Source organism: Arachis hypogaea, chromosome 9 (genome assembly GCF_003086295.3).
Source record: "Arachis hypogaea cultivar Tifrunner chromosome 9, arahy.Tifrunner.gnm2.J5K5, whole genome shotgun sequence".
Taxonomy (NCBI): domain Eukaryota; kingdom Viridiplantae; phylum Streptophyta; class Magnoliopsida; order Fabales; family Fabaceae; genus Arachis; species Arachis hypogaea.
The window spans coordinates 20,117,470-20,189,558 of NC_092044.1; the positions used below are offsets into that span (position 1 = coordinate 20,117,470).

Consider the following 72,089-nt stretch of genomic DNA (forward strand, 5'->3'; position numbering starts at 1 on the left):
ACCAATTTTCTCACCGTAAACATCCAAATTCAAATTGGACTATCAAACTATAACCCACACCACTATTTAAAACTATAATGTTCAATGATACTCAAAATTGCGTCTCATTTAAGCTTCCAATACATGTATATAAAGTTTGTTCTTTCCACTAGGAATCTCTATTTGTTCTAATTCCCTATCCCCTTGGAGTGTTGTGTTTTGGTTGTAAGTAGAAGTGTGGAAGGTGGGAATTTTGGATGCATATTTCAAAGTGAATTATTGGTCACTGTATTCTTCTACTACTGTCTAATCAATTTGCAAAAGATATTATTGGTCTTCTTGATTTGTCATATCCTCTTATTATGTTAGATTTTTGCACTACTCACATGACTTTCCATTAGAAAAATACAAGGTGAAATTACTAAAATTTTTCACATGACAATTGCATACTCTGGTTTTTCCATAACAATTTAACGAATGTTAAATACATAAATGGTGACTACAATGTTGAAAGAGTAAATATCATATAGTAACACAAGGTAAATATATCATTCATATTACTATAGGAGGGGAAAAAACAATTGTACCCGCTTAAATGAATACTAATGGATGTAACTGAAATAAACTTATTATTTCAGTGGAAATTTAAGGTGAGACACTTGATAGTATCCTCCTCAAACAAGGATATTCTTTTTTGTTTTCATAAAAATTAATGAATGATAAATACATATATGGCGATTACCAAGATGAAAGTGTAAACATCACATCACAATTGGTTGCAGAAGAAAATTAATTTGACTCACTTAAACACCAGATTGTGGCAAGTATTGTCACAGGGATAAGCACAGTCAATGGCTTTGACTACTTCTCGGTCGAAATACCAGTCTCCGACAGCAACTGCAATTGGCTGCACAATAAGTATTCAATCATATGTTCATGCAGAATAAACGATCATTTTTAACCATAAAAGATTTGAGCATTTTTTAACCATGAAAAAGGAAAACTAACTCAATATCAATAAAAAAATGTATGGAACTCTATATCCATTGCCTATGTTTCAAACTATTTTAACTAGCCCCATTTAAAGGAGAATTTATGAGTCTAGACAGAGAAATTGTGACATTACCTCTCATAGTTTCTTTGATTTAACTGTATCACTGTAAGAGAAAGACAATGCAAATCTAAATCGAGCATACCTTGTTGTCAAGTAGGGGAGAGTTATCAGCAAACCATGTCTCTTGTCTCTCAGACTGGCAATGAGCAAAACAAGAATTTATGAATAGTCCAGTTTGAGGTGTGTTTGCGAAGTCTTTCAAGTTGTTTAGCAATTCATCTCTGAAGTCTGCTTCAAAGGAGAGACAATATAATATGTTACAACAAAATTAGGAAAATCTTCATATATGCATATCAATTTCTGTGCATAGTTCACAGTACTAGAGACTAAAAAGCACCTTGGAGGAACTGAATCTGAGATGAGGTACAATTCGCATGGTTCGCTTTGCAATCGCTCCAAAAGCCATTCGGGTCAGCTGAATGTGGGGCTAAACTGGCTTGGACCTTAAAAAATGCAGTCCATTTCATTGAGTTAGAGTTAATCTCTTAATATAGTTTATGTAAATATAACATTTTTCTAGTAGCTATTACTCTCAATCGAGCTAGTGTAAGGTTACCTGCCACGAATCATACGCTGCATTGAGTAGAAACAATGGAGTCTCAATATGTTGGACCATATTCTGAGGAAAGAAGCACTGAAGAAAGAAACACACTTCACATGTTTAAAATTTTTACTTTACAAGAAATTTAAGTTATGAATGTAGCATGAAATCCAGAGTTAGAATATTACCGAAGTTGGATCCAATTGGTCGAGGCAACTTTTAGGCAGGTTCTTTTGTACATCCTATAATCTCAATCAAAACCATAGGCGAAATGTCATATTTGTAAAGTTTTTCTTAACCTTATCAGAGAAGCAAAGCAACTAATGAAAGAGCTTCTTGCTATGGTAAACAACTCAAGTTTTTAAGACAATTCTCATTCTTGGATTAAGAGTCTATTTTCGGCAGCACTATTTTACCTGTAACTGAACTACACCTTCAAACAGATTCTTCAGTGTGCGGTTCCCAGAGACATCAACTCTACATGATTGAAAAGATCATCAATTGTACTAGTTTCTAGGCAAGGTTACTACTATATGGGAGAAGTTACATAAAGAAAAATATGTAACTTACGCATCAAGGAAAAACCCAGCATCGCTCAAACATTTAACCTTGGTAGATTCTGTAAACAAGCTCCGGAACTCATCGCAATGTATTAGAGATGCCAAGCCGCCAGCCGAGCATCCGGACAGAAGTGCCTGATGTCATATCCTGATTAGCATTATTCGCGGAGATTAGAAAACTTAATAAGAAAATATTATTAGACATGAGAAACCTGGTTCGCTGTCTGCATTCCTTGGAACATCAATTCCTCGATTGCTGCTAGCCATATTTTTTGTCCTCGGAATTGAAGCTGCTCAGACTGAAAAAAGAACCAAAATCACATTATAGGTTCTGAATATTGTGCTTGTTTTTCATGCAAATATGAAGGGTGATTAATGGAACTTATAGAGGTAAAACTTGAGAAACTAATTCACATTGTGCTTTAACTAACCTCAAGTTCACTATCACCACTGAAAGATGCCCCATCACAGTACCTTAATTTGACTCTATTCCAGTTAAAGAAATCTGTGCACAAAATATTATGCCAAGAAACATAAATCACAGAATTGATGTACATATATTGCAACCTCCAACTCCAAGAGTCAAGAGTCTAATTTGATTAAAAGTGAGAAAGTAAAGAGCAAAAACCAGGGTTTTCTTCTGCCTTATTGCTCAAGATTCCGGTGAATTGTATTTGACTTTCCATGTATGTCGAGGAACCACGGCGAGTAGTTTTTCTGTAGACGCAGTTTCTAACAGTATTACACCACCCTCCTCCCTGCAGGTACAAAACATTAATATTAGCATCCATGGTTAGTTGTTAACCACTTACTTTCTTACCTTACCAACTTGTTCGCTTTAGAGGATCCACTTCTAATGACAATACTTGGAACACTGTTTTACATACCTCCAAGTGAACAAGCCAACTATTCGCACCAGATCCGAATCCGCGATCCAAGTGGTAACCCGGCAATGTTCCATCCAAACAAACTACCGAACAAAACACAAAATTCAATAGCCAGATTTGTAACCAAGTAACAAATCTATGCATTTTAAGACAGTCTTTAGTCTTTACTACACAAAATTGCATATGGTATTAAAATTGAAAAGTTTTACAATGTTTTGAGATATCTAGTGTTATTCTAATCTAGTATTAGACCCTATCATGTGCTTGTTACTTCGAACACACACACACACATATTCAGTCCTACAAACTTCACAATCCGGATTTCGCATCATGCTTTGAGGAGGTATAGCCGCCATGATAGCCTTTATAAATGTGATTCTAATATATGTAGCTCGATAGAGGAAGATTCAAGAAGGCCATACATGAGGTAGTCAAAGGAAATCTATGCATAAACAATGTCCCTGTGTGTATGATACATGATAGGGCTCAATGACGTCGTTTGATCTAGGCGACCCCGCCTAATGGGATAAAGCGTTGTTGTTGTTGCTTGATAGGTTAGCGAGACATATCAAGATAGGAATCAATCAAAACAACATCCATTGCTAGAGAGATGAACAACTAAACAAGCAATGTCTAAGTCAAAAGATGTTAAAGAGAATTTGAGATAGGAAGACAGTAATCTAATTCGCCACCCAAATTCCCCCTTTGCCAATATAGTCTCCCAGAAAACAAAATCATAATCATAAAGATCATAAAAGCAATTCTGGCAAACACAAGCCAGATTAAGAAAGAAATTAAGGTTAAAGGAACATGCTCTCAATTGTTGTTCATCCAATCTTAAAGCACAACAATAGAACGAACAAATGGGTGTTCTACAAAATGCAGCAGTATATAAGGGTATACATATATATAATATCTAACATTCATATTAGTAAAGTAGTCTACTACAATTAATGCTACACTACAATCAATTTAAATGAAACTAACAATGTATTAAAAAAGAAGCACATGTAGCATTCACTCATTCAGAAAGAGAAAGAGAGAGAGAGAGAGGAGAAAGACCAGCTCCTATAGAAGCAGCTCCATGAATGAGAGTGAGATTAACCATGAGAGGTTGGTATGTTACTGAAGAAGGCTTGGCCCAAACGGCATCGTTTTCCAAGAAAGAAAGCACAGAGAGTGGCTCAGATCCATAGGAGACAACACCACAAACTAAGCATGCAAATGCAAATGCAAATCCAAAAAATTTCAGCTTCTTCTTCATTATTGCCATTGTTTCTTGATAATTAATGCTCCTAATTCAAGTATGTTGAAGCAAAACTATACTAAGCTTAAATACACAGTCTTCTATTCATCTCTTGTTTCTTTCTCTTTACTTTGAGAATTGATTCCTTTTAAAGAACCATTATTATGTTGAGGTAGTGAAGATATAATAAAAATAAATAAATAATGACTAAGATGATGAAAAGACACAAAAACAGAATAGGTCCTTGTCGTAATTTGTTGTATCACTTTTTGAAACTTTTACTGCTTTTTTTACAGACAATGAAAATCATAATTAAAGTGCAATCTATTGTGTCGTCATAACTAAGCAAGCTATTCATTATGAACCGAATCCTAACTAGTGCTTTGTTTAATCATTTTTATTTGTATGAATGCGATTACTTTGTTAGTTTGTTATATTAATAACTGTACCGTTTGCCACGTACCAGTATGACTATCAGTTATTATCACTATGCTGTCTTTTATTGTGGTCGATGCAAATTTGAAATAGGAGACAAATGGATAACTAAACTTTTCTTTTTAAATAAATATCCAAATTATTCTTTTAAAAAATTAATAAAAAATATTTTGGTCCTAATAATTTTTTATCTTTTAAAAATCTTTAAAAATTATGTTCATAGGACAAACTGATTTTTCTGTCACTTTTAATTAAATTTTTAATGTGTGCGTTAAATAATAAATTTTAGAGTAAATATCATAAATCCCTAAAAGATTTTGTATTGGATATTTTTGTTTCCAAAAAAAATTTATTACGTTAAGGCGACTGCAACGGAGAGCTCCTAGTCGACAATTGACGCTCGACGGTAGTACGAGAGAAGCGCGTCGGACGATGACAGCAGCGAACCCTAAACCTGAAGGGAAAACTCCAATCGTGCGGGAGGAGAGGTTGAGTAGCGTTGACTGCTCATATTGCAGCGGATTTTATGGAGGTTGGTTCTCCGATGCTGGCGGTGGGGTTCTCTTCGATGGCTGCTCGATCAAATTGGAGAGGGGGTTACTGCTAGGTCAAAAGGAAAGGGAGCTGTTTTTAGATGCCAGAGATAACAAATAGAGAATTCTAATTTTTTTCAAATTTTAAATTAAAAATTAATAAAAATTAATTAATTGATTATAATTTAATTTTAGTTACAATTTCATTCTATTGTACATATTGTACACTACATATATTGGCTTCTAATACTTTTTCATAAAAATAAGACGCAATTCTTTCTGTCATACTTTTGAGGATCTATTTGCCTAACTAAAAATAATGGATCTGATTAACATAGAAGAGACCTATATGTCTTATATATTTTTTAAAATTCAAGGACCTCAATGTAATAAAAAATTTTAGAAACGAAAATATCTTACACAAATTTTTTAAGCACCTATTTAAATATATATTCTAAATTTTATTATAAAATAATTAAGTTTAAAAAATACTACTTTAAGACAAATTATTTTTTTTTCAAAATAATGAAAAGATCAATTTGTCCCACGAAATTAAATTTTAAGAATTTTGGAGAATAAATTAGTTAAAGATTACAGTTTTCAATTTAAAATATTTTAAAGACCAATTTTGATGTTTAATTTTTCAATAATTAGTTAATTTTAAAAAAATTGTTATATTCAAAGATTTTAATTTATAACATATTGTTAGCATAAAATTTATTATGTGACTATTTAACTATATATATTGTCATAGTATAAAAGAAAATTTTAACTATATATATAATATATTTGGCTAACAGCATTTAGTTTATTGAAAATAAAATATTGAAAGGTTGAATACATTATAGATAAAAGGTTTAAAAGTTTATTTTTCAATATAAGCCTTATTTTCTTACTTGTTAAAATAGTTTTAAAGAGATTGTATTATAGTAATATTTATCTTTTACCATAATATCTTACCATAAATATTTACTTTAGTAAAGAAACTAAAATATTTTATCTTAGCCAACTCAGGTTACCTATTCTTAAACTTGTATTCAAGACTTGCCTTGTCGAGAGTAAATGTTAACTACTTAAATTAAGGAAATGATATTGTTAATTACTCCAAAAATTACTAATATTACTCCCACTCAATTATATTTTATTAGTTTCTATAGAAAAATATTAGACGTCTAAATATTTTTTTAACCAAGTTTTTAACTAAGTTTACACACGTTTCTTCTTTTATTATCTTTCATATATAATTTTATTCTCCTATTTCTCTTTTTCTTCCTCTTTTGTTATCATCTTCGTCATTATCTTTTTTGTGTTTTTTTTTTCAATGTCATTATTGTCATTGTCTCCGTCACTACCATTTTTGTCGTTTTTTTGTGTTTTTTTTCAATGTCATTATTGTCATTGTCTCTGTCACTACTGTCGTTGTCATTGCTTCCGCTATTTTTTTTCTTGTTGTTGATGTTGTTGTTATTGTTTAATTTCCTTTTTTTTCTTTTAGTCTTCTTTTGTTATCATTATCATCATCTTTGTCGTCTTCAACTTTTTCTTTTCCTATAAATGTTAAGAAAATTAGAATACATAAATTTTGATTCATAACACGTAAATTTTGATACATAACACATAAATTTTAGTATACAATATAAAAACTTTTTGAAGGATCACATGTCTAAAGCATTGACACCTAATTAATGAAAATATACAATACATAAATTTTGGTATACAGTACAAAAATTTTGACATATAGTACATAAATTTTGATGTGCAGTACACAAATTTTTGAAGAACCATATATTCATAATATAGACTCACCTAACAAGTAACAAACAAAATATATTTGCAGTAAAATTTGTGTGCTATGTGCAAAAAATTGTATATCATATGCAAAAATTTCTATACTATACCAATGAAATACGTACAACACATAAATTTTAGTGTACAGTACAAATTTTGTACATAATACAAATTTTTATGTTTAACATAAAACTTTTTTGAGGATTATATATCCAAAATATTGACTCACCTAATTAGTAAAATATATTCGCAACAAAATTTTGTATGTTATATAAATAATTTTATTATGTACAAATTTTTATATGTTGTATTTCAAAAATTTATATATATTATCAATAAATTTTTGTGTTATCCAACTAAAAAAAATTATGTGCTAAAAAAATGCAAACAAAAAATGATACATATATTCATTTTTTTTCAATGAAATTATAATAACTTAAATTGAAGTTAATTACAAAAATACTTATACATGTATAACATCACTCGTTTGGATAAAATGCTATTTTCTTGATTTCTTAGCTGAATTATAATAGTACATAGATTAAAATTTAATGAATATTAATATAATAATTTAAAATTCAATTCAATTTTAAAAAAATATTTTAGATATTTCTTTAAATAACACCAACACAACAACTTCAAATTAATATAATATTATAAATGGAACCTATATTTAACATTCTTTTATTTATGTTGTTTTAGAAAACCTTTAGAGACATTTTTATTTTAATTTCTCTTCTCATTCTATTCTTTTCAGTTTTTTCTAAAATGATCTTACAATGCACTTGCTTGCGGCTCATTTTCTCAAACAGTACACTAAAAGAATAACTCGTGTTACCCTTATACCTTATATATTTATATAATTATTGTAGTAATAAAAAATTAAAAATATTAATTTAATATTTACCAAGATATTTTAAGTTTATTAATTATTACACAAAAGTTATAATCATATTGAATTAAGTTAAAAATAATAAATTTAAAGTAACTTTTAAATTATGGGAGAGGTTATTGCTTCATCTCCTTTCATTTTATTTAACTTTATTTATCTAATACATCTTTTTTTTTAAATGCACAACTCTACAAGATAAAATTACATTTTAATTTGTAGTTTCTGCTTTGTAAGTTTTGTTTATGTTATTGATAAACAATATATGGAGGCATATTAATTTTATTAAAATTAAAAATAAATTAAAATCAAATCATTATTATTATCAATATTATTTCATCATTAAAATATTTTAAATAATATTAAAATTCTTGATCAAACAACGGTAAAATAAAATCACTAAATTTTTATAAAGATTCAGTAAATAAATATATCCATTATCCAATTACATTTTACCGTTGTGTATTTATAAAAAGCTAAAGAAATTATTATATAATCATATAGCATTATCAATTTTTAGATTAATCGTTTATAAATACGTCTATATGTACTTTAATATTGAAAAAAAGTTTTAATAGGTTAGTACCAAAAGATTATAACATTATATATATATATATATATATATATATATATATATATATATATATATATATATGATTTTAATGTTATAATTAAACACTAGGTGGTATAATATTGGATATTATAATATTTTAGTTTTTTTATTGCAATTTTTTAAATTATATATTTAAATCTTTTGGTTATCCTTCTTTAAAGATTAAAATAATAATATTTTTATAGTATTCAGATTAAATATGAATTTAAATATTATTTATTGACTTTTCAACAATAAAAATATTACTGAGTGCTCTGTTAGAGTTTCTTAGTGCTCTGTTAGGATTTCTTAACGGAGTTCATATTGCCGTCAAGGCTACATTGTCAACGTCAATTAAATCTCAATACAAGTTTCCGTAATCTACATGGCTGAGACAACGAGGGATGAAGATCGGACCGAGGAAGACAACCGGAAAGGAGGTAGGAATGTGATTCTACTGGAAGAGGCAGACATATCAGAAGGTATTAACGCTTGCTCCAATAGTCTCTTTGGCAGACTCTTTACTTCCAAAACCTTCTCAATTGGAACCATGGGGAATGCTTTAAAGGCTATATGGGGAAACCCAGAAGGATTTAGCGTGAGCGATAAAGGGGATAATTCCTTCCAATTCTTTTTTAATAAAGAAGTGGATGTCTTGCGTGTTGAACGTGGTTCTCCATGGCTATTCAAAGATTACGTGCTCCATGTCAAGAGATGGAAGGAAGATTAGAACTGTGATGAAGAGATTATTTCCAATTTTCCAGTTTGGGTTCAATTTTGGGGTTTGCCAAAATCGTTTAAAACCCTCGAAGTTGGACGTAAGTTAGGAGAAAAATTGGGCATAGTGTTGGAGGTAGGTAAATTTCAGATGCGAGGCAGAGAAACTAGGATTGTGAAGACCAAAATCAATATTGATGCTGTCAGGCAAGCGAGAGATCAGTTAATAGTGGTAGGACCTAATAAAAAGGAGGTAGAAGTGGCACTGCGCTATGAGAGACTTGGAAAGTTCTGTACCTATTGCGCAAAATTGGGGCACGAGGTGAAAAACTGCCATGATCTGCTGAAGGACACAGAGAGTGATATGGTAAAAGAGGATGACATTGGCGAATGGGTTAAAGCCAACCAAGTGGGAATGCGAATCTACTCTGAAGGAGAAAGAGCATTTAACAACTCAACCCAAAACCAGAATAAGGACACTCAACGTAAGAAAAAACCGGTCTTAAACTGCTTATTGGAAGAATTTACAGGGATGTCAATGCAAGAAGGGAAACAAAGTTTGAAACCACAAGACACTGGTAATAGGGCAGCACCTGAGTCACCTCAATCAGCCAATTCTAGAACAGAATGCATGGAGGTTATCATAGCTGGTCAGTCCAATACCAATGAGGATGAAGGGCAGCTTATGCAATTCGCTATTGAGCAGTATCTCACCACAGATAAAGGTAGGAAGTGGAAAAGGTTAGCAAGACAAGGTGCTGCAGAGCCAGATACTAAAAGTGAACCCAAAAAAAGGTTGATGAGTGGTATAGCTGAAGGATCTACAAAGAAAGCAAGAATAGAGGATGAAAATGCAGTTAAAGAGATGGTGGAAGTTGCCAGCCTACAAATGGCACCTAAGGCGCCATGAAAACTATAGTTTGAAATTGTCGGGGTTTGGAGAGACCCCTGACAATTCACACCTTAAAAGGGATCTGTAAATCCCACTCCACCGAGATTGTGTTTATAAGTGAAACAAATAACCAATCTCGACAGGTGGAAGCAAAACTTCGGGTATGCGACTACGAAAACTGGCATATTGTTAACCCGACAGGAGTGGCAGGAGGACTTGTGCTAGCTTGGAAAGACAGCATCAGTGTTCAAATTATTAGCAGTGGAGAATTCTTTGTGGCAGCCAAAATTAAGGAAGTCGGAAGTAGTGAGGTATGGGCGTTCATTGGTGTCCATTTGAGTTGTTCGGAACAAATTCGATCCTTACAGTTTGAGGAGCTTACAACAATGAGCCAACACTTGGAAGGAAAAGTGGTAATAGCAGGCGATTTTAACGCTATAACAAGCCAAGCAGAAAAGGAGAGTAGAGGCCAAAAATCAGCAACCACCATTGCAACATTCACTAATTTTATTGACAGTAACGAATTAGTGGATATTGGAATGGTAGGGCACCCTTTCCCGTGGACAAATCGAAGACAAGGAGAGGATTTGGTGAAGGAGAGGCTTGACCACTATTTAGTTGGGATGGAATGGAAGTTGAAGTTTCCGAATGCAGTGGTGCACAGGCTCACAGAGTCAGGCTCGGATCATGCTCCACTTTTGATGGAAACCGAACCTCAATCCTGGCATAGTAAAAGGCAGTTTAAATACTAGGAACGTTGGTGTGGAGAAGAGGATGTCAAGAGAATTGTCAGTGAAGTGTGGAGAATGGAAGTTGTAGGCTCAGCTATGTTCTCCTTGGCCCAAAAGTTTAAAGTTTGTAGACATAGACTAGTTCAATGGCAGAAAACTCACAAAGCAAACTCTCGAAAAGAAATTGAGGACCTTCAAGCTAAACTAGAGGAGTTGCGGGTGGCTGGAATCAATGGGGGAGAGGAGGTTACCAGTTTGGAGAAGAAGTTGGAGCTGGCATATTTGAAAGAAGAGAGCTATTGGCGAGAAAAATCTAGAGTCAAGTGGATAAAAGAAGGAGATCAGAACACTAGATTCTTTCACCAGAAATTTCAATCAAGGATGCGAAGGAACATAATTTGGAGATTAGTGGGGAGGGACAATGAGATTGCATCGAAACCGGAGGATATTGCAAAGATAGCTGAAGACTACTTTTGCGATATTTTTACTTCTTCTTGTTCGGCTGATATGAATCCATACTTAGAGGATTTGGAGCCAAAGGTTACACCTTCCATAAACCGTAGGCTCCAAAGGCTAATAACTATGGATGAGGTCAAAAGAGCTACATTTAGTGTTCACGCTCAGAGTGCTCCTGGTGATGACAGGTTTACAGCTAAGTTTTTTCACTTTTTTTGGGATATAGTTGGAGGTGACGTTTTTAAGGAAGTAAGAAGTTTCTTTTACAGTGGCAGAATTCTAAAAAGCTTCAATCATACTCAAATTTGTTTGATTCCAAAGGTGCCAGATGCCAATGACATGACTCAGGTATGACCGATCAGCTTGTCTTCAGTTATGTTTAAAATTATTTCTAAAGTCATGGTGCATCGATTACAAGGTATTATGAATAAAATTATAAGCCCAAATCAGAGTGCGTTTCTCAAAGGTAGACTCATTTCAGATAATATCCTAATTGCCCACAAATGTATGCACTATTTGAAAAATAAGAGAAGTGGGGCAGAGCATGAGATGGCTATTAAACTAGACATGAGCAAGGCTTATGATAGGGTCGAATGGAATTTTTTATGGTATATTATGGATAAGCTGGGTTTTGATGCTAAATGGATTAACTGGACTAAGGAATTGGTAACGACTGTTTCTTACTCTGTCGTTGTGGAAGGTCAACCTTTTGGCTATTTTAGGCCAAATAGGGGCATCCGACAGGGTGACCCCCTATCTCCATATCTCTTTCTTTTTTGTGCAGAAGGGCTTTCCTTCTTGCTACACAAGGCAGAGCAAAACAGATTAATTCAAGGAGTTCAAGTTAATCGGAGATGCCAAACAGTTAATCACCTTTTGTTTGCTGATGATTCAATCCTTTTTTGCAAGAGTGCACCTAATACAAGCCAAAGTATTCTAGAATTGCTAGAGATCTATGAGGATTTCAGTGGGCAAAAAGTCAATCTGAATAAGTCAGCTATCTTTTTCAGTCACAACACACCTCAGAACACAAGACTAGCAATTGCTCAGACACTAAATATTGAACATATCGGAGCACAAGACAAATACCTGGGACTGCCCTCTATAGTTCAAAAATCAAAGAAAGCAACCTTTGGAGCTATCAAAGATAAAGTTCAGAAGAGGATTATGGGTTGGAAAAGAAGTCTATTGTCATCAGGTGGTAGGCACACGCTATTGAGAGCGGTGGGGGAGGCGATTTCTATTTATACACTCTCTTGTTTCAAGCTCCCGGACATGCTGTTGACTGAGATTCATAGCATGCTCTCGCAATTTTGGTGGGGTCAAAAAGGCGCAGAACGAAGAATGGTTTGGATTAAATGGGACACAATGACGAGACCGAAGAAAGATGGAGGGCTGGGGATCAAGGACCTAAGGGCGCAAAATTTGGCTTTATTGGGAAAACAATGTTGGCGTCTAATGAAATACCCTAATTCTACTCTATCAAGAATGGTCAAAGCTAAATATTTCAGATATACAGATTTCCTACATGCAGAGATAGGAAGCGTACCGTCGTAGGGCTGGAGAAGTATTCTTGAAGGGCGCAAGGTGATCAAGAAAGGCTTGTTATGGAAAATAGGCTCTGGCACTAATGTTCGCATCTTCCATGACCCCTGGCTCCCACCACCAATGCCCTTTAATGTCCCTCAAAATGCACTCACAATCCCACCAGATCTGCAAGTGTATTACGTTAGTGCGTTACTAAATCCTGATAGAAGCTGGAATAGAAATCTGATTGAGTCGATTTTTCCAGTTGATATATGCAATAAAATTTTTTCAATCAAACCAACAGAAGAGGAGGATGAAGTTAATTGGTGCTGGACAAAATCTGGTATATATGAAGTTGGGTCAGGATACAAAATTGCTTATAGATTCTTTCATTCTCCTACTTCATTGAGGCCCTAGAACATACACAACAGAGTTTGGAATAGCATTTGGGAGTTGAAATTACCACATAAAATTAAGATTTTTCTATGGAAAAGTCTTCATGAAAAGCTTCCAGTGTTGCAACAAGTCCACAGCCGGTTCGCATCCACTCCTGCCACTTGTCCAAGATGCATGTTGAAGGCTGAATCAATTTCTCATGCTTTGTTCCAATGCCCCATATCTTCAATAATATGGAGACTAAGCTTAATAACCCCTGACTTATGGATGAGAGAAGAAGAGACATTTTTCAATTGGTGGCAACGAGTCTTATCCTGGGCAGCGGCTCAATTAGACGGTAGACAAAAGACCCTCCTCATAGCGGCACTGTGTTGGAGCACTTGGAAAGCGAGGAATCGGTTTGTTTTTGAGAAGGTAATAAGCCCGGCACCAGAGATAGTGAAAGAAGTCAGCAATTTAGTGCGTGAACTCGTGAGACATACCTGATAGATGATGCTAATTTTCTTTACTCTTACTTTACTCTTCTTTAAGCTCTTAGTTTTTCAGTCACAGTTGATGATAAATAGAAATACCCAATTCTTTTGTACTTCTTTATGGAAACACTTTTATTTTATATTAATAAAATAACATTTATCTTTAAAAAAAAATAAAAATGTTATAATAAAAATATAAAAATGTATTAAATAACTGCTTCTTTAATTTGAGTTATTCATTTGTGTAAGAAGGAATACACTAAAAAAAAACATATAAAAATCAAATGAAAATGGTGTGACAATAATAGCCTCTCCTTTATATTATACTAATAAGCTTTTAATGTTTTTACTGGGGAAGAAAAAGTATTTAATGTTTATATATATAAAAAAATATTTTAGAAAAAATTGATAAAGTGGTAATTGAGTAGAAATGACAACATCCATTATATTTCTCTTAAAATGTTTACCTAGACTATTTAATTTCTTTTTTCAAGTTACACTATCATGCTATCAAACATTGCTCGTAATTTTTTAGATATTATCAAACATGAACATTTTATTAAGTTGTTATATTCGTGTATCGTCTATATTTTAGATACCACATCTATTAATATTTGTCTAATAGACATATTTTTTTTGTATAATTATATTTTAATAAAACATAATTTTTTTAAACATATTTAAATACACTTAAATATCATTATGTATCAACATATTTAATTTTATTCTTAATATATATTCTTAAAAAAAATTTAGAAATCGTACATATTATTATTTATTAAAATAAAAAATATGTTAAATACTTTATATAATTAAAAAAATAATAAAAATAACTAAAAAAATTTATATTTTAATATTAATAAAATATTATTATAATTTATCTAAAAAATATTTTATATTTTATATATATGTCATATTTTTCCATTTTATAAAAATTTAAAATTTATGTATCTGTTTTGTGTCATGTCGTATATATCTCGTATCCATGACAACGTCTCTACACTGTAGGTATATAGAGACACTCTTTTTTAAATGCATTTTAATTGATTATAATATCTTTAATTTAAGAGTTGAGACGCAAGTTTAGTAAAAATTTATTTCTAATATATTCTTGCTAACTTTTTAAAATATCAACAAGATAATTAGGAGAGTTTTAATAATGAGGAAAAATTGTTATGGAAAAAAAACAATTATTATATATGTATTTATCTATAAATATATAAAGTATTTAATTTATTTTTAATATGTATTTTTATATTTTAATATATATTTTATACGAATAATTAATTGGATGACTAATTTTTACTATAAATATATTATTATAGTTAAATTAAAATTATATATGTCTAAAGACAGTTAAATGATCAAAATTAAGAATATGATAAATAAATAATTCAAATTATATATTTAATAATAAATAAAAAAACAAGAATTTATATACAGTATAACTAGGTATCTTTTAAAAATTATTTATTATTCAGTTTAAAAAAAAACTAAAAAATAAATAACTTTTTATAAAAGTGAGTAGTTAAATTAATTAAATAATATTATTTAAATAAAAAAAATTGACTAAAATTGAAAAATTAAAAGATAAATAGCATTTCTCATTTATATATAAACATGTACACATATCAATCCGCCATTAAAAAAAATCATATGGATAAAAAAAAATCGTCACTCGTCATAGAATTCTAATTATTACAAATTTAGAATATCTATTCCAGTTAATCAAAGGAAAGATATTAAAGATCTACGTAACACATTCGTTCTATTCAAACGTATGCAACAACAATTTTCTCTGGGAGGAAATAGATGCCCATTACAATTTAATACTTTACTTCCTCAATCATCACTTCATAATTTTTGTAAATATGAGAGAAAAATAAATCATTTATAGTATTGGATGTTTTGACTTTTGAATGATACTCTGTTTTTTTTTGGATGTGGATGATAAGAAAGACGTAAACGAAATTTCACAACAGTAGCTGACGAGCTGGTGTATATAATAACTGAAAGACGTTAATACAATTAGAAAGGGAACCAAGTAGCATGTGTAACTGCCGTGAATTTCAATTTGAATTGTCCAATTTTGCATGCCCATGTACGAATTTTGAGTTTCAACTAAAGTAGGCCCAGGGTTAAAAAGCAATTCAATAAAGCTACTTATTGCGAAATTGATTCTGTGCAAAAGTTGCATTTTATTCTTTCTTCCACTAAATTTACCGAAAATTATGCTATTAAATTATGGAAAATTCTACGGTGCTTATAAAGATTTTTAGCATAGTATGCTGATTTTGCGTGGCAATATGAAAAATCACCACGTAGGATGAGAATGGTTGTGAGACGGAACAGGAGAAGCATTCCGTTCTACAAGAGTAACTTATGCGTGGTAGTTAGTTTTATAATTAGTTGATAAGATAATTTAAAAATTAAGAATAAAAACTATTTAAAAATAAATATAAAAATTTTATAAGTTATTTAAATTTTAGAAGGTATAAAATTTATAAATTTAAATTAAATAAAATATTTAAAAAAATGTTTAATTATTCTATTAGTCTTTATAGTTTTGCGAAATTTTTAATTAGGTCTATATTTTTTTTCTTTTGATTAGGTCCCTGCACCAAATTTTTTTTCAATTAGATTTCTTTTAGTAGTGATTGGCTTAATTTTAGAGGGATCCAACTAAAAAAAATTGGTGCAAGGACCCAAATAAAATAAAAAAAGTGTATGGACTCAATTAAAAAAAAATTGGTGCAAGGATTCGATTAAAAGGAAAAAAAGTATAGGGACTTAATTAAAAATTTCGTGAAACGGACCAACAAAGTAATTAAATCTAAAAAAATTTATTATGTTATTATTATGTGTAATAAAATTAAAATAAACATTTATAAAGTAATTATTTATAAACATCATATAAGTTTATTTATTTATTTTTTAACGGTATTTAATTTGAAGCAAAGATAGATATTATATTCAAAATATTTTTTATCTTTATGGATAATTTTAAATTTTATATTCAATTTATTAAATTATTTTTAATTTTATTATTTTTCAAAATTATTAATTTATACTTTTATTATATTCATGTTTTATCAATTTTTAGCAAATTAAGGTAGTTCAATATTTAATGGTCTGGGTTCGATATCTAGCTAATTCATGTTTTATTATATTAATATTTTATTGATATTTAATTAAGTCTCTGTACTTTTTTTTCCTTTTAATCGAGTCTTTGCACCATTTTTTTTAATTGGGTCTCTACATTTCTTTTTTTTCTTTTATTAGGTTCTTGCACTAATTTTTATTTTAATTTGATCCCTATAGAATTAAGCCAATTATTGTTAAGAGTGACTTAATTGAAAAAAAAATTTGATACAAAAATCTAATTAAAAAAATATAAAGACTTATTAAAAATTTTGTAAAACTTTAAAAACTAACAGAATAATTAAACTTTTTCTTAATATTTAATTTAATTTAAATTTATAAATTTTATACATTCTAAAATTTAAATAACTTATAAAATTTTTATATTTATTTTTAAATATTTTTTATTCTTAATTTTTGAATTATCTTATAAACTAGTTATAAAACTAACTACCATGCATAATTATTTTGAACGGGATGCTTCTTCTATTCTGTTTCATAACTATTCTCACTCTACGTGTCAATCTTTTATATTGTCACACAAAATTAGCATATTATGCTGAAAACGTTGATAAGTACAGTAGAATTTTTCTTAAATTATTGTATCATACTTGAGATGTGAAAAAGCCTTTAGAAGACTTAAATTATTTTTTATAGGAAAATATAAATAAATTCTTAATCTTTTTATACATAGACATTTAAGTCATTTAAGATTAAATAATACATTTAAGTTTTTTATCTTTAAGATTACAAGATAATTATACCCTTATGTAGAGTTGAGATTAAAAATATAATAAAAAATATCAATTTAGAAAAAAAATAATGATGTGTTCATTACGGTAATAACGTAAATAATTGGTAAAAAATTAAAGAACAAATAGGTCCCCGTGCATCACTATCGTCATCCATAACCATTATCATGTTGCGAATCTCTTCCTCCCTCCACCCTCCGTCTCTTAGCTTTCAGACCGACCCTTCCATACACCCACCAATCTCCCCTTTAAACATTCTCCACCACCACTTCTTTGCCATATCTTCCTCCATCACCTCTTCCATCATCTCCGACCAAAAAGAAAACTAATTTCGTTATTTATCATCTCTTTTCACTTTTCACCTTGGTCACTTTTTCGAGAAAATGAGAAAAATCTTGCACATCTAGTGTGGCCAATGTGGCAACCAGATTGGTGCCGAATTCTGGAAAGTGGTCTACGACGAGCATGATATCGATCACACCAAAAAGTATAATAGTGATTTAGAGCTCTAGCTTGAGCACATCAATGTCTATTACCACGAGGCCAACGGCAGAAAGTACGTGCCACGCGTCGTCTTGATGGATTTGGAGCCTGAAACCATAGATTCAATTAGATCCGATTCGATTGGGCAGATCTTCTACCCCGATAATTTTGTGTTTGGGCAGTCCGATGCGGGTAACAATTAGGCCAAAGGTTACAACATGGAGAGAGCTGAGCTCATCGACTCTATCTTGGATGTTGTTAGGAAGGAGGCTAAGAATTATGATTGCTTAGCTTGCAGGGATTTCAAGCCTGCCATTCTTTGGGAGGTGGCATTGGCTCAGGCATGGAAACCCTTCTCATCTCAAAGATCTAGAAAAAATATCTAAACTATATGATATTGATATTTTTTATCTCATTTGGTGACACAGGGATGTAACAATGCCAGTAAATAGGGATGAGCTGCGGAGCCTGATTCAACATGCACCACATAAAGCATGTGGTCTGGGTCGGGTCTCGGGATCGGGGCCCCCAAAAAAGGTGCCAAAATATGGTTTTTGAGACTTGACGGCAAAGGATGGAGGAGGTTGGTAGGTTGAGAAGGAATTGGAGCTACTGATTGGAGGAGGAACGCGAGTAGGGCTCAATGGGGTTCAACGTCCAAATGCGTCGTTTTGATGCACATGGACCTATTGGTCCTTTAACTTTTTGCCAACCATCCACATCATCATCGTAACGGACACATTACTATTCTCCCCTTCAGATTAGTATTTTCCGTTACGTTTTTAACCCCAACTTCACATAGGAGTATAATTGTCACGCGTTATTAAATGTGTTTTTCAATCCTAAAGGACTTAAATGTCCACGTGTAAAAAGGACTTGTTTAAACGGTTTAGTGAGCTAACCACTAGACCAACCCAACTTAGTTGGCTTAGATTATCATTAATTAGCATAAATTGTTCACTACAATCAGGCACGAACTGACACAGGAAAAAGTGGGGAGGGAGCACTTGCTCCCACTGAAATTTCATTTTTTTAATTATATCTATATATAATATGTCCCCACTCTAAATTTTAAATGACCTTACTACAAATAAACTAAGCTCAATTACTCATATTTTGCATTTGATAAGAAGAAGTTAATTCGTTTAGTTGAATTTTATCCATATGAATTCTCTTCTACTCAATTTTTGGCACTTGATAGTTAACTTGAGAATTTTATATTGGATATGTATCTTGATGATCAATTCTCAAATATAAATGGAATTGGTAGATTATCTCAAAAGTTAGTTGAGACAAAAAAATATATTATTTATCCATTGGTGTTTTTTCTGTTGAAATTAGCTTTTATTCTATCCGTGACAATGGCATCAGTTGAAAGAACATTTTCTGCTATGAATATAATAGTCGATTTCATAATCAAATAAGAAACGAGTGGTTGAATGATTGTTTAGTTACATATAAGAAAGAGAGACATTCAATCAAGTTGATAATGAAACACTTATTCAACATTTTTAAAATATGAAAATAAGAAGAGAAGTACCTTTAAAATTTATCCAATTCACGAGATTTCTTTATTGTTGTCACATGTTAAGGTAGAAGAGTAGTTTAATAATTTTTAAGTTCTAAAACAAAATTGGATTTTGGATTAGACTTGGTATTAATAGTTGCAGCAAGCTTGGTATTCTCCTTGGAATTGGGCTTGAGATTAGAGTTGGGATTGGGCTTTGAATTAAGCTTGGATTGCTCTTAAATTTGGATTTGGGTTAACTTCTGGGTTGAAATTGGAATTAGGGTTAGATTTGAAATTAGTTTAAGGTTACATTTAGAAGTGGTGAATATAACATGGTTCTTGTCTAACTTAAAAGTAATTTTAAATTTGGGACTTGAGTTGATGTTACATATTAAAGTAGAATTAGGGTTATAGTTTGAGGTAGGAGTGAAAGCGTTGTTGAAAAAATTACCACAAATATTATATAGCACAAATAAATTACCAGAAATGGCTAGCAAAATCAAAATTCCATTAAAAAAAACCTCTAGAAGAAACAAAAATCTTAGTATCTATTAGATTATGTTTTATTTACTTATATAAGACATTGAGATAGAAATATAAAAAAATAAAATTATATTTGACAAAAAAAAATATGAACATAAATATTATATCAAAAAAATTAATTCGGTATATTTTGTGTCCTTTTTAATAAAAAAGAAATATTAATAAAAAATATAATTTATATTTTTATTATTTTTTATTAATTTTTTATAATTATATTTTTATTATTATATTTTTTTATTTTTTGTGTGAAAAAAATAAATTAAATTTTATAATTTATTATTTCTTTTATATAATTAAGAAACATGATAAGGCTTACTCTCTTTTGATAATGCGAATTTATTCTTCTCTTTTACTCTGTCGATGGTTTGCTCTGCCTCCCTATTTCCACTACTCTTTTGCCGGTTCGCTCTCTTCTGCTTCTGGTGCTTCCGTAAGGTGAGAAATTTACTAAACTGCCTCTGTCTCTGCTTCATACTCATGTTTGTTTATACTATTTTTAATTTTGATAATCCATGTATAACTAATTAACTATTATTCTTAGGTGGATATTTTGGTGGCATGATTTTACGTGGTTAAGTGTGGCTGATGTTTAATTGGCCAATAACATGCTGACATGTGACAAGTGGTGAGTCTTATCCATGAGTGCATCAGCATCAACGCTGCATCAAAAGGATCTCTTAGGTGTTGAGCGCAGTAAATTTGTGAGATTTACTGCAGGGACAATGAGAGAATTTTGACTTAATAGAAAAAAAAAGATGTGATATGGGCTGACTAAAGTGTGAGTAGAGAAAAATACTTATTTTAAAAAATAGTAAAATGTCTAAAAAATGAGTTGGACAAAAATAAAATTTGATTTTTAGAAATGAATGAAAAACAAAAAGTTAAAAACTAAGGTGGAGAGGGCAATGTAAAGAAAAAACAAAAAAGATAAAGAAAGGGACTTTTATTCATTTTAGGATTAGATTAATAGATTCCTTTAATCATAAAATTTAAAAAAACCAAACTGATTCTTTAAGATTTAAATTGAAAAACTTACAAAAAAAAAAGCATGTTAGTACAAATTTTTTTGATATTAATTATAAGTAAATTTGGATTTAATTACAAAAAACACTAATTCACCTTCCGTTGTAATTTTTTTGAAAATAATAAACGTTCTATATATAAAAAATTTAAATATTTAAGATAAAAAAATTAATAAAATAAAAACTTAATTATCATTAATTTTATAATTTTTATAAAATATATATTTTATTCTTAATTTAAGAATAATTAATTTTTTATTTTATTATTTTATTATCAACTTTTTTCTTTTAAAAGTATTGATTCATAAGGAAAAAAAACCTCATGTTACTTGTTTTTTATTGTATTTCACAAACAATAAGCTTTAAATTAATTGGTAAAGAGAGATATGAAAATCAAACCATTTTAATAATATTTTTTAATAATTAAAATGTAACAATAATATTAGAAATTTATTTTGTAATCTATTTTTTTTTAATTTTAAAAAGTGCAAATTCTGCAATAATTTATGATCAAATTAAAATTACAAAACTGATACAGGATTTAATAATAAGAAGTTGCAAAAGTGATACAGTAATATTTTACATCTCTTTGGTTGTATCTTCAAAGAGTTTTAGAGTCTCGACATATGTGGTCTTGAAGTTGCTGTTCAATTCGGATAGTATTATTTATGCAAAAAATGACTATTTTCTAAAAATCATATCTCCTAAATTACACATAGAAAAATTTTAAAATTTTAGAGGAATAATTTAGACATTTTAAAGTTTCATAGAAAAATAATTTCACTCATTTTGAGCGACTAGATTGTTCTCAATTTTGTTCACAAATTACTGTTCAAAACTGCATAATTTTATAAGACTACAACATGTAACCTTAAATTTTGAGAGGTCAAAAATTGATTTCTAACTTTTCATTCACTCTAACCTTACATTCTAACTTTCTTTCACCTATTGTAACTTATTTAAAATATTAAATCAACTCCAAATACTCAAGATTAATAAATTACCATTTTTGGTTACTTTTACATTTAAGCATACTCATATAAAATAAAAAATTTCTGTATTACTCAACATAGCAATCCAACCACAAATCACTTAAACAATTCACCTATATTATCATCAATTTATTGCATCATATATAACAACTAGTCCAACATCATTTCAAGTAATCATTAGTATGTATCATCAATTAATTTAATCATGAATTAATTCAATCATGGAACAACCACTACAACATTGTACACAACCGTTATCAATTTGTCATATTTCACATTATTGAGGGAATTCATTTTTTGCACCTAAAAGCAGTTGCAACATAAATTGAACTTAACAAAGACTTCTCTCACACGCGTCAAAAATAATGAACCAACTCAAAGAAATTAGAAAAGTTGCATTCCAAAAAACAAAAACGAGCTTGCATTACCACTTCTTACAACGATCCATCTAAACAAACTCAAATTAAAAAAATTTATAATTACAAAAATCAGAAAATGGATAAAAAATCTCTACAACTTCAATTGAAGAAGTAAAGCGTTGATTCAAAAAAAATTATTAAATTTGGGAGAAAAGACGAAAATGATAAAAAAACACACCTTTATATTAATGAGAAAGAGATGTATTTGTGATGGACATGTGACGGTGATAATAATATCGCGATAACGTTGTGAACAATGACGATAAAATTTCGATGACGCTGATGACAGTAAAAATAAAGAGAAGATAGAAAATATATTTTCAAATTTAAAAAAAATAAAATAAAAAATTTTGGTTTAGAACAAATATGTCATTGTATTATTATTTATTTCTTTTTCATCCGTTTTCATCTCATGAGAGAAAAAAATGTGGTTAGACTGGTCACAATGCAAAGACATGCAAGGGACCACCAAGACCTAAACCACCCCCAAAGGTTAAGAAAAATGGACAGCCAACAGCAACAAAAAATACTTCATTTGCTCCACCATCACAAGATGAAGTCCAAGTCTCCCAAACAGCACCCCAACCACTGCCACAGGTATAATCTCAGTTGAATTTGTTGTGATCATATTGTTGTCATGCAGCCTGCATTCATGTGATCTTCAATGTGATAGTGACTGATTGGCTTAATACTTAAGGATCTATTTGCCTAATAAATTATCTATTTGGGGATCTATATGTCAGAAAAATTATTTACTTGGGGATCAAGATGTCTAACGATTTGTTTATTTTGTATTCTATTAGGAGCAGATAACCAACAATTTAAGCCATGTTGCACCTCCATCAACATTTAGGCCTTCAAGACCTAAACAACCAATTAGGAGGCCACATTCTACTCCAGCACCTACCCCACCTTCTGCTCCAGCACCTTCTCCAAGACTAACCATCTCCGCAGCACCACAGAGGCCTACCCAGTCAGCATCACCTGAAAAACTTGCTGCTACAAGTTCTGGCACAGCTTCAAGAATCTTCAAGTTCATGCCAATACCTGGACTAAGGCTTTCAAAATAGATTTGGGCCTACTGTGTCAACATACTTTTATGAGTTTAATACAACTTTGTCATATTTTGCTATGTTATTAGTACATCTTATTGAGACAACGTGGTCTGTCTATGTTTGGTTATTATGTTGATAGTGCATGGCACTGCACCTTTATTTTGTGGAAGATCTTAGTATTTCTTGCAAAACTTAAAGACTAGCTACCTTTTTGTGTTAAACTTTGGTTATATGGAATGCAAGTATGGTACTTGGATTTAAGTATGTCTGATTTGATTCCATTTTTAATGTAACTTTTCTTTATCCAGAAAATACTCATCATTCATTTACTCATCGTTCATTGCTTGTCCTAGCACTTACAAATTAGAGTTGCATAAACAAAAGCTAACACTGTAATTACTTGTTACACTATATAACATAAGATAAAATCTTCCTTAAACTAACTAAATCCTACCTACAAGAAGACAGACCATAAATTTTAGTATGAAAAAGAACACAGGACAGCAGCACCCGAACCATCGTCTATTCTCAACGGCATTCTTATTCTTCTTCTCAAATGCATCAAGCAATTCTTTCAGCTTTTTCACCTTCTCCGCCAGAGCATCATCATCCTCTCCACCATGACCATCGCATTGAAATACCCTATCAAACCACACAAAGAAATCACAGTGGGGAGTTTTCTCCTGCCCATAAAAATAGAAGGGTTTATAGTACAACATCATCAGAAATCATGTTTTACATACAAAAAAAGTTTAAAATCATCAATACATTACCCTGTAAAAAGGACAGCCAAAGAAAGGTCTTTTCGGATTTTTCTCCGTTCCAGACTCTACAACTATGGCATAGGCTCCACAATGACATCTTGGAGTTTCTCCTTTGGCGACTCTGAACCTACCGCCGTGGGCAGAAGCACTGCTAACACTTCCGTCACCACTACCTTTAACTCGCCGTCGATATGAACTTCCACAACTATCTCTGGCAGCCATTGTTAACACTATACCCTTTGTTAATTAGGGTTTCGGCAAAAGGAAGAAGAAGATTTTGATTTCACACGTCGTTTCATGGCTATCTGTAATTTTTCATTATCGTTTTTGTACAATCCACTCCAGGGACCACGTTGTCTGTTTTCTCACGTGTCTCTTATCATCTGTGTCACCAACTCATTGTGACACGTTGGATTTCGTCGTTAGACTTTAACAGACCAATTTAACAGAAGGATTAATTTTAGTTGAGGACTAAAATGTCCACGTTAAAATTCATTAGGGACCAATTTGGGTAAATATTCAAAGGGAAGAAAATTTAATTTTCCACCCATTTTCCTTCTCAAATTTTTTTCCCCATATTCCCTTGAACCATAATTTTCATCCTTTTGTTTGGTATTCCTTTGCTAGCAAAGGAAGTTTGAAACCAATTTCAAATGGATTTGGATCCTCTAAAGTTTGAATTTCACTTTAGAGAGTAAAGTATGATCTCTCACCATTGATTTTATAGGTGGAACCAAGAATAAATATAAAAGAGAAATTATTCAAGGGTAGAAGATCACACTTTACTTTCTAAAATGAAATTCAAACTTTAGAGGATTCAAATCCATTTCAAACCTATCAGATTTCAAACCCACATTGTTCAGATGAGAAGATAAGATGAGAAAACACCACATCCAACTCAAAACCTTAAGGTGTCAAGTTAATGGGTCTCTCACCTTATAAACTTCTCACTCTTTCATGCTTTTTTTGATGTGGGACTAACTTCAACACTCCTCACACTTGCAACACTAACACTCCATCGCGGACTCGCGTTCCTCTTGTCGGAGTCGCGGTCGTTTGATCTCTCCTCGCCGTGTTTCTCTGTTAGCAATCTCTCGCCGTGTTTGACCCAATCAACTCCTCTGGTCTACTCTCTTCAAAAGTGCCACGTGTTCCTTGGCCACCTTAGCCATTGTTTTGGTCTGGCCACCACATACGTCACCTTATTCTTATATTCGTTATATTTCAAAGGTGGATTAACAGGCACATCAATGGCCGCAGCTCTCATGTCTCCGACTCCTTTCTTTCGCCGCTTCCTCACTCAACGCTCCAAACCAACCATTTCCTGCTGCTCCCATTCCTTCAAGGTTAGTTGTCACTCCATCAAACAAATTTCAGGGATAAACAAAATTGTTTTCCTTAGGTGTGACCTTGTGTGTGTGTGTGTGCAGTTTAAAAGGCAGTACACGAGCGTGATGATAGTGCCTACAGGGATTGGAGCTGCTATTGGTGGTTACGCTGGAGATGCTTTGCCCGTTGCTCGTGCTCTCTCCACCGTCGTTGATTGTCTTATCACTCATCCAAATGTATGTATGTATGTATGTATATGTATTAATGCTGCTGCTACTTTCTTATCACTCATCGCTGCTCCTTTTTAACTCTGAGGCTGTATTTGGATTCGGTCTCTAAGACATTGAGAAATGTTAGGGACAACGCATTTTATCATTGTTACCTAGCACTTTTAGCCAACACTTTATTTTTATATTATTAGAATTTAGGGTCTATTGTTTAGGGTTTATAATTTAGTACTTAGGGTATAGAATGTTGGCCAAAATGTGATAAATTTTGTTGGTCATGTAGCATTGCTCTAGGACAAATATTTCGAGCTGCGGATTAGAGACATTTGGGTGAGGAAACTTAGTAGGCACGTTAGTAGGACTTTTGGCCATTCTTTCTTCAATCTCTGGCTGTACATGGTCTCTTGGCATTCAAATGCACTTGTTTTTCTTTTAAATTTTGTTTTTTAGTTAGTATAATAGTTCATAATCCTTTTGCACACATCCTTCATATCTCTGATTGGCGCATAAATAACTGATCATTAATATATACTATGAAGTATGAATTGATTAATTAATGGTATTTTTAAGTTCTATAAAAGGTTGTTGTTTCTAGTTTTTCTTCAATATGTGATCATTTGCTATTTATTAATTATTTATTTTAAAGCTGATCTCATTACAAGTTTTTTGTAAATTCTGATATATGAACAACAAAATGGTCTTTAGATAAAAGAAGAGAAGGTGCTAGAGTGAAATACAAGGAGACTTGGAGGTAAAGGTGTGTAGTTAGTAGTAGAATTACAGGGAGGCGAGGCTGGCAGGAATCTTGAACTTCCTGCCATATTTGTACCTTTGTAGATCACCACATTGTTCTGGGATCTACAAAGAAATACATGTATATCTATTATACCTTTCGCTACTTAACTCAATCTATCATATATCGTTAAGAATTTTCAATACATTTTTCTAAGAAAGATCTTATCATTAAAAAGGCAAAACAGTGAAGTACTGATATTGCTTGTTTGTGTTAACATATTGAGCCGGCATGGATGATATAAATCCTATATTGTTTTTATGTAATTTAAGCATGAATATCACAAAATCGGATGGTTGCATGTTACTATGCTGTTCAGTTATATGATAAATGATTATCATGAAGAAATGGGCAGTTGATTTTCTTGGTTGTTTGATTTTTTAAATTCTGCAGGTTCTTAATGCAGCAATGCTATACTGGCCCATGCCAAATACATTATACGTTGAAGGTTATGCGCTTGACCGCTTTGCAGAAGGGTTGTGGGCTTTACAACCTGTTCACCAAAATAGAGTATGGCTCTAATGAGAAGTATCTAGCGAAAGGAGTGGTCTTATAGGAGAGTGAAAGCATGAAATTTGGACCCTCGCACGTTGCACGAATGGTCAAGATCAGAAGATAAAGTTATGTGACTTTCTTAAGTGGTCTTGTGATCTTCTAGTACCCTGCCCATCTGTGCATGGATATACGGCCCAAATTTGCACCTTTAACTCTCCTACCACTCCTCTCAATTAATACATCCTCATGGCTATCATGATGAGTGTATCTCATGTAATGTTGCAAACTTTAATGGTTCTCTCATCATCAGCCTATTTTTTTTCCTTTGTTTATTTATTTTGGGTGTTAAATAGGTGGGAATAGTTCTCGATGCTGGAATAGAGGAGGACCTTCGACTTCGCCATTTACAAGTAGCTGATGCTGCTAGGGCATCACTTGGATTACCCATCATAGAATATATTGTCACTGACACTCCCCTTGAGGTATTCAATTTCATACATTTTCCTATAAAATGTAAACCACCATGCTTTTTCAGACAATTTTCTCTGTGCAACAGACAGACCTTTGTCTACAGTAACTGACTGCAGAACTCATGATTCGATTCTTTAATAGAATTGCAATGATTCATTTGATAATTAGAAATTTGATGTCACTGAAGTTATATAAAGCTCATGATGTCCCACACATATACTCCATTTGTCAAATTTGCCTTTGCCATAATCACTTGTGTTGCATTATAATTGGTGAAATTTTCTTCTTTTATCCTACATATTGATAAAGTATGTTATGAAAATTGCAAATTGAAGTTAAGTTGTTAAGTGTAAACATTTCATAAAAGTCATATTGTGCACTAGAAAATTCTAAAGAAAAAAAAAATATTATAGTTGGACCTAACAATGGTAGGTCATGGTAATATATTTTTCAAATAAATGTCTTCTCTGCTGTTTATCTCTCTAATACTCTCTATTTTCAAGATAATATTCTTATAGTTGTATTTATTTTGTTCTCACCTCATGGAATTTGTTGTTTTGAAGTTGGATTAAAAGAATTCTTCATGCATGTCTATAGCATCTAAGATTATGATCTTGCAACAATTTAAAATGCATAACCAAAGTCAGCTTTATAGTTGTCTTCCTATGAGATTCTAGTACTTGATTCGGTAAATTATACAGGTGGAGAAGTGGATTGATCCAGAAACTGGAAAATCAACAGGGAGGATTAGGCACCCTGATTCTTTGATTAGAGCTGTATGGAATTTAGTGAATAGGTCAAAAGTGAATGCCATTGCTGTTGTTGGGCGTTTTCCAGATGATGATACTGATGATGTAGATGACTATCGGCTGGGAATGGTACGGTGCTAATGATTACTGAAATGAAATAACATTTCACTAGATATCGAAGAATATAATTTGATTAAAAGAAAATCATAGGATATCTCACTCTTTAACTTTCTAGGGCCATTGTTCTAAGTTCTCCATTTTTATCATTGTCATCGGTTCTTTGCTATTTGCATTTGATTGATTTTTATGCTAAAAGATTTTCAATCGTCTTTAGATGATCTGAAATTTTTTCTTTAATACCTTCGCTGCTGGAGTATGTTAAGTGTTCCAGGAACGATTCTTATCCCATTCATTCCTTGCTTACTTACATTTGCTTCCTCCACCTGAACTTCTCAGGGAGTAGATCTTTTGGCAGGAGTTGAGGCAGTTATAAGCCATCTAGTGGTAAAGGAGTTCAAAATTCCCTGTGCTCATGCTCCTGCTATGTCTCCACTTACGATGAGTTTGTCTCTTAGTCCAAAATCAGCAGCAGAGGAGGTTGGTAAACTCTGGATAGCAAACAACTTTATTTTTGGTGGTTCAATGACATTAGAATTTGGTAACTGATTGCAAGTATGCAACCATCTACCTTTGCTGGTCCAAGTGGAGTTTATCAAATTTGAATTTTGCTTAACGTAGCTTCATTTTCTTTTTCAATATTAATTTAATAAGCATCAGGTAGAAGAAGTAAACAAAAAAATAAAAAAAAAATAAAAGTGATCCTGGTAAAAACTGGTTTGGTCTAAATGCCATATTTTCTTTTTTCTTATGCATTCCGTGGATATTGTGTCATGATAACAACTTCCATAAAAATATGTATGCATATTTTGTCAAAATCAATATATCCTATGAATATGGTGATCTAGGGACTTTCCACTAAAGTTAGCTGTTATTCTACTGCAGCATGTAACCTATTTCCTGCATGGGAATTCAAAAGGATGAGACTAGCATATTGACTTTTGTATTTACACCTGTATTCTTCTTTATTGAAATATCCACCATATCATTCATGTGCACATTCTGGATTGTGATGAAAAGGCTACAGTGTTTCAGAAGGTAGGATCTTAGAAACATCTCAGTTAGCCACTGTGTTCATTGATGCCATGTTTGCAGGTTTGTACAATTTGGAAAAATTTTCTAGCAATTTATGATCAATATATTTCCACCCGTTTCATTGATTCATGCTGATTTTTGCATACCTTAGCAAATAGATATTGTTGTAATTAACTAATTAAGTATTAGTGTCTTAAGTTAGTTGCATAGACCATTAGCATCTAAATTAGATCCAAACACGTCTTATGTTGTTGACATCTATATGTTGTGTTCACTAAACTATTTCCCTTACCTGGTTAGGAGAATATGATTTTTAGTTTAGTATTGAAAATTTCATTTCCTTTTGTTAAGGTCTAATTTGTTTGGAGCAAAATTGAGAGGAGCATTTTAAGTGTTTGCTCTTATAATTGAAATTATTTAGATACAACCTGTATGAATTGACTATGGAAATTGTTGAGTGGATACAATTGCAAAATTTTATTTATATAGTTGGTGCGAACTTGGTTTATTAATGTGTTATTGCAGTAAAAATTATTTCTCGTTTCTTTGCATTTTGGTTGGGTAGATAACTTGTCCATGTCTAATAGATTGGCTACACCTTCTTGCCATGTGTACTTGCTGGCTTAAGTAATGCTCCTCAATACTTGGTTAACTCCTCTGAATCTACGGAGAGGAATTTCATATCTGTGAGCGATGTCGATTCTGTGATCCTTCCCAGAGATGCTTGTGGAGGTGATGGAACTCTTGCTTTTGCAAGAAGTGAAAAAAATAAGGTATAATTTCAAACATATAAGCATTTGGTTTTCGGAAAAAAGCAATGAATTTTATTTACAAGAAACAACGATTATTGCCTGATAACTTTTTTATCTTTCTTTTGCTCAAAGTTGTCTAACCAGCAATTTCTGTCACAATGTTGTTTCGACATGACGGTATATTTTTTCTTGCAGCCTCTGATGATTACAGTGGAAGAAAATGATACTGTTCTCAATGATACTGCAGATAAACTTGGTTTTGAAACGGTACAGTTTTTTCTTTTGTTTTGAGCATCTAATACTTTATCCACTTGAATTAATATTCTCAAGAAATGAATTTGCTGAAATATTTGCAATCTTTTTGAGTTAAAAAAAATGGTGGAAATGCTAGACAAATGATATATATGGACAAACTAGTAAATAATATAATACTACCTCATGTTCATAATATCAGTTACTTTGGTTATTTGCATGCTAATTAGAAATCCAAAATCAATAATACAATACCTTTATTATTGTACTTACTACTTAACAATAATGCTCAATGAACATTACATTAAATTGTGAGGATTACGAATATTAAACCAAAAAGAATTCTTTAAAGTGATAAATATTGTGGTCAGGTCATGAAGATGTGTTTGGTTTGTATTTTTATTTTTCGTCTTTATTTTTTATTTTTAGTGTCTTATTTATAAGATTTATGAAGGAAAAATGAAAATAAAAGCACTGTTTTATTATTCTCACTGCTTTTATCCCCCCCCCCCCCCCCCTTTTTCAAAATTCAAAAAACAGGGAAGAATAAAAATGGAAACAAAAAATGTTTTCTCAAACCAAATTGTCTTTTCCTTTTAGAGGCGATGCTTATACCTTGTGCAATGAAATGAAACTGTGTTGGTTAATGAAATTGTTGTTTCTTCCTTCAGCTGCAGGTCTCAAATTATTGGGAGGCCATTGGAGTTGTTGCTTCTCACAAGGCAGGGATCAATCCCTTCTCGCTTAGACGAAACAAAATTCCTAACATTGGGTGTGCTTCTATGCATCTCAATGGTCACTCCATTGCAAGAGAAAGAGCTATCTCTTAGCCCTTTTTTTTTTTTTTTGTACTATGTAAATCACGATCCAAGTCTAAAAATTTATGTTATGTTGGTCTTATTTTAAATTTATTTATCATGCTCTGCAAAAAAAATAATTTTATAAGTTTTTTTTCAAATGAATTTTAACATACACACGAACAATCAAAACGTTATGTCATGACTGAGTTAGCTAAAAATGTTATATTGTCAATGTCTAGTGTTAAAAGATACATATTTGCATAAATGTTCTTACATACAGTCTCTTTCAAGAGTCACCATTGCACCAACCTTCAAGGAAGTTAGAAATACTTGATTTGATGCATTGTGAACGTTTGTGGCCCAATGAAGACTGTTCTGTGCCATGGTGCTGAAGTTTGATTTTTTAAGCAAGTGCTGAAATGAGTTAGCTATTCGGAAAATCCAATGCGTGGAGGTGTTGCTGCTGGATGAAGCAGGGGTTGCAGTAAGTTGTCGGATGGAGAAGGTGTAATTATGTTGCAGAATGGCACAATTAGTATATAGTAATTTTTAATTTTGGTTACAATTAGGTTGGTCCTGTTGTTGGGGTTGTGCTTTTTTGGTATAAAGATGGGCTCTGATGACAAGGTAGTCTATACCTTACCATCAGTTATTTGTCTCTTGTTTGTTTTTTTAACACTTAATGGCATATCAAAATCTACCATGCACATTTCAAACATTAAATACATTACACGTCTCAAATTTTATTTTTTTGGTTCTCAACCTTCTTTTTTTATAGGATCTACAAAAATCCCACAAGTGAAATCTTCATAAAATGAGCTCAATAAACCTAAAATCCACTTTTATGGTCAAAAGAACCCATTGCAACAAAAAAGTCCAACCCAACCACCTAATCACCATTAACAGATTAGTCTAATTAGTGCAGCTACAATTAGTGCAATTATTAATGTTTGTAAAGACTTATATTTTAATTTTAGGGTGATGTTAGGGAGTCAATGGCCTAAGCGTACAATGTGTACAATGGGCTAAATCTTTGGTCTATGAATAAAATGAACATCACCCATACTATTCAGAATAATCATCCGGATACCAGGGATAATAAACATCTCATGCCATAAAATTACTCCAAAAAATTTAAATTGATTTTGGAGTTCACCAAGAATCGAACATTTGACCTTTTGAATTTATAACTCTAATACCATGTCATGAACCCACTTATCTCAAAAGTGTAACCTAATAAGACAATGTAACACTAATGGTCATATCTCTAATACTTTCTAAACCTCCATTATACACATTGTACGCTTAGGCCATTGGTTTCTTATACTTTCTCTTAATTTTATTTATATAATTTTTTTTAGTTATGATCAGATTAATGGGGTGAATAAGTGACTCACTAATTAAACCAGTAATCTAGTGACCTAGTGACCCGATTATATGATCGAATTATCAGTTCGATTCTAATAACTATGACACAAACTACAAGAAGTCAACTTTCTGTCTACGCGTGGAGCACCAACCATTTCCTCCATCGAGTAATTCCACCTCATTATAGCACATGCTGAATATTTAAGCCTTCGGCAAACTAGTATTGACCCTTTAAGTGTGTGTTTGGAATTTAGTTTGTAAACAGAAGTTTGTGTAAAATTTTTTGCAAATTTAATTTTGATGAAAAGTAAATTTGTGTTAAAATAATTTATGTTTGGTAATTTTTATATCAAAATGAATTATAGTAAAGTAAATATTATTTGGATTACACTATTCAAAATTACTTTTAGATAAAAAATTACTAAAATAGACATCAAACTTAAATAAATTTTATATATTATTCTATCATTTTAATTTAAATATTTAAATAAATATTGTTAATTAATTTTATAATAAAATTAATATTTACTTACTAAAATAAAAATAATATATAAAAATTGATAAAATATATTTTTATATTAAAAGTAAAAATAATATATAAAAAATATATCAAGATATATTTTATTAAATTATATTACTTATAATTCTGTTAATACTCTCGATACTCTTTTATTTAATACTATTTTAAACTATAAATTTTAATTATTTATGACTTTATTCTTAGTTATAATTAGTTTTTTATTTATTTTGTTTTTTTAAATGGGATCAATAATTTATATTATAACAAAATTATAATAATAAATTAATATACAAGAAAAAAGTTGAAGAGTAAGCATTGACAGAAAAATGGAATCTTCTCATTTCTAAAAAATTAGAGAGTGAAAAACTGAACTGTTAATTAGGTGCTCACATTGGTGGAGCTTTTCATATGCAATGGGGGTCATGGCCCCAAATAATTTTTAAAAGAATGAGTAATTCCATTATATAGATAATGATTAGCTCATTTGGTTGAAAGCTTCTATTGAAAACTAAGTTACAAGTTCAACACTCACATAACCCATTCATTCTATTTATCTTTTCGGCCATAGATTCATTCACATTTTTTTGGTTTTTCTTCTCCTGAGTGCTCGTTTCGATCTAAAGACTTTATGGTTCAATTTTATTTGGCACACATCTTTTTTTCTTCTTCTGAATGCCAGTTTCAAAATAGGAGTTTTACGACTAATTAGTTGAGGAAATACTAATAGTCATTTATAACTTTTAAACTAATTGAGAAATCAGCTTTGTACAGAACATTAATTAGTCATTTACTTAATAGTCTTTTAGTTTAAACTTAGTATGTTCGACTAATAGACTTCTTTTAATTGTCTAATTTTTTTATCAATTTAATTTAATATTATTTTATGTTTTATTTTTTAAAAATAATTTTTTTTACACAAAAATTAAGATATTCAATCATTATTGATACTATTATATCCAAAGTGTCAATCTTTCAAGTTTTAAGCAATTATAATTTTTTTATTATTTTTAAAAAGTTGAATAACTTTTTATTTATTTAATTTAATATTATTTTATATTTTCTTAGTTGTTTAATTAAATTTTTTGTTGCTAGTAAAAAAACATTAAAATATTTAATAAGTATATATTGTAATTTTTAATATATATCATTCGGGCTATATATATATATATTTAAATTATTGTTGGCTCCCCAAAAATTTACTTCAAGCACTGCCACTGAGTGGTCATACCTTATATGCTCCTGCCACAATTAATTACAGCCACATTAAATAATTAATAAACTAAACTAAACTAATTTTTATCTTGATTGGTATACGCTGAAGTGACTAACTAACTATAGTTAAGCCTACATCTACTGCTAATTGAAAATTATTTATGTGACAGGTTTAGTTGAGATAATGAACAAATATTTCTTGAACTCTATTTTTTTCAACTTCTTGATGTCTTTGGACTATTTTTGGTGGCTAGTTGATAATCCAAAAGAGCTGTATTGCTATGCTCAATTATTGCATATTTTCAAACACTTTGTATGTTTGATTTGGCTATAATGGAACATTTTATCATCCTGTGATTTTTTTACCTCTCATAGTGAGGAATATTTTTCAACGTGAAATTTTGGTATTGATTTTCAGTTTTTCATCACATTTGTTGCAGGACGGATCCAGAAAGTTTAGTATGAAATGGCCGAATTTTAGATATTTTTTTTATAAAAATAATTAACATATAGTTATTAAAGTTAGTTTTTCAAAAAATTTATCAATATATATATATATATATATATATAATTATAAATTTTTTTCATAATTTTATTTTTAATATGATAGTTACATAAAAAAATAATAATATCAATAATACATTATAAAATTATAAAATACCAATAATTTATAGTATGTTTAGTTAAAAATGATCACATATTTTATTAATTAAAATTAATTCTTTCAAAAATTTTTAAAATTTTGAAAATAAATGATAAATTATTAATTATTTAAAAGACACAATATTTTTATAGAATAAAAGATATAAGATATTTTTATAAAAATTTTTCTTTCAACAACGTAAATTTAAAAGAAAAATAAGTATTTTTTATAAAAAAGAATATCTAAAGTATATAATGTGATTACCAAAATATAACTACGCAAGTTATTATTAATATAATAATATAAATTTTAAATATGTTAATATAAAATAAACAAATGATTTTTTTAAATAAATATAGAGATTATTATATAAAAACTAATTTGAAAGTTACAAAAACTTGAGGGTATGATATTAAATTAATTAAGTGAAAAATATTAGTGAATTAAACAATTAAAATATAAATATATCACATAATAAAAAATAATACATATAAAAATACTAAATTATATAATATTTTTTATTTTTTTAAATATATATCTCATATATAAATATAGTTTCTAAAAATTTTGGGAGGCCGAGGCAGACACTGCTCGCTCCCCTCTAAGTCCATCCCTGTTTGTTGCTGTTGTTTTCATTGATATATTGTGCAGCGTTCTAATATTGTGCATAGGGTGTTTGCGTGCCATTCTATTTGAAATAAAGGACATATAAGTGCAACATCTTAATTTTTTCGTTCAACATCTTAATTAATCACTATTGCGGGTGGTAAATAAGTCTTAATAATAATAATAATAATAATAATAATGATGATGATAATAATTTTAAAAAAAGGGACAAGGCTGACCTCAATCAAATACACGATCAAGAATCTGAAAGTTGCAGCTCAGTCTCCAGGACAGGGCTAAAAAAATGCCAACTAGAATCATGAAATGCATTATAATAATCATCTGAAACTGTTTTGATTCTAAACTCTGTTGTGAACCTACGAACAGACAAAATATGCTCCATTGAGTTAACACGTGAATTCTTACACAATGAAGCATGCTCCTTGTATGTTTCAAAGCTGTTACCAAACAATACCATGTTTCTTAATAGATTCAGTTTCCAATTTTCCTGCAACAGGTTATTATATAACTCTGCCTCGCAATGAGGCATGAAGAACATAGTCGGTTTTTGTGCCTCTCGCCTCCCATGCTCATTTACTGACATGACAGAACAACCGAGGGATTCTATAACCCGAGACTCAGATAGAGATAGAACAGGATCATACACCTCTATGTTTCCGATCCAACTGAAATCTCTTCTCATCAATATTGCAAGGCTAAGTTGCAATCGAGGGGGCTCGTACGATTCGATGCTGCCAATACCATAAACGACCATTTCCATCTTTGTCTCTGAGCCTAACACCCTATGGACATAATCAGAAAGTGATGTTTGGATTTGACATCTCATAGTACTATAGAACTCGGAGCTCCCAACCCTATTTATACATCTTTCCATCTTCTGCATCATTGATGTTTCTCGGCTTGGATCAGTCTGAGAATCCGTTGGAGCCCATGGTTCTTGTTTTTCTTCTGAAACTCCAACTTTGGTAGCTTTACTTCTTTGTCTGCCACGACGGGGTAAAACAACTGTCCATCCTCCATCAGAAGTACAATTGTGAATTGCTGGAGGTTTTGCCGAAGCTTCCATTGGAATTCAAGAAATCTCTTTACTTGTTCGGATATACTGCTTCAACCTCGAAATGCAATATAAGAACATAGAATATTAGCTCATGGCTTCACATGATATGAAATGAACAAAATGTTATGGATTACATTAGCGAGTCCGTTAGTTAAATGATTGATCAGTTAGTCAACAGCTGGAGTTAGTTATTTTCTGTTATCCATCCAGCTGTCATATTCATTTCGTAACGAATCATTTCATTCAATCCATCTCTAGTTTCATATGGTGTCGTGTCGGAAGTAAATTCTACGATTTCTCTCTCTAATTATTAAATGCATATTACACTATACAGTATACACTAGTCAACATGAAGATCAAATATCATATAAATAAATTTTAAATGTTAAGCACTCATGAAATTGCAAAATCAGCAGCAGTAATAAGTTAGTAATAGTTATACATGTGTTGTCAAAAAATCAAAATGATATAAGCAAACATGATTACATTCACATGAAACAAGAGGGAGAGGCAATGCAGTGAATTTCTCACCCTGCAGAAGAACCAGAAGCATAAGGTAGCAAACTGGCGACAAGGAGGCGGAGCAGACCGGCGGCAGAAGAGAAGAGCAGCGACTTAGCTTTCACTACTGCAACATACAAAGCATGCAACATACAAAGCAGAGGCAAACTTTCCAGCCACCAAACATAACCATTCGGACCTATAGATGCAATCAAGAAATAATAAGATAAAAAAATTCTGATCCCATGAAAACAAGCACAATGGCTCAAGGACGAAACAAAAATTTTTAGAACAATTCAATGACCTAAATGAAATAATAAATCAACAATTCATTGAATTTAAATGATAAACATAACAACTACTTAAGTGAAAATTCATTGAATTTAGATTCATATTCAATCAATTATAAGTTCATATTTTCTTCTTCTATCAATCACAGTCTAAGCACAATTTCTTCTACATCAGCCTGAAATGTATTAAAAAATTATGATTTATGGCACAAACAATATGTCCAATTTAAATGATGCATTACAGTGTCACATTACATGTTTTTTGTGCATAAAGTTTTATTGTGACCATCTTAGGACTTAAGAGTCAGAATTATTGTTCAGATTACAAGACACTATTATATTATTCTGATTTGAAGCTTTGTTGTTGTCAACTACCCCGCATTCTACAAACGGATGCAATTGCAAGATACTATGGACTAGAGAAAGGGGAAGTAGTTAAGATAACTTACAGTGGTAATATCACTCAGATCCATGTCACCTATCGATGCGTTTGGTGATGCTTATTTCTTGTATGCTGCTGGTAGAATTCGTAGAAATGCTTAAGAACTAGTTCGTATATGATTGTATAATTATAAACTTATGTAGTAACTTGCATGCGGTTGTGTGAGTTTCACTCGAGCAGATGAACAAATCCGCATTGAACAGTTTCTTTGTATGACTAGTTTGGAAATCACAATTAAATCACAAAACAGTAAAACACAACACTGCAAAACCAGCAGCACATCACTAATCATAATCAATAATCAAAAGACATTCAATAATCAATTATCACAAGACCTTCAATAATCAATAATCAGTAAAATAATCATTTAATAAAAAATAAAGAACACACAAAACAGCAACACAGCAGAACCAGAGATCATTCAATAAAAAATCACAACACACAAAAACAGCAACACAGCAGAACCAGACCTTATCGGTAATCAAATAATCGTCTAAACCCTAAACAAAAACATTCAAATAATCAGTAATCAAATAATCATTAAACACGGTATAAATAAAAAACGCAGACGATGGTGGTAGGTTGGAAGAACCTGCGGCTGAGCAAACGAAGAGCAGACTCAAAGACGCCGAGCTCGAGGAAGAAGCTGCAATCGGTGGGTTGTGGACTTCGAGCACCACGACCAGACAAAGACGGTGATGCCTGAGCGCGCGACGGACGGCGGCAGGAGCACAACGGACGGCGGCAGGAGCGCAACGGAGAAGATGAAGACCAGGGACTGATGCGCCGAGCTCGAGGAAGAAGCTGCGATTCTTGAAGGAGGAAGAAACACGAACGACCATACGACGATGGTAGTGCCTGAACGCGACGGACGGCGGCAGTCGCTGAGGTGGTGGAGAAGCTAGGGCTTCATGTTTCAACTTCCTTTTTTGATTTGGGGAGAAGCTGTTAGGTGTTTAGAGTGAGGACTAAACGGAAGGGAAAGGAAGGTCACGCGTGCGTGAACCAAAAAATCTAGTTTTTTTTTTTTTTGGTAAAGTTCAAAATGACATAGTTTTATTCAAACGGGCCAGTTTTAATTTTAGTCCGACCGACCAATTTTCGACTGGTTTAATAGTTTCTTAGCGATTTTTTAATTAGTAGCGGTTTGACAAATGGATTCAGTCTAATTTTTCTAATAGTCTTATTACTTGTTTCTTATCAACTAAATTAGATGTTTATTTTATTATATATACGAATGGTTCTTTTCATTTTAAAGTGGATGTTTATTTGGATATACCGTTCGTATTTTACTTGATTTGCTTGATTATGCATGCACATGTTTCATAGAATGTTCATTTTATTATGTATGCATATGGTTCTTTTCACTAAAACGTGGATGTTTATTATTAAACACCACTCAAAGAAAATTCCCAATTTTTTCTCCCTTCAATGTATGGTTTGAAAAAAGAAACAAGTGCGAATGCGATAAAAACATAAGGACTCACGGTGGGGAGGGTGGTGGCACAGTGACGGACTGGGTCGGGCTTAGCCAATGAAGACGCGCCACAGGAAGGACAATTGGCACTGATTCGAGGTTGCGGCAGCGACCACGCTGGGTAGGGACATGGCATTGGGGAGGACATTGGGCAAAGGTACGTCGAGACAGCGGCGGAACAAAAAAAGAAAAGGTGACTTCGTTGTAGTGACAAAGGGTGAATGCAGCGCTGAAAAGCTTTATGCCGGCAATAGTGAGCGACCTCACAGGAGAGGCGGCTATAAGCATCATCACAGGGGCCAAACAGCAACACTAAGAGGAAGAGTCAAGATGCTATCATAGTAATTTTTTTGAAGGGTGAATTTGGAGACATGAAGGCCAAACAGCAGCACCAAGAGAAAGAGGTTCATGGATTATTAATGACTTTGGGAATTGGGAAGGGTATATTAACTTGTGACTAAAAGGAAACCTTTTTACTAGTATAGGATTTATTGCTAATGGTTATATCTTTTTTAAAGGGAATTGCTCTTCAATTGTTGATTAGCGTTTTATCTTTTTACAGAAAGAAGAACATGCTATAAATTCATGTGATTCAGTGCATAGTAATTTTATCTTTTTTACCCTGGCCTGGATTCTTTTGGTCGTAGTGATGCTTATTCAGAAAGTTTTGCTGCTTCCTCATTGGCCTCCTTTGAAATTCAACATGAAGAAACTAATCATGAACAAGCAACTAGTTTAGATCAAAGTTCACCACTGAACTTAGTTACATCAGTATCTACAGATAGAACTTAGTTACACCACTGAACTTGGTGTCGTCAACCACTACTTCGGTTGTGTTGCCTTCCCGTGTAGTCCTGCCAAAGGTGATTGCACCTGTTGTTGACCATTCAGATGAGCATAAGGATCGATTGTCAAAGTTATGTTTTATTCATATCGTTGATGCATATAAGCAAATAGCTGTAGTCGGAGGATCCCAAGTCCGATTTTCAATACTTGCTTATTTAGGAATATAGGTCAAATTCAAACTCTTGTTCTTCATTTTTACTTGTATAATTTAATTATTTTACGATTAGGATAATTGATTCATATACTAAATGGCATGTTTTATATTTTTCTTTCCCTTAGATGCATGGAGCACCCCATTTAGTTTATACACACATGATTAATCATTATCTATGGCGTGTCTAATGTATAGTTATATTTCATATTTTTATCTTTTCTTCTCTTCTGCTATGTAAATCGAATTGTTCTTTGGCTCTATAGTGGAAGCTACTATCTACTACCTTCACAAAAATGATATAGAAATAAGTAGCAAGACCTGTATACACAATTGCTTAATCATCCACTTTATGATTAATGGCTTCACTTTTTTGTTTCTTGGGTTATTTTATGCCGTTTCCCTTGGAATTAGACCCGTGGAAACTAATACAAGATCATATTTTGGTTGATTATACTGGTTATGAGGTACGCTTATATCTCAAAAATTGGTTACTGTGCATATATGCCAATTGAGTTTGCTACTGTTTTTAATGTGATTAATCATTCTCATACAAGTTTGCACCTATTGCATGCACACTGAATTCATTCACAATTTACAAATGCTGACAATGATTACCTAATGTCTTAGGGACACGTGTTGTGTAAGATTTCGATTTTTTAAAAATTTAATAATAAATTATTTATAATTTATTATATTTAATTAGATTATATTTTTAAAAACTTTACATATATATAAATTGGGTAATTTTTTAATTATAATTTAAAATTTTAATAATTAAAAAATAATGAGAATTTTATGTATTATATTTTGAATATTTAGATGTTGAACTTTATTTTATAAATAAATAAAAATTAATTTAATTATTTTTAATTTTTATTTAATTAGTAGTTATTTGAATATAATTTGTACATTGATGAAAAAATAATATTTTTTTTAAAGATAATTTTATTGGATTAAAATTAGCTTTTAATATCACTTTATACCTTAATTATATTATTAATTGTCCCCAAAATGGAACCTAATTTATTAAATACTCCCCAAAATCCTAACCCTAACTTTTCCATTCCCTTCTGCCGTCATACCCCCTCCTCTTTCTTCCAAAATGCTAACACACAAACACAACACCCAGCAGCAGCAGAAATCGAAAGAAAGAAAGAAAAGAAAGGAGAGGGTGCTAATAAGAGAAGAGAGGAGAATGGGGAGAGCGCGCTGGTGGGAGTCGCTGCAGCTCGCCGCACCGTCGTCATCGCCGATGATGGAGGACTAAGGAGAGTGTCGCAGAGAAGGGGGAGCCCGCGCAACTGAGGAGCACTGCCATCGCGGTTCGAGGAGCTCTATATCCATCGTTCACGCCTTTTGTCCCCGTCAAGCTCGCGCAGAGCAACCGAGGCCGTTGAGGATCCATCCATGCCATTGCTGCCGTTGGAGTCGCGTCACCGTCGAATCTGCCGCTGTCGCTGAGAAGAAGCCCGACGCCATCGCCATTCATGCCTCCATCATCAGATCTGTTTGATGCCAGTGATGGCGAAGAAAAAGAGAGAGATGCGCGGGCTGAGGGGAGGGGAGGAGTGTCGCCGCTGTTTGTGCTTCGTCGTTGCTGCCACTACTGTTGGAAGCTGCACCGCCGCAGCTGTGGTTGCCGAAAACTGCCGCTGAAGTCTTTGTCTTCTTGGTAAGCATTTCTGTTTCTAGAACCTTTGAAATCAGTATTCCGTTATAAGTTATTAAGGATTTTGTGACGTTGATGTCTTAGGGTCGAGTTACTGTGGGTGTATGCGGTGTATGATGGCTGCTGCTGCCACGGGAGCGGTCGAAAGTGTTGCCGTTGCTGTGAACAGAAAGAAAAAGGGAGGTTCCCTGCGTTTAATAATCGCTAAGTTCGACGATTTGAGGTAGGATTTTTCTAAAAACTCAATTTTATAATTTGGAATTGTTATAAATGGATATTGATGTGAGAAATACACTTTTTAGTGATTGTAAAAGTCTTATATATTGTATGGCTATTTTAGATGAATATGATTGTTTGTTTGATTGGATTATTGTTTGGTTTTGTTAAACAAATGGTTGCTGGATTGTTTCTTTAAAGTTTTGGAAATGAGTTTGATTTGTTGAAAATGATTTGATTTTGAATCGGTTTCTGTTAGATATAAAAATTATTACCTAGATTATTTTTTTTATCAATAATAGGCTTACCGTTATAATTATTTTTTAGTGATAGTACATAAAGAATACATAGTATATAAGGTGTAATAACTCAACAAATATTTTTAAAGGGAATTTTTCATTCTCTTCAACAATGAGAAGAACTTATTTTTCTCCCTCTCTTAATCCCTTCTGGTTCATCAAATCATCAACATCACAGCTTGAACAGTTTAGAGCATGAGATTTTCTTCATGGTGCAGTGAGCATGGAGAGCAACCAAGCTGTGAATCAAATTAAAAAAAAGTTGTGAATTGAGATCCAATCCAATTTTGCCATTTTCTTTCTATCCCTAATTTTTCTTTCGACATTTTCTTTCCTCTATTCTTACGTCTTCCTTCAAATTCATTCAATAGAGTTTAATGAGAGGCTATTTCGCAAGATTCTTTCTTGGTGAACATAGCCATTCCGATCAACGAGTTGGAAGGAAGAAGATCTGAATCCTTATTACTCTGTGATTCATTAATTTCTCAAAATGGCAAAAATGGTAAACAGATCCTCCCATTGTAGAGGTCGTGAAGCTACATTGGCATGCTCTTATTGTAACAAGTAAGGCCACAAAGAAGATGTATGCTATAAGAAGTATGGATACTCCTCCCATTTCTATCAACAGCAGCAACATAACACCATCATCAATCACGTGATCACTGAGGGGCATGATGATATACTCAGTGAAAAATAATTCCAGCTCAATTGTCTTCAAGAGAACATTGAAATATCAAGATCTGGGTTCACTCCAGAGCAAAGATTTGCCTTGTTAGAGTTGATCAAAGACAAAAATGTACAGCAACAACCTCATAATACAAATCAAATTTTGACTAATTCCATTCAGACTTCTACTCCAGGTAAAACCATTGCATTACATTTTAATGCGAGAATTATGAGTTTTGTCACTCTAAAATCTAGACTATGGATCATTGACTCCGGTGCAAGAGATCATGTGACTTTTGACTTAAAAGATTTTGCAAGCTTTCAAAATATTGCTCTAATCAATGTGATATTTTCAAATGGGACCAAAACTGTTAGCACCATCATTGGTACAATCACATTCTCTAAAAATTTTTCTCAAAAATGTTTTATACATTCCTTCTTTTGATTTTAAACTGATCTTTGTGTCAAAGTTAACCTCAAACTTACATTGTCAACTATTAATCAATGATAAGTGTTGTGAGATACAAGATTGATCCACATCAAAGATGATTGGTATTGCTGAGTATATAAAAGGGTTATATACAATGAGTAGAGAACCAGAATTCTCTCACTTTCCCCCTCTTCCAACAAAACAAGCTTCATTGGCGGCAACTACGACTACTACTCATCCCACCACACCTTCACACAGTGAGCACAACAACATTTGGCATCTTAGATTAGGACACATACCCATGCATAAATTAATTTTTCTAAAAAAGTATTATCCTTTTATAGATTGTATTGCTTCAAAACTTCCTTATGAATCCTGTCATTTTGTAAAACAAAAGAAATTATCTTTTAATCTTAGTACAACTGAAATAAAAGATTGTTTTGACTTAGTTCATATGGATATCTGGGGTCCTATTTTTGTCCCTTCCAATGAAGGACATAGGTATTTTTTAATTGTCGTGGATGACAAGAGCAGATTCACTTGGATTTTTTTTATCAAAACCAAATCTGAAGTATCACAATTGGTTATTAATTTTGTGAATTTTGTCAAAGTACAATTTGAAAAAAAGTTATGTGTATAAGGACCGACAATGGGCCAGAGTTCACTCTAAAATTCTTTTTTGCATCAACTGGAATTTTACACCAAAGTTCTTGTGTGAAAACACCAGAGCAAAACAGGATTGTAGAGAGAAAATACCAGCACATTTTAGGTATTGCTAGAGCACTACTATTTCAATCAGGAATTCTACATTGTTTTTGGTAATACGCAGTTGCTCACACCATTCACCTAATTAATAGGTTGCCCAGCACTAACCTGGATAATGCTAGTCCTTACGAGCTTTTGTATGGTAACTTACCTGACCTTTCATATTTAAGAGTATTTGGTTCTTTTGCATATGCCTCCACATTAACAAATTTAAGAACAAAATTAGACTCAAGAGCGAGAAAAATAGCTTTTCTCGGTTTTAAATTAGGAACAAAGGGTTTTCGCCTTATTGATTTAAAATCAAAGGAAATTTTCATATCCAGAAAATGTAACTTTTTATGAAACTCATTTTCCATTTTTACATTCCACTAGCACTGACATTTCTGTGGTACTCACTCGTACTCCACAATGCATTGATCTTTTTCAATACAATATACCTAATAAACAACGAAGCCTGGAATAATATTTTAATAATAATAATAAAATAATGTGAAAAGGCAATTTTTCGTAAAAGCTTTAGAAAGATAACTTTAAGCGCAGAATCTCATAATTACCTTCATAAAACACTTAGGAAGTGGTAATAACATATTATCGAGGCAAAGACAAAGGAAAGATAAAGAGTTAAAGAAGAAATGAAAATCGAAGAAAAAGTCTACAAAGTTTTAATGACAAAAACTAACAAAGACCAGTGAACGAACTAGGAGCAACATAGTTAGTTCTTGAGTTGCGCCTAGTAATAAACCACTATTTAATGGTTTATCTTGTGCTAATTTGAGTGGTTTTTATCAAGTCTTTGCACACTTATTCATACTATTTGCATGGTTTTACATTTTCCCTTCCTAACTTTGTGCTATGATTGAGAACATGCTTCTTTGGCCTTAAATTTGCTATGTTTAAATGCCCTCTTATTACCATTCAATGTCGTGATATGTGTGTTAAGTGTTTTCAGAGATTACAGGGCATGAATGACTTAGAGAATGGAAAGGAAGCATGCAAAAGTGGAAGGAATACAAGAAACTGAAGGAACTGTTAAAGCTGTCCAGCCTGACTTCTTGGTACTAAATCGACCATAACTTGAGCTACAGAGATCCAAATGATGCGGTTCCAGTTGCGTTGGAAAGCTAACATTTGGAGCTTCGCAATGATATATAATTTTACATAGATGCTCTGAATATAGGTGATGCGCACGCGTGACCTGGAGAAAACTCAATCCACACGTACGCGTGGACGACGCATACGCGTGACTTTGCCGCGTGTTGGACGTATCAGAAATTGCTGGGGGCAATTTTTGGGCTGTTTTTGACTCAGTTTTCGGCCCAGAAAACATAGATTAGAGGCTATAAAGTGGGGGAATGCATCCATTCATTGAGACAACATTCATCATTCACAATTTTAGTTTTAGATGTAGTTTTTCTAGAGAGAGGCTCTCTCCTCTCTCTTAGTTTTTAGGATTTAGGATTTCTCTTAGGTTAGGTTTACTTCTTCTTTATTCCAGGTTCAATGTTCCTTTACTTTGGTTTCTCTTCTATTTTTATTTATTCTATTACTTTGATTTATGAATTCTCATGTTAGATTTGATTTTATATTTAATATAATTTGAGGTATTTCAGATTTATGATATAAATAATTTGTATTTTCCCCCCTTTGGCTTTGGTTGAGTAATTGGTGACACTTGAGTTATCAAACTCGGTGCTGATTGAAAATTAGAATTTGCTGATTGATTTGGATTCCTCTAACGCTAGTCTTTCCATAGGAGTTGACTAGGATTTGAGTAATCAAATTGATTAGTCCACTTGACTTTCCTTTATTTAGTAAGGGTTAACTAAGTGGGAGCAATAAACAATTCTCATCACAACTGATAAGGATAACTAGGATGGGATTTCCAGTTCTCATACCTTGCCAAGAGTTTTTCTAGTTATTAATTTATTTTCTTGCCATCTAAATTCCTTGTTCAAACCTTTCAGAAAACCCAAAAGATACTTTTCCATAACCAATAATAAATCATACCTCCTGCAATTCCTTGAGAGACGACCCGAGGTTTAAATACTTCGGTTATAAATTTTATTGGGTTTGCTTTAGTCACAAACAAGTTTTTTGTATGAAAGGATTTTTGTTGGTTTAGAAGCTATACTTTCAATGAGAGCTTATTTGTAAAATTCTAGACCACGCAAGAATCCGTTCATCACCTAGGGTCAAGTATTATATGAAAAGTTAAACTGTTTTAGTATTGACTTAATGAATCTATATTTGGGAGAGGCTAACTATTCATACCGAAATTTACATAAGCTATAAATACATACGTTAAACAGAAAAACCAGAGCAGAGTAAAGAGACAAAGAGAAAAGAGTAATCAGAGCAGAGTAAAAAAATAAAGTGAAAAGAGTAATATGATAAAGAGATTAAAGAATAAGCAGAGGGCCTGTTGAAAGGTCATTTGTTGCACTAGGACAACTCCAGAGGTATTTGTATGTTCATCTGTTGCATTGAGGCACTCAGATAGATAGTGGTGCAACCACTAAGAATGCTTTCCTAGGATACTTAGCTATAATGCTATGTTGTAAGACAGAGGTTGCTTACAAAGGTATCAAGATCAGTATGCTCCTGTAAGACAAAGGGTGCTTACAGTGAGTGTGTTGTACTCATGTAAGACAGAGGTTACTTCCAGTGAGTGTGTTGGGCGTATATCGGCTAATAAGTTCCGCCCTGCAAGACAAAGGTTACTTACAGTGGATATTGCCAACAGGAAAGCCTTATTCAGACAGAAGTTGTTGGGTAACGTCGGGAGCGGGTTAGTAACCGACAGATAAGCTTATTACCTGCACTAGGGCTAGACATGCATCATACTTGGTTCTGCATTTTCTCTGTTATGATTGTTGTATGAATGTATGTTTTCTTTGTTTGTATTCTATTCTCTATGTCTGTGTTTTATTTTCTTGTATTCTTCTATTTGTGATCTATTTTTTTGTTTTCTCTATTTTCTCTATTTATCTGTATCTTCTGTTTACTGCTTCTCTGTATTTTGCTATTTGTCTGCTAACTAACACCAAATTAATGAACTTAACTAACAACCCCGACCCTACTAAGAACTCCCCAGTTCTTACCCCTTCTCTCTTCCTTCCCCCTCCAGATGGAAGCAAGAGTATCCTTCCGTAGTCCATTGATGATCGTTCTGCAAAAGGGTTCTGTTCTGGATAGTCTACTGAGTCTAGAGCGAGATTCGTTTTATGTTTATACGTATATACCATGAGACTAGCCGACATCTATACCCCGTTTATCTATGAACTTTAGCGTAAGTCCTTCGTACGATGTTGCTGTTTTGTGGCCACTCAATGAAGTACCAGAGAGATGCTCTTTAACGACGTATGATCATGCAAAGGAGTAGTAGATGATCTTCTGCCTTTTGACAACTTTCCACCTGACTTGAGTTTTGAAGATCTAGAACGTACCTTCCCTCTTTTTAGTAGTTTAGAGAGACTAGGTGAGTATAGAGTCTAGGCTAGCCTGGGTGCCAGCTTAGGGGCTTCTTGAATAGGTCAGGATCTGGGATGTTATATGTATATATATGTATATAGTTATTATCTAGCTATATCTAGGGATGTTCTAACTAAAGATCTTTACTCTAATAAAAGTTGGATAACTGAATGTTGTTAACTGCTTGAGATGTATATAAGTGTGATTGTTTATAACTGTTGTATCTGTTATCATTTGTGAATTGATTATGAATGACTCTATTTATTAATACAAATGTTTCAAAAAAAAGTACCTCGCAAAATAACTACGTTTTTAACAACGAATTAGGCTCATATAATTAAATAAAAATAATAATTAGGAAGATAAGTTGGTGACGCTCAGTTTCCGGTATGATCTAGACATACCGAAAATTGGGTCGTTATAATTTTACCGGGTTTAAGGTCGAGTTAGGGTCTCAAAATAAACTCTTTCGGTTTGATTCTAGAGCTATTGGGGGATGCCTTTGAGCATGCAAAGATTGTGAAGATAATAATACATTAATATATTTGATTTTTTGTGGAAATACTATGTAATGGAAATGGGGATGTGAGCTTAATTTTCATCAACATGGGGATGTGTCGAAAAACTTGACACATGATTCTCATTCAAGTTTCTGAAGAGTTTTATATCCAAATTATTATTGTGAAAATATTGCATAATTGCAATCCTCTGGTTCAAATAGATAAAATAGTGTCTTTTAGCTACAAAATGTAGCACAGCTCCTCCCTTGTCATCACTAGACCATGTTAGTATGCTATTAATGACAACTTACTTGTTTCTTATACCTTCTTTGGTCTAATTATTGTTCCTGAATTTGCAAGACATTGTCAATGAGCACCTAAAAAGATTTTTTGTGGCTGAATTATGGGAGAAAAGATTTTTTATAGCAATATTTAAAAATATTTTGTTAATTATAGAGTTCTAAAAGATATACTTGAGTTAGATTATCAGGGACATTCTAAATATGTGCTATTTAAGTACGATTGGTTTCAAAGTAAAAAAGACAACTTTGGGTTAACACTTGTAAATTTTAGAAAGCCAATTTATGAAAATGATCCATTCTTGTTTGAAATCCAAGTGAGACAAGTGTATTACACAGAAGATCCAAGTGATACTTGGCATGTTATTACCAACACCATTCCAAGGGGTATGTTTGATATGTACAGTGACTTAGATAATGATAATATGAAAAAGTTCAAGGATGGTCCTCAAATAACAAGTTCTATGCTTTATCAATCTACAAGTGTTGAAGATGATGTTAATCCACTAAGGATGATATACCTGTGGCAACAATTGATACATGCATCTTAGATAATCAACCAATGGAAGAAGAGTCTCAAGATAATCTTGATTTTAGTCATAGAGATATGTCAACCCTATGATTTTTTTCTTTCTAGGTAATTTCATACTCTCAATCTCCTTTATTAATAATTATTTTGTTAAATTGTGAGAATTCTGTAACAGTTTTGATGCTGTAAATTTTGTGCATAAGTGATATACATTTATTTGTTTTTTCTTTTTTTTGTATTTAGAAGTTAGAACCATCACTAAATGCCTTTACTTTTATGCCATACTGTCTTACTATAATTTGTGACTTCTGCAGTCGTTTTGGTAAGTTTGGGGAGATTCAATTTGATCAGAAGGGAAGAATTTCAAGAGCTGCTATCAGAACATATTTACTGAAAAGATCGCATGTTTGCCAGCGGTCAAACCCAGATAGAAAATTATCACTGTTTTTACATGCTCTGCGCTACATTGTAGAAGGTAGTGGGATTCTTTTTCTTGCACTATTTTGTTTCTGGATGAAATCACACATTTGAGTGACTGATAATTAAACAAAAATTCTCGACATAGGACCTCTAGAGTGTTCGATAGAGAATAAGAGATCATTTCCTTTTCCTATCATTGTCTTTATGTTAGGTATACAGTGTTCATTGTACATTATGCCATTTTGCTTAATTATGGTAATGCATGCGGTTGTTATTCATTGTGATAATTTTTTCAGTGCTTAGAAGCTTAGAGCACATCATTATTCATTATTGGTCTTGCTATTAGCTCTAGCTGATAATTTGAATGGGGTAACAGAAATTTAGCATAATAGAACTTTACTTTGACAGGAGATTATAAAATACAAGTTAAGATATCTAAAAATATTTCATTATATGAATCAATTAAATTGTTATGAGTTAGAAGGAATTGGCGAACATAAAGAATATATAACTACAAGGAGAGCAATGGATGTTATTGGAATGAGTTCTAAGGAGCAGGTATTTTATAGGAAGTTCCTTTAAGTTCATGATTAGATTTTTAAATGTTAACATGTGCTTCAATGCTCTGCGTTTCTATTTTTCTATCATTTTTCATGATGCAATATTATTTTGTTTGTTTACTATAGAGATATTATTTTATTTATAATTGTAACATTTTAATCAAGTTTGTTTGTTATAGAGATATTATTTTGTTTATAATTGCTGGTGTCTCTTGCTTGTATAGTTGAAAGATAAACACCATTACTTTTTTTTAATTTAAACATGTACTCATGGTCTCAAATATTTGTATTTAATCATGCAAGCATATTAAAGAAATAGAAAAATAGACTTATTAGACCAATATTAATATCTAAATATTTTGATTTTAATTTGTAAAGTGGGTGTAGAATATATAATTGAAGAAAAAGATTTTAATTCAATATTTTGTGCATTTAAATGTTACTAAAGATCTATTATAATATTTTTTTATTGTTAGCAAAAAAAAATCTTTTGTAACATTTAATAGAGTATTGCTATAGAATATCTATGGTAACATTTCTAAGTGTTACATATTTATAGTAATATTTTTTTTAAGTGTTACAGAAAATATCTATGGTAACATTTTTTAAATGTTACAAAAAAATCTATGGTAACATTTTCTAAGTGTTACAAAAATTATCTATAGTAATATTTTTTTAAGTATTATAAAAATATCTAGTGTAACATTTTTTTAAATATTACTATGAATGGTCTATTGCAACATTTCTCATAATATTACTATAGAATATCTTTTGTAATATTTTCACTAAATGTTATTAAATCTTTAAAAGAATGTTAGTAAAACTCTTTAGTAATATAGGGTATATTTAACATTTGTTAAAATGTTACTAATATACATAGATAATATTTTAATATGATTTAGTAACATTTTTTAAATGTTAGTAAAAGTCAAGTATGTAGTAGTGATGCTAAGACCATTTGAAACTAGAATTTTTTGTGTTTTATAATAATACAAAAATTTTATATATACACAAAAAATTAGTCACCTTATATTTATGTATATTGTATTGTTTATTTATTTTTAAATATTTTATATTTTAATATATATTTTATATTGATAACTAATTTGGTAGATGATGTTTTGTGTATCCGTAGCATTATTAGTAATAATATACTGATAATTAAAGTATCTCTAATACATGATTTTAATTTCATTTCATTTTGGATCCTGCAAAGTGCCACATAAGTATTTGTGGAATCATATATCATAAAATTTAATTTGAAACTCAATGTAAAATTTATCACTTCAATGTTTAGCCTCATTTTAATTTATACTTAAATTATTTTTATTTATTTTAAATAATTTTAATTAAATTGTAAAATTTTAACTAAAATAAAAATATAAAATTAGAAAATTAATATTTTGTAGATGTGAAAATTGAGAATTTTGTGTATAGAATTGGAAGAAAATTTGAATTTTATAAATAATTAAAAAAATAACTTATGATAAATTGATTTGGATTTATTTTTCTACCAAATAACTTAGTACTTTTAGGCTTATTTCAAACAATTTTTTTAAAAAATAATTATTTATAATTTTAGTTTTATTTTAAATAATTTTTTTCCAAAAAATTATTTAATTATTTAAATTTTATTTTTAATTTTTTTCAAAAACAGTATTATGTAGTAATTTTAGTTTTGTTCTAAATAATTCAAATTTTAGTTTAATTTTACTTAAAATTATTAGCCTTGATTATTATTTAACGACTATGGATAATATGTATTGTTAAGGTTTTTATATTTTAATTATTTATTGAAATGGTAAAATTAATATTATTAATTTTTAGCATATGTTTACTGATTTTAGATTTATTTAAAATATTTAGTAAATTATCTTTTAGTTTAAATGTTTAATTAATTAAAAAAGGAACAACATCAGTATCAGTATCAGTGATTATCAATATATATTATTAACTAAGTTTTATTTATTTTTAACTTAAGTATTTGTTAAAATAAGTTTAGCTCTTGTAGCCAACATATTCAAAACCATACCCACATTTTTCACACACATTAAATTCATAATCATACCCACATTATGCATAGGAATATGCACAGTCTTGCACATAGTCATGCGATTAGTCATACACTATGTGTGAGGCATACATGCTGATACTGATATTTTTTTAAAAATAATATAATACTTTTTTTACTGATATCAATATCGTTTTAAATAATTTTGATCATGAATCATATTTTAACACGTTTTTATTTCATGTTTCGATACAGTGACAAAATTTTTCTTTCATAAGTAGACCTTCTATATTTAAACATTTTAAAAAATTATTTAATTGATTGTTAGCATATAGTGTGGACATATTGCCACACTTCTAATATTTTTCAAAGTCTAACTGAAGATTGGAAAGTTGCAATATAGTTCATAAATATTATAATTAATTCACAAGTATTTTTGAGTTAAAGAAATCAAATATTTCAATAATAAGAGTACTATTAATAAAATGCAGATGCACTATAATACACCTACTTACCTCATAAATAAAAGTTGATATGTTAAAAGAGTTAATCTTTAGTTAGGTGAATATACTTAAAGAACTAAAAAATATTATACTGGTTAGATTATGGTAATCGTTAAGATCTGTAGGTTACTATGTCAGCAAATATTTCTCAATTATAAAACTATTTTGGGATGAAGATGTTGGTCTCCTATAAATATAACTTTATTTTTGTTCAGTTACTTATATACACACATTGATTTTATACAATGTCACCATAAATGAGATGATGAATGATCTTTTACTATAAGAACCAACCTAACAACCCCTAAGCTAATCTCATTTAAGTTATTTTTAATGCCTTTTAAAGTATATATTTAATTTTAACATGATATCTTAATTAATACACATGATATCCTAAGTTTAGATGCTAGAGAGCCAAAAAATAATTACAATATAGGAATATTACATAAAAATTCTTATTCTCTTGATAAGCAAGTGACATACACCTCCTTATCACTTATCCTCTTTATCACTTACTATTTTGCTGTATGTTTGGAGTCATTAATGTTCTTTCCAAAATTAATTTCAGTTTCTTCCAAATCAAATCCCTAACATCTCTCAATCACATTATTATCTAATAAAATATAATAATTTTCTACAAAAAATATGGAAATTAAATTAAAAAGTTTTAACAACTTCTACTATACAACTTATATTTACATATAGACTATTAAAAAATAAAAAATAAAATATAAACAAAAATTAAAAATAATTTATTAAAAATAATTATTACTCGTCATATTAAAATCAATGAATAAGCATACATATGAATATTAAATAAAAATATTAAAATAATTAAAATCATGGTCTATTTGTGCATATATGAGATAATTTAAAAAATACAATAAGACATATAGTTTAAAATTTGATAATATTAATGATAAAAATTTATTAATTATAAACATTATAGGTATGAAATTATAAATATTATGAATACAAATTATGGATGTTATTAACATGAAATTATGGATGTTATGTGTATGAATTTATAGATGTTATGTGTAAATTTATCAATTGAATAAATTAATTTAAGAATTTGATATTTTTTAAATTCAATTATGGTAAAATTTAAAAAACATCTGTGTTAACTTTATATTTACATATACAATAACTAAAAAATGATATGTGTATTGATGTAATATCTAATAAACATGAATATAATTTTTAGATGTTATTTGTATTATGGAAGTTTTGTATATGTACGTATGAATGTTATGTGTATGAACTTAGTTAGTATATAATATAATTATAAATGCATATAAAAGCACAAAAAAAATTAAATTAGTTTATTACCATACCTCATCAAAGCTAGTGTGAGTTTTCATATTCTCGAGAATTGGTTGACTAACAATAACCTCGTCGGGTGAGTCCGTCTGTTATTCAAATTCTTCATCAGCACCTTCTACCATAAGTACCATATTAAGGTCGAATTCAAATGCCATACTATTTGCAACGATAAATGCAACATTTTGTAAAATTTCTTGACTTATACACTATTCTGCTTGCAATGATATTATAATCATGATTTTTGAATGATCATAATTAAATTAATGGAAGGTATATATTACAAAGAATCAAGTGCAAGTAAATGCCTTAACGGAAACAAAGAAAATGATTTTTTTTGTATTTCCATTGATTGATATTAAATGCCTTAAGGGAAACAAAGAATCAAGTGTAATTAACTCAATTAATGTATATTATCATTACCGTCCATTCTTATTCTTATTACTATTATTATTTAATATATTCTTAAATATAAAAATTAAATTATAAAAGAAATATTAAGTATTGATTATAAGAATGTTTAATAGTAAGGAATATGATATTATAATTAATATCATTAATAAGTAAAGTTGATAAGAATATGATAAGTGAAATGATAAGAGAGTGAGATAAAAAATAAAACTATTATTAAGTGATATAAATGCAGTAAATTATAGAAATTTTTGGCTAATTATGGCTGAAAATTTTTTGTTACCAAATTTTTTTCTTTATTATTATTTTAGCTATAAACTCACTCCTTCTTAAATTAATTATACTTTTATTTAACAATAATTATAAATTCACTTATTTTTTCTTTTCATAATTTTGTAATATCTATTAATATTATTTTTTCAATAAATACTTATAGTATATAATAGTATAATAGGTATCAATTAATTAATAAATTATTAAAATTTAAAAATAATAGTTATTTTAATATAAAAATAAAATAAAATACTTATGATAAAGTAAAAATAATAATATATTTATTGTTCTTGTTCCATATTGTTTTAGAATAGCTTGATTATTTTTAAAATGTTAGTGAATATATATTTTAAATTTTAATTTTAAATTTTTTACTATTTTATATTCTTATCTACGTAGGACCGGATCAATCAGTTCAATCAGTGATCCACCGGTTGAACCAATGATCCAGTAACTTAGTAGCTTGACTGATTTGATCACCAATTTGGTTCTAACAACTATGCTAACAAGGCAACAACATTCTTCCTTCATTCGGTCAAAACTTCTTCTTAGATCCCACTCCCCATCACTTTGAAAAACAAGTTTCCTCCACACCCCAAATTATTAAAGAAAACGGCAGTACATACACAGGTAATTTTTTTTGAGTATTTTATATTATTATTAGGTAGTTATTTAGCCTAATTTGTTAGTGTTTAAGCTAAAAGTAGAACCATAAGTAATTAGTTAGTGTTTTAAGCTAAAAGTAGAACCAAAATAAATGGCTAATAATTAAAAAAATAGAATTATTTAGTATTTTCAGACTTATTTCAAATAATTTTTTTCAAAAGACACAACTATTTAGTAATTTTCATTCTAAAAAATTTTAAATAATTGAAATTTTAGTTTTATTTAAAATAATTTTTTAAAACAGTATTATTTAGTAATTTTAAGCTTATTTCAAACCATTTTTTTCAAAAAACAATTATTTATAATTTTAGTTTTATTTTAAGTAATTTTTTTCCAAAAAAATTATTTAGTTATTTTAGTTTTATTTTTAATTTTTTTCAAAAACAATATTATGTAGTAATTTTAGTTTTATTCTAAATAATTCAAATTTTAGTTTCATTTTACTTAAAATGATTAGCCTTGATTATTATTTAACGACTATGGTAAATATGTGTTGTTAGGATTTTTATATTTTAATTATTTATTGAAATCGCAAAATTAATATTATTAATTTTTAGTATATATTTATTGATTTTAAGTTTATTTGTAATATTTAGTAAATTATCTTTTAGTTTATATGTTTAATTAATTAAAAAAAGAATAATATTAGTATCAGTATTAGTATTATCAATATATGTTATTAACTAAGTTTAGTTTATTTTTACTTTAAGTATTTGTTAAAAAAAAATTTAGTTTATGTAACCACCATACTTAAAACCATACTCACTCACACCCATCAAATTTACAATCATACCTACATTATTCACAGGAATATGCACAGTCTTCTATATGGCCATACGGTCAATTATACACTATGTGCGAGGTATACATATTAACACTGATATTTTTTTTTAAAATAATATAATACCTTTTTTATTGATATCGATATCATTTTAAATAATTTTGATCATGAATCATACTTTAACACGTTTCTATTTCATGTTTCGACATAGTGACGAAATTTTTTTTCCATAAGTAGACCTTCTGTATTTAAACATTTTAAAAAACTATTACTTTAATTGATTGTTAGTATATGGTGTGGACATATTGCCACACTTCTAATGTTTGTCAAAGTCTAACAGAAGATTGGAAAGTTACAATATATTTCATAAATATTTATAATTAATTCGCAAGTATCTTTGAGTTAAAGAAATCAAATATTTCAACAATAAGAATACTATTAATAAAATGTGGATGCACTTCAATGCACCTGCTTATCTCGTAAATAAAAGTTGATATATTAAAAAGAGTTGATCTTTAGTTAGCTGAATATACTTAAAGAAATAAAAAATATTATACTGGTTAGATTATAGTAATTGTCAGATTTGTAGCTTTTTATATCGACAAATATTTCTCAATTATAATACTATTTTGGGATGAGGATGTTGGTCTCCTATAAATATTATTCTATTTTTGTTCAGTTTTGAGTTAAACCTCAAAGTGGTTCCTGAACTTGCACTCGAGATTCAAAGTGGTCCTTAACCTTGCACTGGCCTCAATATTATCCCTGAATTTAACACAAGTGTTTCACGGTCGTTCCTGAAGCATTTTCCGGTGACGGAAAGATGACTTGGACTTACGGATGCCACGCTGGAAGCCAGGATGGACTCACAAAACGACGTTATTTTTTAATTTGGCGTCCAAATTACATTGAAACGTTGTCAGTTAGTGTTTGGAGAAGGGATTTAACATGCAGTGACTACTTCTCTCTCAAGCCAACACAGTCTCTTCCTCTTCTCCTTATTTTCTTCCATGGCGCCAGTTTGAGAGGAATTTTCGCTGGCCTTCTCTCTCAACGAAATCAAGCATATTGTGATTATCTCGTCTCTATCACACACGTAGTGGTCTGACGGAAAACACTTTGATTGTTAGAGGTAAGCAAAATAGAAAGGATAAACACAATAGCTACCATCTACTCCTCTGTTTTTGTTGATCATGACTTTTTGTACATTGTTAAGTCGTTATATATTCATTCGCTAATCGTTTTGTTATATGGTTTTTCTGAAAATTTTTGATAGGGCTTTCTGCGTATGTTGATGTTGCATTTTTTTTGTTATTGTTTTTTGCTGTAATGATGGTAGCTATGATTGTAATGTGCTGAAAATAGAAGAATGTAGGTTGTGTATGTATGCTGTTTATGTGTGTTCATGGAGGGTTAGGGACTGGTGTTATTGTGCTTTTCTGGTTGATGATAATCTTGATGATCATTTGTTATTTTTTTTCAGATGGGTCTCATAACTATTATGTGTCACCATGGGGATCCTTTGTGAGGAGTGAAGAGAGTGTCGTGTCATATACCAGGGATCATATTTTAGAGATTCCGAAGGTTGACCCTGATAGGTTAGATGTCTTTTTCATCAGGAATTACTACAAAGAACTTGGGTATGATAAGACGGAATACTGTTGGTGACTGATTCCAAAGAGACCTTTAGAGACTGGCCTAAAAAAACTTAATTCTGATGCTGAGCTGCTGAAGATGTGCTTCCTTGCTGAAAGCAACCATGAAGAGATGCATGTGTACTATGATTATCACACCCATTCAGGATAAAGAAGATAATAAAATGGAGACAAATTTTTCTCGTTATAAGGAATGTTTAGAGACTTGCCGTGTTTGTTATAATTATAAAAATCAGTAAATAATTGAAAGTTATTATATTTAATATTATGTATTTATTTTAGACATAATTAATAAATATAAAATAAAATTAATTTAAATTAATTTAGACAGATTTTATTATTTTTTAAATATTTATTCATTCAATTTTTTTATTTCAAATTTTAATATAAAGAACATTAGTTTAATTTTTATATACTTTAATGTACATAATTTTACATAAAAATCTAATTAAATTTATACATTTTAAATGACCGGCTTTTTAAGTAATAAATTAAAAAATGAATTATTTCTATTAATGTGATAATACATAATTAGTTATTTTTGTAAATAATAAATATATTTTTTATTATAAAAAATTAAAACGCTGACAAAATTGACTATAATAATTTAAACAAAATTATAGCCTTTAATGTTTATCTTTGTTTAATATTTTTAATTAACTATTAGTTAATTTGGTAAAAAACCCTATTAATTCTGATCTTAGCTATATGATAGTAAATTCTCATAAATATTAAATAGTTATAGTAATGCTATTCAAATTTTTTTCTCTTAAAATACTCTTATTCTTCTTCTCATCTTATTCACTAAATTAAAATTATAAGCCCTAATTTATAAAGGAAAAACTACATAAATTTAAAGAAAGAATATAGATAACTTCTAAGAGAAAATGTTAAAATGCTTGCCTTAGCCATAATAGTTAGAATCTCATTTAACTCTTAAAATCTTTTAATATTACGATTTTAAATGAGTTTATCGATTTTACGAAATTTGTACTAAATCGACGATTTTACAATTTAAATCTTGTTAAGATTTTACGTTTTACATTTTTTATTTACTTTTTCGATTTCACGTAAAATATCTCAATTTTCTCTACCTTGACCTTAACCCTTATCGTTCTTTATTTCACTGGTGTCCATATTTTTTTCAGAAACATAGTTTGTTTTGTACTACAACTAATTTAGAAAAAACATATCCAAGAATTTATCAATAAAAGTAAGGATTATTTACAAAAGATTTAACTTCATTCTCATCTCTCATTTATTGGTGTTACAAGATTATTAACATCTTTAAAAAGAGATCTAGGCTGACAGACCAAAAAAAATTTTATTTTATTCAATAATAAAAAATAAATTGTTACAAAGTTTATGTTACATACTTCTTCCATCATCTCCCAAAATTTCTTTTTAAAATTGCACGACATCAGAATTAGATAATATATAATTATATAATATATTTAAAAATGATAGTCAAAATGTTACAAAATTTATGTCACATATTTGTTCCATCATCTTTTAAAATTCCTCTTTAAACTACACGTACCAGAATATGATAATATATAATTATATAATATATTTTAAAATGATAGTCAAAATGTCAAATTGTTTTCTATTATTCAAGTTTTTCGACGCGCAACAAATTTTAGTCAATAACTGACATTTTCGTAAAAAAGAGAATAATAAATTAGACTATTTTTAATATAATAATAAAAAATAAATTGTTATAAAGCTTATGTCACATACTTGTCCTATCATCTCTCAAAATTCCTCTTCAAATTGCACAACATCAAAATCAGATAATATATAATTATATAATGTATTTATTAAAAATGATAGTCAAAATATTACAAAATTTATGTCACATATTTATCCTATTATCTACCAAAATTCCTCTTCAAACTACACGTATCAGAATCTGATAATATATAATTATATAATATATTTTAAAATAATAGTCAAAATGTCAAATTGTTCTTCATTATTCAAGTTTTTCAACGCGCAATGAATTTTAGTCAATAGCTGACATTTTTGTAAAAAAGAGTATATACATATATATATATATATATATATATATATAAGAAAAAATTTTATTTAATTCAATAATAAAAAATCAATTATTACAAAATTTATGTTGCATACTTATTCTATTATCTCCCAAAATCTCTCTTCAAACTGCTTGGTATCAGAATCAGATAATATATAATTATATAATATATTTAAAAATGATAGTTAAAATGTCAAATTATTTTCTATCATTCAAGTTTTTTAATGTGCAAAGAATTTTAGTCAATAGCTGATATTTTCGTAAAAAAGAGAATAATAAATTAAACTATTTTTAATATATATATATATATATATATATATATATATAATTTTAGTAACATTTTCTTTGTATAGATATTATACAGCATTTTTAAAATTTTTTTTTTGGTTAAACTAATTTAAGGACATTTGGTGTCTTTTTGTTGAACATTGATCATAACTTAAAAAAAAAGCTGTAATTAATTCAAGTGTTTAGCAATTAGCATGCCAAATTAAATTAAGCCCTTGAAATTAGAATGAGTTAAAATTTTTGACATACTTTTAGTTAGTTGACGAGAAATTTAGGTGCGCATACAAGAAGAATTTTTTTTGTAAATAAATAAATTAATTTTTATATTTATTTACATTTTAATTATTTATATTTTTACTCAATAACTTCGAATTTTAATGGACTATAAATGAATTCAAGTTTTGAATTTTAAGATATTTGTAATTTAAGTTATATCTTATTCAATTTTAAATTTTTTATTTTGCAATTTAAATATTTTAAATGGTTATATTTCTTCAATCCAAATTATAATAGTTTAAATTAAATTAGATTAAAAAATAAATTTAAATCCATACAATATAAATTGTAATAGTTTTAATCAATTGGATTATATTAGAAAACAAAATCAAATAGATATCATTTAAATCGTAATAATTATATCAATTTTATATTATCTTGTAAATCGATTCAAACGGTATTATAAATATTTTTTATTTTTTAATAATTTGATATTTTTGTCACTGTTATAAGAATAACAATTATGTTAGATGTATACTAAAATTAATCATAAAAATTAACCACTAACATAATATTATACGTTAGAATATAAAATACACATTATAAAATAGTTATATTTAAATATAAATATATAATATATAAAGTTCATGTTTCACATATAGAAAAATATATGCTCATATGACAAAAAAAATGTAAATTTGATCGCTGCTCTATTTTTATTTATTTCTATTTCTAATTATTAAATTTTATACGGTGGACCTTTGTTCTTCAAAAATAACACAACTAATATAAGAGAGTGCATTGTCAATATTTACTCAGCTATCTAATTATTTGATTGAGTTTTTAGTTTTTTTATTAAGGTGATCAATTATATATCAAACGTTTGAATCCACAAATAAAAGAAAAGAATTGAAATAGAAAAAGAATGAATAATAAAAGAAGTTGTAATAATTGAAATAAAAAAATATTTAACTTTCTAAAATTTTGAAATTAAAGAATACAATCAAAGGTGAGAAAGAAGAAAAAAATAAAAGGAAAATGAGAAATGAGACCTAAGTCAATAAAAATTTTAACGGATTGAAATGAATTTGGATTGAAAAAAAATACTTGAATATTAGGGTATTTATAGAATTGTAGATTAGATTTAATCTTTTTTGTGAAAATAATTTTAGATGATTAAGAATGATTTATTTTATAGAGTGAAAGGTTATTTCCACGTTTATGGTCGTTATCACCTTAGTAATAGTAATTGAAATATTAGCGGTAAAATCGTGAGATTGTATTTACTGTTCTTTTCAAATTAAATTGCTCACTTTCTAAATCAGATTATATATGGATTGTGGTGATTCATATTTAAATCGGTCTGATTTGTATGGATGAGACTATACAATTAAAACTTGTTATTGAATCGAATAAAAAATGATTCGATTTGAGAGTTACTTAATTTTTTGGACTGAATTCTATTCTTGAGTCTAAATATGTATTTTATTTATTTAAAAAATAAAAAGTAATATTTTAAATTATATTTTAATATTTATTTGGACTAATTAATTTCTAAAAATGATAAATTAGTTCTTAATATTTTAGAATATATATATGTATATATATAAAAGTATCTAATAAAATAAAAAGATAAATCGTATTATAATACTTTTTAAAATATGACAAATTTTGTACTTTTTCTAAAAAAATATGATAAAATAATTAAATTACCTAAAATTTGAAAAGACAAAAAATTAATTTATCTTATATTATTTGAAACTAATTTATCTAATTTTATTATAAAATATCATGAACTATTATGTTAATATTCATTAACTACTAATTTGTTTGGAGCAATTATTATACAAACTAATTTGGAGTATTAATATTGTATGCTCATCTGCTAGTTAAGATAAAATAAATTCAGTTAATATTTTTGTGAATTATTTTTTTAAGTTGTTCAAACAAATTTAAACAATGCCTTAATTATTTTTTTTAAAATATATTTAATTTATGTGTGCAGTTACTTTGTTCTAAAAATACAAAGTATTTGATTTATTTTCTCATTGTAATAAAATAATACTTGATTTTGTAAAGAAAAAAAATACAATAAACAATATTTTAATAAAAAATCTCAATTTTTAGATACAAAACCAACAATAATTTTAACATAAAAAGATAACGTAAAATATAAAAAGTGTATCTAATATGAGACACGGTTTCACATTCCTTTCTACAGACTCATTCTCAACATGAAAGTGAGTTCTTATTGTTCCATTTTTTTTTTCATCTAGAAATTCAATTATATCAAAACTTTTATAATTTCATCTAATTATACAAATAAAATATTCCGTAAAGAGATGTCAAATGTTGAATTATTAAAGACATCAAAATAAAATATTAGACTATTATTTCAAACTTTGGGTTAGATATTACATTTTACAGTATATTAATTTTATTTTATTATCTAAAAATAATGACTAGAAAAATTCATTCATCACAAAAAAAAAATTTGTTTTTAACTTTTATAAGAAATTATTTTAATTTAAAAGATATTTAGTTTGTGCATCGCATAGGTAAAAATATTAGAAAAAAATTAAATCCAAAGAATTAGTTTTTTCTTTTAGATTATTCGGTACAAATTCAACCTAAAATGGGAGAAACAACAACCTATGACGGTTATGTATCTCCTTCACCATTGCCATCAAAAATAACAAAACTTTTAAAAAGTAGTTCCAGACAGAAGGAACAGTAACTTAGCCTAACAAACAATAAAATCATACATCCAAAACGAAATACAATATAACAACAATCAGTAATTTTTTTTTACTCTAAATAATATCATTGTATTGTACCCATTGCTACTCACACCCTTCAGGCTACATTACACAAGCCAATTGTCAACTTTGAATATCCACATTCCACCCACTGTATTAAAATCGATAAGCATATTATTCCTTTTATATCACCAAAGCTAGCTTGTTATTCTTGATAATGTCCACCTATCCAGTACTTTAATTTAGTGTACTATAGTCATCCTTCAAGCGACTCACTCAATCCAATTTCCTTCATTTTCAATTACCATCCCTTCCCATTGTTTTTTATGCTTAAATCTTTGCTCTCCTGCTTCATGCACTAATTCCGCATTCTTTAGGATTTGACTTTCATTGCCTGTTCTATTTTTTAAAAAATTTGTGGTCCCATCTTTTTTTTTTCTTCATTAGTCAATCTACTATATCTTTGTTCTTGGCCACCATGGTTATATTCTCTTCTTTTATGTGCATTATTTCTTCCAACAAATAATGTAATCCCACTTGAACTCCTTTTAATGTAGCATTAACTAATTAATGAAGTTTTATTTGTTATTTTTTTATTAAACAATACAATCTACCCTCTTTATCAGTCAAGTATCCTCCTGTTATATAAAAATTTAAATCGGATCTATATACAACACATACAAGACCACCATATCCATTTTCTTTGATAACTATGTTGTACTTTATTTACCTCTTTGTTATTTGCACTTTTTTCTCTTTTTTTTTTTCACTGAGTTACTAATGTCTTAATTATTTCCCATCCACTATCAACACTCACCATTTTTTCCTCAAATATTTTTATATTTTTACAGTGCCAAATTACCATATAATAGCAAAAAATAAATTACATCAATCATATTTTTTTATTCTATGACTTCTTGTTCCATCCACCCTAGTAACCAATCTCTAACATTTTCCTGTTTTACCTACAATACTCTCCCCAGTTCAGCGACAAGTACCATGATTTTGAAAAGAATATGCAAGATAAAAATAAATGAAATAATGTTTCTTCTTCAACTCCATGTAACGCAACTTTTGTTCGTCTTGGCTAATGACATTTCTTCTAATATCAACTTGTCTTTAGTGTTCAGAGCATTGTTTATCACAAACCACATGAGTAATTCTATTCTTGGTAATGCTCTCCTACCTCAAATTATGTCATACACATGCCTACACTCTGAGGCTGAGAGACTCCATGTATTTTTGTCATTGTCACATCCGTGAATGACTTGGTAATATATCTCACTACTAGAAATAAGACTGTTTGGAATAGATTTTGAGACGAAATTGAAATAAATTTCGAATAAATTAAAAACAAATTTTTTTTAAACAAAATTGGGACGAATTTTTTTTGTCCCAAAAAACCTTGTTTCTAATTTATATTTTGTCTGAAATTTCGTCCAAAATTTTTTTAGACGATTTTGTGACAAATTTTAAATAGGTATTTATCTTCTAAATTTCTAACTATTATAATGTATTTTAGACAATTTTAAACAAATTAGCCAAGATAAAGACAATATATTTTAGACAAATTTTAAACAAAAAATATATTTTATTTCAGACAAATTTTTAACGAATTTAGTCAAATATAACAATTTTTTCGAACAAATTTTAGACAAATCAAATATTTCTTTTCAATTAAATTTAAGACATTTAATTTAAAAGAATTGACGTATTTAAAACAAATTTCACACAAAACAAAAAATTATTTTTGCACAAATTTTTTACAAATTTAATATAATATTTTAAATAATTTTCATGCAAAATAATTTACTATTTAATATATAAATATTTTAGAAAATAAATTATATTTGATCTGTTTTTTATATTAAGACCATCATAATCATTTTTTTTAATATTAAATCATCAAAATCATAAACACATAAAATCGTGAAAAAGTTATTTACCATAAAAGAGTTAAAAAATATTTATTACTAAAATACTTTTGTCCATGTCCATAAATGTAATCGAACGAAAATAAGAAAAAAATACTTAAACTAAAACAAAGAAAACCTTTAAAAAGGTCAAATATCATGAATAAAATAAAATATACTAACTAGTTCACCTAAAAATTCCTTAATCTAAATCAGAAAAAACATATACTCTAGACATCAATCACTCATGTTATCATCCTCATCAGCCTGTCCTAAGGTCATCTTCAATAGGATCAGACAAAGTTAAAGAAAGTGGGAGATTCAACTTTTTATACAAAGCATGAATTGTCTTTTCAATAGAACCAATTCTTTTCTGTTGAACTTTTAATTGACGTCCTTGATCTTTTAACTTGTGCTCAACATGATTCAACTTAACCTTTTGCTCTTCATTGATCATTTCTTGTTCCTTTGCCTTTTTTTTCCACATGTGAAGTTCTTGTTCAATATTTAGATTGTCTTTTGATGTCTCTGAACAATTTTTGGAATCCAACTTTGAAGAGAGATCTAAACCAAAAGAACCTAAACCAAAAGCAGCTTTCTTTTTCTCCTTTGTCACAACTTCGTTCCAAATAGTGTAATCGTCTGGTATATCTAAAACAACAAAGATTTATAAGATTAGTAATACATTACATTTAAAGTTCAGTAACATGTACATCATCGAAAGAATTAAAATAATAAGAATGTAAAATAATACTTAGTTGCCAAAATAATCAATTAGGATGTAAAATAAAGTGCTACTATGCAGTGACGGACCTAGAAAAATTTAGTAGTGAGGGCAAAAATATAATAAAATTTAAGTATAGAATTTTTTTTGGCTTTCCACGATACCCAACAAGTTAAAAACTAATTCATCGTGAATTTGGGTTCCATTTAACAGTCTACAATTGACTGACAATGAATTAAGTGCTTTACATACGAGATAGAATTCAAACTCTCAATACTTACTTAAGTGGATGACTAAACTATCACTTGACCAATCCAAATTGGTTTAGATATATTTAAAATTTTAAATGAGAACTATCTATAGATGTTGATAAAAACTAAAAATATATATACAATCACTTTTATAATATTTAAAATAATAAAAATATAATTTCATACATACAGTATAATATTTAAAAAATAATTTATAACAACTTTTTTTTATTTTTAACATGACTAAATATTATTTTTTTATATATTTTTTAAATAATTATTTTATTTTTTATTATCTCATATTTAATTGTCAAATTTACTTATTATAATCTTTATGGTATAAATAAATTTTTTAACCAAAATAATTACAGTGTATTAACATATAAATAACATATTTTTTTATCTTAAATAATTTTTAAAAATTTACTAATAATTTAAGTTGTATTTAATTAAAAAAATTAAATTTTAATTTAATTAGTAATTAATTAACTAATATAATAAAATTAATAATCACTATTTTTTAGTTTATTTATTTATTTTTTTTACTAAATTAAATTTAATAAAATATTTTTTTAATATAAAATATAAAAAAATTATTTATATTTTATTTTAAAATAAACATAATATAATAAGTTATATATATATATTGTAAGTATTAGATGTTTTTGAAAAAGCTTTGTGGGGCAAATGCCCCCTCTTCCTTATGCATAGGTACGTCCCTGCTACTATGCGTTAGTACTAAACTACTAATATATATGTACACATGAGCATTTTAAGAAGTTCATAGCAAGGATAATACTATATGTGTGAAAGGGGCAGATTATAATTCATAGTAAATCCAACAATTAAACCATGATCACAATAATATCAAAGACAATTATAATTCATAGTCAAAAACCAAACTCAATCACATCAAATAATCACATAATACAATACTAGGTATTTTAGCAACAAAATTTCAGTCATAAATACCTTTTTATTACCTGGCTTTATTCGAACATACTAGAAACTAACACGGGAATCACTACGTAACCAATAGAACATAAAGAGATAACATTCTAAGCATAATAAGTGGCTTTATAGGTGACATAACTATATAAGCATTGCACTCAGTTCTAATAGATAACATCCTTGAGCTGTTTCATACTGGCACACAAGCATATAAATTGCAGGTAAAGAAAAGAGCAAAGATTTAGAATAAGTGTAATTAGGTGCAAAATGAAACCTACAGCATCAAAACATATAACTTTTAAATTGGTTAGTTATGAACAAAATTTTAGCACAAAATTCTATAAAACTCTATCAAATAATAATTGCCTAGAAACCAAAATGTCCTTACTTTACATTCTACCAACATCAAATTCAAAGGATTTTATCATAATATATATAAAAGTAAGTTCTACCAAGAGAGGTGAACTATATGTATCAAATGAAGCCCATGAAGCCACTTTTAGATTTTTAGTTATACTCTTCTTAATTCTTACTGGTGCTTCTATAGGTCCTCTCATCAGATTCACTTCCTCGTATAGTATATTCATTCATGCATTCCAAAATCCTAACCTGTACAACACTGAGCTTATTACACTGTTGGCCTTTCATACATTCAATTCCATACAAGATCTTAGGTCCTATAGCTGTATAGCAAAATTTTTCCTGAACTTAAGATGACTTTCCTATATCATTCATTAACAACACTCGAATCATCTCTCTATTTCATCCAACAGAGTACTATTGTTTTTCCCCTTTAAGTAGATATCATGACAAGACACTCACTGAAATCACCTCGCTATCAAGATTGATAAATATGTAGAGATGAGATCAGATCCAAATATAAATCTTAAAATTTCGCAGAAGCTAGTCTTAGTTGCACTCTGACTCTACTTATAGATTTTATTCAATACAAAAGAAACGATCAAACCTGCTAATTGGTATGCCTAAAAATCCTCCTTACTTTATACTTACCATATACATTGAATTATCCTTGAATATTGTATAATTACAACCTACCCCATTGTGAGTAAAATTTTGAATTAGGAGGATCCATAGGAATACTTCTAGGAGGCTATATCATCACAATGTTACAATAACATTGCTTAACAATAGGTAAAACTACAATATATACCCCATTGCATGTTAATTCTGAAATCCACATGACAATCCAAGGATCCTATATCAGCTCATTTAATATCAAAGCAAGAAAATCAACAACAATCCTTACAAGGCTGAGTAAAACTTCAAAGAATTAGAACAGAAACTCCCAGAAAGAAGAAACCCTAACCTTTTGTAAAAAGGGAAGAAGCCCTGAGACAGTAGCATGTATGTAATATCTAAGTTGAGGATGGCGTGCTCACATACTCACAATAAATGTTGAACCTTGCAGAGGACGCACAAAGAGAAGAGGAGGCACGAATAATCTAGCGAAGGGGCAGTGTTTGAGGCACGAAGGTTCTGAGACCGGCGGAGGTGAACACATGCAAGAGGCAGAGCGGTTGTTCGCAAGTGAAGGCTGGTACCTGGGAGTGCGATTGACGATGGTGGAGGTGGTCTGAGGTGCGAGATTGGAGGCTGGAGTGGTGGATGTCTGAGACCAGAGACAGGAGGCAGAGCACGAGCGGCAACGCGCAGAGCACGCAGAAGGAGCGCGAAGCACGAGCGCTAATCACATACCAGAGGCAGAGCACACACAGAAGAAGGGAGAAGGAGATGAAAAACTAACCTGAAACGGTGAAACCAAAAGACAATTCTGAAAAAAGGTTTGGTTTTTGGCAAGGTAACCTTGCTGTGATACTAGTAGGGAGAAGGCACTCAAAAACTGAAATCCCCTGAAACTAAATTTTGGCGCAAAGTAAATAATAAGGGTATTGAAATAACTATGTATATTTTAATTTTTTTAAATTAAAATTATATATAATTTTTAATATCAAACTAAAAAAAGATAAAATTATAACAAAAATATATTAAATAAATTATAAAATATTAATATCTAAAAGATAGATATTTTAAAAAATTATGTCTAATATTAATTTTAAAATATTTAAATTAAATTATGTTCTTAAATCTTTGTTATATAATAATCTAAAAAGATAAATATTTAATAAAATTAATATTTGAAATTAAAATTTTTTTTATATTAATAAATAATATAGATAAGATAAGATAACTGTCTCGAATTATATAAACGGAGCCAGAGACCCCTCAGTTATATTTCTCATTTCACACACATATATTTCATAAATCCATTTTGACTTGAGTGTCGGAGTATCCTTACTAAGTACGTACCTACCGCATCGCTCTAGTCAAACAATCTAATAATTGTTTTGACTCACAAGTCTCTAATCCATTTCATAACCCGTATTAGAGACTTTTAGATAAATAATTTTTTCTCTTATTTTTTTACCATATTTATATAATTTTATATTAGTGTACTAAAGGGTTCTCTTGAAAAAAATTATAAATTAGATAAAAAAAATTTAATAACTAACATTATGTGATTTAATGTTCATTTATATGATCTTTTATTATTTAAAATTTTATACTGGGCTATCACTAAAAAGAGTTTTACTATTTAAATGTGAATGGTTTGATCCCACGATTGGCAAAAGAACAAAGATAAATAAAGAGTATGGAATCATACAGATATCTAAGAATCGACGATATGGTAAATATGATTCATTTATCATTGCACGTAAAGCAATCCAAATATATTTTGCACCTCATCCAATGAGCAACATCAAGAAAAAAGGAGAATGATGGTTTATATTCAAGACTAAAGCAAGAGGTGAGATTGAGATTGAAACAACAAGATTGTGCATATCAAGAAAACGTCACAAATCAATCTAACAATCATATTTTAAATGATATTGACACTATTATTGATTTATTGGATACTAATAGTACAAGATATGAAGATGATGATGATGATGATGATGAGACACTTGGGGATGAGGACGAGGACAAGGATGAAGATGAAGACGAGAACGAGAACAATGAGGACGGAGATCAAACTAAATAGTATGATAAAGTGCACTATAAAATGTATTCATTTGTATTTTCTTTTTTTAATTTTCAATATACCTTAATCTTATATGAAAAAGTATATGATTTTTTTATTTTACGTAATTTTTTTATTATTATTTATTATTTGTATTATTTTTTTAGAAGAACGGATATAATTTATTTTTAATTTTTTATATATGTGATTTTTTTAGATACATTTTATCTTAAATTTGTTACAAAATTAAATTTTGAATTATTATAACGTAAATAATTAAAATAATAAATTATAAAATAATAGACTAATTTAAAATATAAACAATATTTTTATATTAAATGTTAAAATTTTTTAACAAACATTTGAAATTCGTTTGAAAACTGATGCACTTTCAAATAGAATTTATAAATGATGTTATTTTCGTCCCAAATTTGTGGAAAAAAAATTTTAGCTACTTCGAAGGGTTAGCTATAATAAAAGCATTTAAGACTAATTATAGACAAATTTGGGATAGAACTAACATTTTTAAAATGCGTCCCAAATTCATATGAAGTTATTATGCATATTCAGATGGAATACGGACGAATTATAGTTTTTGTCCAAAATATATTGCTAATCTGTATGAAAATTTTGGTGCCATCCAAAAAAAAATTGGCGCCAAAATTCGGGACAAAATTTAGACAAATTTAAGACAGAATATATTATTCCAATATCTCCACTAAAAATTGTTTAATATTTGTCTTAAATTTGTCCGAAATGAAAAAGTCTTTCAGACGGAATAAATTTCATTTGAATTGAACGTCCATGTCATGCCATCTTTAAAACCTGCACACAAAGAAACAGACCCCAAAATAATTTGTAACTCTTCCAGTTATGTTTTTCTCTCAAAGAATTCTCTTCTTTACCTCAGATCAAGCTTACAAAAATTGGACCGATCAATGAACTGGTAAAGTGATTAGTTCAGTAATAGTTTAAAGGTTCAATCGGAGTTCAACCAGAATTCAACTGGTTTAATTAAATATATAATAAAATTATTAAAAATTTAATATATAATTTTAAATATTTAAATTTAATAATATTTAAGTTGATAAAATTTAAAATTTTAAAATTTTATAAAAAATAATTTATCATTAAAAATTAATAAATAACTTCAAACATCAAATTTTTAACTAACAAAAATTAAAACAAACGAAAATGACAAATAAAAAAAATCAGCATATTCACCTCAGAATTTTCAATAATTCTATATTGCACCACAGCGCATCAACAACTCAAAATCAGAAAGATCAACAAGCAGAATCACTAAACCAAAAAAATCAGCATAAACTCATAAACAACTCAAAATAAGAATTATAGCATAAAGTCATAAATAACTCAAAACTAGAAAAATTTTAATATAAAGAATGTAGTGAAGCAATGCATCATAGCACATCAACTGAGAATAAAAAAAATAAGCAACAAGCAAGTGAAGCAACTCATAAATCAGAATAAATAAAATTAACAAATAATCAATAACTCGTTCCACACACAACAAAGGAAACAAATAAAAAACTATAGTGAAAAAGGGAGAAAATAAGTGAAAAACTGAAAATAAAGAAGACAATGAAGAAGATGTTGAGGAACGGCAAAGATTGAAGAACTCACGACGACGGTGAAGAGTCCACAACGGCACAGGTACGTTCGCACTTCGCGCATAAAGTCATAAATAACTCAAAACTAGAAAAATTTTAATATAAAGAATGTAGTGAAGCAATGCATCATAGCACCATCAACTGAGAATAAAAAAAATCAGCAACAAGCAAGTGAAGCAACTCATAAATCAGAATAAATAAAATTAACAAATAATCAATAACTCGTTCCACACA

General features: G+C 29.7%; 5 protein-coding genes, 1 long non-coding RNA gene and 1 pseudogene across 8 annotated transcripts in view; 4 read left to right on the top strand and 3 right to left on the bottom strand.

Annotated features, from left to right (window-relative positions):
- LOC112710637 (uncharacterized) overlaps window positions 1-316 on the top strand; it is a 2,433-nt gene extending 2,117 nt beyond the window's left edge. Inside the window, exon 2 of the mRNA XM_025762947.3 lies at window positions 1-316. This exon is cut by the window's left edge and continues 281 nt beyond it. The gene's annotated coding sequence lies outside the window, so the exon portion shown is untranslated.
- Window positions 317-506: 190 nt separating this feature from the next.
- On the bottom strand, window positions 507-4,576 carry LOC112710636 (pectin acetylesterase 12). Its single transcript, XM_025762944.3, has 12 exons — window positions 4,144-4,576; window positions 3,082-3,164; window positions 2,823-2,952; window positions 2,626-2,699; window positions 2,407-2,493; window positions 2,205-2,329; window positions 2,051-2,111; window positions 1,823-1,876; window positions 1,650-1,727; window positions 1,431-1,536; window positions 1,176-1,321; window positions 507-886 (listed from the first exon to the last, which is right to left on the bottom strand). Exons 1-12 carry the CDS (start codon window positions 4,352-4,354, stop codon window positions 779-781), a joined length of 1,263 nt encoding a protein of 420 aa, XP_025618729.1. The 5' UTR covers window positions 4,355-4,576; the 3' UTR covers window positions 507-778.
- Window positions 4,577-10,979: 6,403 nt separating this feature from the next.
- Window positions 10,980-12,917, top strand: LOC112708988 (uncharacterized). The gene is made up of 2 exons (XM_025760899.1): window positions 10,980-11,708; window positions 12,270-12,917. The coding sequence occupies exons 1-2, from the start codon at window positions 10,980-10,982 to the stop codon at window positions 12,915-12,917; spliced, it is 1,377 nt and encodes a 458-aa protein (XP_025616684.1).
- A 5,115-nt stretch (window positions 12,918-18,032) lies between these two features.
- On the top strand, window positions 18,033-18,568 carry LOC140175081 (tubulin beta chain pseudogene; annotated as a pseudogene).
- A 6,856-nt stretch (window positions 18,569-25,424) lies between these two features.
- On the top strand, window positions 25,425-31,568 carry LOC112710638 (uncharacterized). Its single transcript, XM_025762948.3, has 9 exons — window positions 25,425-25,783; window positions 25,868-26,002; window positions 27,180-27,296; window positions 27,635-27,763; window positions 28,454-28,630; window positions 28,958-29,098; window positions 30,241-30,426; window positions 30,601-30,672; window positions 31,329-31,568. Exons 1-9 carry the CDS (start codon window positions 25,688-25,690, stop codon window positions 31,485-31,487), a joined length of 1,212 nt encoding a protein of 403 aa, XP_025618733.1. The 5' UTR covers window positions 25,425-25,687; the 3' UTR covers window positions 31,488-31,568.
- Window positions 31,569-36,111: 4,543 nt separating this feature from the next.
- On the bottom strand, window positions 36,112-39,209 carry LOC112710639 (uncharacterized). 3 transcript variants are annotated; one of them, XR_011865522.1, is made up of 4 exons: window positions 38,710-39,209; window positions 38,125-38,192; window positions 37,416-37,584; window positions 36,112-36,929 (listed from the first exon to the last, which is right to left on the bottom strand). XR_011865522.1 is itself a non-coding variant. In XM_025762952.3 (3 exons), exons 1-3 carry the CDS (start codon window positions 38,957-38,959, stop codon window positions 36,710-36,712), a joined length of 639 nt encoding a protein of 212 aa, XP_025618737.2. In that variant the 5' UTR covers window positions 38,960-39,169; the 3' UTR covers window positions 36,112-36,709. The 3 variants fall into 3 exon arrangements, 1 of the variants encoding a protein (XP_025618737.2); XR_011865523.1 differs by having other exon boundaries at window positions 38,125-38,189; window positions 38,710-39,169; XM_025762952.3 differs by lacking the exon at window positions 38,125-38,192 and having other exon boundaries at window positions 38,710-39,169.
- Window positions 39,210-65,286: 26,077 nt separating this feature from the next.
- Window positions 65,287-69,075, bottom strand: LOC114924414 (uncharacterized). The gene is made up of 2 exons (XR_003811665.2): window positions 68,512-69,075; window positions 65,287-65,909 (listed from the first exon to the last, which is right to left on the bottom strand). It is a non-coding gene; the product is annotated as an uncharacterized lncRNA (long non-coding RNA).
- Window positions 69,076-72,089: the final 3,014 nt, after the last annotated feature.

Bases quoted from the DNA above. Each gene is read 5' to 3' on its own strand.
- LOC112710636 (XM_025762944.3), bottom strand. From the start codon at position 4,354: ATGGCAATAATGAAGAAGAAGCTGAAATTTTTTGGATTTGCATTTGCA. The intron at 1,537-1,649 runs GTAACCTTACAC...GCATTTTTTAAG, and splicing joins CAGCGTATGATTCGTGGCAG to GTCCAAGCCAGTTTAGCCCC. The intron at 887-1,175 runs GTATGCTCGATT...CTTATTGTGCAG, and splicing joins CTCCCCTACTTGACAACAAG to CCAATTGCAGTTGCTGTCGG.
- LOC112708988 (XM_025760899.1), top strand. From the start codon at position 10,980: ATGGAAGTTGTAGGCTCAGCTATGTTCTCCTTGGCCCAAAAGTTTAAA. The intron at 11,709-12,269 runs GTATGACCGATC...CTTTTTTGCAAG, and splicing joins ATGCCAATGACATGACTCAG to AGTGCACCTAATACAAGCCA.
- LOC112710638 (XM_025762948.3), top strand. From the start codon at position 25,688: ATGGCCGCAGCTCTCATGTCTCCGACTCCTTTCTTTCGCCGCTTCCTC. The intron at 25,784-25,867 runs GTTAGTTGTCAC...GTGTGTGTGCAG, and splicing joins GCTGCTCCCATTCCTTCAAG to TTTAAAAGGCAGTACACGAG. The intron at 30,427-30,600 runs GTATAATTTCAA...TTTTTCTTGCAG, and splicing joins CAAGAAGTGAAAAAAATAAG to CCTCTGATGATTACAGTGGA.
- LOC112710639 (XM_025762952.3), bottom strand. From the start codon at position 38,959: ATGGTCGTTCGTGTTTCTTCCTCCTTCAAGAATCGCAGCTTCTTCCTC. The intron at 37,585-38,709 runs GTTCTTCCAACC...TTGCATCTATAG, and splicing joins CTTCGTTTGCTCAGCCGCAG to GTCCGAATGGTTATGTTTGG. The intron at 36,930-37,415 runs GTGAGAAATTCA...AGGTTGAAGCAG, and splicing joins GCTTCTGGTTCTTCTGCAGG to TATATCCGAACAAGTAAAGA.